The 63,766-nt window shown below is 39.7% G+C and overlaps 1 protein-coding gene across 1 annotated transcript; it reads right to left on the bottom strand.

Annotated features, from left to right (window-relative positions):
* Window positions 1-6,987: 6,987 nt before the first annotated feature.
* Window positions 6,988-22,700, bottom strand: TYRP1 (tyrosinase related protein 1). Its single transcript, XM_014052901.2, has 7 exons — window positions 22,309-22,700; window positions 17,650-17,972; window positions 16,788-16,992; window positions 14,071-14,238; window positions 11,873-12,052; window positions 9,888-10,034; window positions 6,988-9,109 (listed from the first exon to the last, which is right to left on the bottom strand). Exons 1-7 carry the CDS (start codon window positions 22,667-22,669, stop codon window positions 8,910-8,912), a joined length of 1,584 nt encoding a protein of 527 aa, XP_013908376.2. The 5' UTR covers window positions 22,670-22,700; the 3' UTR covers window positions 6,988-8,909.
* Window positions 22,701-63,766: the final 41,066 nt, after the last annotated feature.

Here is a 63,766-nt window from a genome sequence, read left to right as displayed (position 1 = left end):
CGGGTAAGGACCGCGGGCGGGCGGGCCCTTCGCCGTTCCTGGAAGTTACTTACTTCCGGGTTCGGCGACCAACTGGTTCGCAGGGACCGCCGCGAACCAGTTGAAACCCACCCCTGGCCCAAACCGAAATGCGTGTGCACGCATGTGTGTGCACCAGAGCATCAGAAACCCAAAGACCAGCTGGCTGGTGCGCATGCACTCACCGGCCCCCTGGCCTTCAGGTTTCCGGTGTGCGCTTGTGCACCAGCCAGCTGGTCTTCGTGCGCTCTGGAGCGCATACACACCGGCCAGCTGGTCTTCAAGTTTCCAGCGCTCCTGAAGAGCAGCTGGTGATGGCACGGGTGCCCACAGAGAGGGCTCTGCATGCCATCTCTGGCACATGTGCCATAGGTTCACCATCACAGGTCTAGGAGCTGCTGTTTTGCCCAGCCCAAAAATGAGCAGGACAAAATGATAGCTGCATTAGGGTTGCTGCTGCTTAGCAAATTGTTTCATTTTGCTGCTTTTGAAAGGTCTGTACAGTGCTGAGAAAGTTTTCAGAACTTCTGCAGCCCTATGCTGACCTCTCTTAGGCAGGAAAATGAAGCATTTTATTTTTTTGTCCTGCCACAAATGGGTGGGACAAAATGGTGGCTGCATTTGAATAATTAGCGTGCAGCCCAAAGACACATGGCCTGCCCTCCTTTCACAATCTGAGGTCTGAAGAGCTCAGAACATAAGTGTGGGGCATGAGAGGCATGTGAGGAACAGGCTCAAGCACTGCAGGGTTTCAGCGGGTTGGGATGGGGAGAGAAAGGTGAGAGAGTGCTGCAGTGACCCCATGCTAAGGACAAATGACTGCTGGCCCACGGTAGGTGTCCTAACTTTGAAAAGGGGACATATGGGGCTTTTTTTTTTGGAGGATCTGCCATAATTTCAAATGTTCATTAAGTGGCCTTTCTTTTAATCCATTCAAAGCCATGAATCTTTTGCAAAAGGTTGCCAGAATGTCTAAAGGGAAAATATGGAACAATTTGTATTCCTAAGCAGTATCTGCTTTGGCTCAAGAGAGTCCCTTTTCTTCCCTAAGACCAATTAGAAGGAAACTTTAAATGATTCTGAGTTCGGCTGATTTATCAAAGGTGCCCAGTGACTGCTACACAATAGCTGTCATCACTGGAATTGAATTACTGCTCCCTGTATTGTTCCATGCCCGTAGCTCTATATGGCATTTCAGAATCTGTGACTATTGCATTCCTGTCCCTTGTGACATCATGGTACCCAAAAGTGCACCTGTTTCCTCCTGATTTCCTGACAACAAGCACTGGAGCAGATTCAGAGCCACAGAAGGTTGTAGGAAGTATAAACCTTAACTTTAAACTGGACCCACCTTGCAAAAAATTAATAAATAAAAATGCTGAGATGGAGTTTGGAAAAATCAAGAATCATTGCAAGCCAAACATCAAAGCAAGACTCCCATGATTACCTAAGAAGAGACTTGCAAATTACTAATTTACACACTTACTGTGTTTCTCAGGAGGCAATTCTTAATATTTAACCATTGACTATTGTTAATAGGTCATATATACAGGGTCACTGCTTTTTTATGTTTGAGTCAGTCTTGACTCCTTGTGACTTCCTGAACAAGTCCCTGTAGGGTTTTTTGGCAAAATTTCAGAAGGATTGTCTGCTTCCCTGGGCTGAGAGAGACTGTCTGAGAATCACTTAGCTGGCCTTGTGGCTAAGACTGGGCTAGAACCAGGGCTGGGTTTCAACCGGTTCGCACCGGTCCCTGTGATCCGGTTGGTCGCCGAACCCGGAAGTAAGTAACTTCCGGGAATGGCGAAGCCCCCCCCCCCCCGTGCCCGCGTGCGCCCGCACACCCGCGCCCGCTCCTTACCCGGTTTTTTTGAATTTCGCGCTTTCCACACATGCGCAGAACGCCTGCGCAATCCTCCAGGAGCAGCTGGAGCATCGCGCAGATGCTAATATGCATGCGTGCGCCGCGTGCGTGCACACGCGTGCCGCGTGCGTGCACGAGGACGCCGCTGGCCTCGTTCCAACCGATCTGGTTGGAACGGGGCGAGAAACCCACCCCTGGCTAGAACTCAAATCTTCTGGTGTATAGCCTGCATTTTAACAATTGCACTGAACTACCCTGTTTCCCAGATAATAAGCACAATTGGGCTTTTGAGTGCATGTGCTAAAATAAGCCCTCCCCTAAAATATTTAAACGCATGCACAACTGGTCTCCGCTATTTCCTGTGGCAGGGAAAGGGGGGAACATGCCCCCCATGCATGCACCTGCCATCCATGGGGAACAGCTTCATGGAGGCCACTCCCACAAACTCTAGCTACTGTGCCCCTTCTCTTAGTGGTGGCCGCAAATAGAGGGGCAAGCCCAGCGGTGCTACAGCTGTCAAGAATGTGCCAGAAACAGAGACAGAACTTCTGGCCCTCTCTGGATCAGCTGATCTGCGGGCCATGGGCCAAGGTTAAGCGGCCTCCTCCACCTAAAAATTATAAGACCTCCCCGAAAATAAGGCCAAGTGTTTATTTTGGGGGTCAGAATAAGGGGGTTCAGTGGGGGTTCAGCAAAACACGGTAGCTCTCTGCTTGATTGTGATTATGTATGTATGTATGTATGTATGTATGTATGTATGTATGTTTGTATGTATATATCTGTTCAGAAATTGTACAATACTGCGAAATTTACTTTCAGATAAGCAAGTACAGGTTTGCAGCTAAAATCATTTTCAATGATTCTCAGAATTTCCGAAAACTCTTCAGAAAACTGTAATAAATAGAAATTTATTTTTCCCCATACTCCATAAACCTTTATGGACAGGTTCAGATTTACTGCGCTGCTGCTTTAAGGTACTCTGAGAAAAGTTGCCAATTTTTTGTGCTCCCTCTTTCATGCCTGCTGTTATATTTCTGGAATAGCTGAACCAATATATTGTTAGGTAACTGTGTTCAAAAACACTATATAATTGCAGATGACTGATCAGTTCTTGGAACTCACTGTGTTTTCCAGTGAGGCCATCTTTAAAATAGTTCAATGTAAAACATCAATATAAAAGAATTTATACAGCACCGTGAATGTGTTCTCTACTGTATAAGTATAAAAAGCTGCCTTGAAGCCTGAGAATATTTTAATAAAGGACCATGAAGAGGTAAAATATAATTAATTTGATGGGTATGGAGAACTGAGGACAAAAGTTATAACCATAATTCTAACCCTAACCAACTGTAATCCTAACCCTATGTGTCTTCCACATATTTGTGGAAGAGCCAAGGTGGCGCAGTGGTTAAATGCAGCACTGCAGGCTACTGCTAGATCAGCAGGTCAGCGGTTCAAATCTCACCGGCTCAGGGTTGACTCAGCCTTCCATCCTTCCGAGGTGGGTAAAATGAGGACCCAGATTGTTGGGGGCAATATGCTGACTCTCTGTAAACCGCTTAGAGAGGCCTGAAAGGCCTATGAAGCGGTATATAAGTCTACTGCTATTGCTATTGCTATATTTACATCTGGTTATTTGTAATATAAATATTCCTTAACTTTTCTTCACTCCACATTTCTTAGGAATACTTAATACTTAAGGAAGAGTACCTGGAGACTTTTGTAACAAGTGATATAGATTGGTTTCTATCATGAAAGAGCCACCTCAAAGCAAAATGGGTGGCAAACATATCTAATAAACAAAGCTTCAAAAGCTTATTTATCATGCTACACATATCTTGTTAGTTGCAGGCATATAACATACTATCTGTGCTTTAAAAAGTAGTGAGCTAACTATATAATTAGACAGCTTTCAAAGGTAGGCCTTAGATTATAGTAATACCTACAGGAGTGGTATGTACTTAAGGTATAAAATTATTGTTTCCTTAGACGCAACACTAAAGTATATAACTGGCCCACTTAGCAATTACAAATAATAGCAGCTCAAAATTAGAGTTTATGAAGTACTTTGCAAATGAGACCAAACAATAACCACAGATAATGCAGAACAAGAGAATGTGTTGGGCTCATTCCAATTTCTGTTACTCTTTTTCAATTCACAAGATCCTGTCATTCTTTTGAAATCTATTTTTCATTATTCAGGTGTCTGTTTCCTCCTTTTTTCCCCTCCCTCTGTGCTTGCCCAAATAGGATTCTTCATATTTTTGATGTGCCAGTGGAAGCTTAGAAGCCAATGTGACAGCAAATAATAGGTCCAAACTCATTCAAATATCCAAAATGTTGCTACTCTGTATGTCAAGTTGTAAAACTTATGCAAGTTCAAAGGACTTTGGACTACAAAAAATGATTTAGTGCAGCAAGGTTGGATGTGGATTGGCATTTATCCAAACTAGGAATTAAAAGAAACACTTGGCACTACATGAAACCTACACGAACAATAATGAAACATGCATATTTTAAGATGTATTTTCTCAAAGAATGAAAAGAATTCATTCCACTTTCTTTTGGAAATAGCTCATGGCAACTGTGTTTGATTAAACTATTGTCTAACTGCAGCAGTTAGCATCATCTGTAGAAAGTTATAATCCAAAATGTTTAGTATGGAGTTTAATCCTAACCTCTCCAAATAATCTGATATTGTTATATGTACATGTTAAGAAGTATTGAGAAAATGTCATTGAGTAACACATGGAGTTGCAAAAGTCACTGCTGTTGCCAGATTCCCATACACTGAAAATGAAAAATGAGAATATGGATGCAATTTATTTATTGTCAAATTTATTGTCAAATTTATATAGCCATCCATTTTACAAAGACTCTGGATGGTGTACAACAAAGCTAAAAAACATTAGTTACTAAACATCAAACAATTGTTGTTATTATTATTGCAAACAGGAAAAATGGTTGAAAGAACATTAATATCAGAGCCACCTCAATAATTCACTAGTCACCTGGGGTCCCAAAACCTGATGGCATAAGCAGGTCTTGAGAAATTTTCAGAAAGCCAGCCTCATTTCAGTGGGGAGGATATTCCATAATACAGGGGTCACAACAGAAAAGCCCATTCCCTACAGCCCATCAAAAGTAGCTCCCTAGCCAATGGAACCACTACCATGCTCTCTCTGGTGGATCTGGTGGGACAAACAGATGTAATTGGGGAGAGGTTGTCCCTGAGAAAACCTTGTTCTATTCCAAAAATTATGTTGCTGTATCTAGCTATATCTGCCAAACTCTTACTTCTGCAGCTATTAAAAAAAACCTCCTGCTTTTATTGCCAGCTAACCTGTTCCTTGTAGCAAACCTAGAGCACTTAACAACTGATAAACAATTGTTCATTCTTGGGCTTAGCAGCTTGTAGGCCCAGGGCTAAATCAACTCTGTAGATCCTATCTGCTCACTTGTACTCAGTTGACTTCACAGTGGCAAAAGAGAAAGTATGTGACTTGTGTTTAAAGGAATAAGTCAGTGTATGCTTCTAAGAAATATCACTGCTGGTGAGATCCCCAAATAATATCAGCTATGATGCTTCTTGGTCAATGCCATAGTCATATACATATTTATACTTTCTGATATATTTTTCTATGATCTATTTTCCCCATCTGTGCCCTTTATTTAATCATAAGAAGTGTAACGTTTCATCAGTACATACACAATGCAAGCCCCATTTTCTTTGAATTATAAATGTCATTGAGCTTCTCAACCCCTTTGGATCAAGTATGAATGTTAGCATCTCACACTGTTTATTTAAGAACGATGTCAATTTTACCATCTTTAAGTTCAATTTTAATCCAAGAAATATTTTCTTATTGTTCTGCCCTGTGCTGATCCATGCTAATCCCAACAAAACTGAACCTAGTGGAGTTTATTCACTAGAATAGTTGTGGAATGTAATCACAACAATATAATTAAATCCATACCCAGGAAGAAGGGATGACCCCCTTCCCCTCAAAACTGGAAAATTATATCCTGTGCATAAACTTGACATAACAATTCAGTGCTACAGTTCAGCCGACATAACTAAGGAGGTCCAAGAATTCTGCCTACCAGAGCTGTATTTAATGAGCACATGATTTTCTGTGCTGCTAACCCACTCAAATTCCTCTTGGCTGGGCAGATCAAATGTTGTAGAGTTAATAATAAAGAGCTTTGATCTCTGATGTACTGATACCAGAACAAAATTAAATGATCTTCAAGTAGGGGCATCAAAAGGGTTAGCCTTGACCAGGGGAGACCAAGGTTGTAGTCCATTCTAGCCAATGAAATCCTCAGAGGATTTTGGCCATTCTCTCCCTCCCTCCCTCTCCTCCCCCCTCCCTCCCTTCCTCAGCTCAACTAACTCAGAGTTGTTGTTATGGGGAAAAAAAGGGGAGAGGAAATACAGTATATACTACCCTAAGTTCCTAAGAAAAAGTGAGATTGAAGCAAAGGAACAAGTATCATACATGCAAAAGCTATGGATGTTCTCTTTTTTTCTCAATAGCCAATATAATGGTTCCTACTGCAGTTTAAGAATGTGCTTGATTTAATGATTTTTTTCCTCTGAAAATGCACAGATTATCTGAATAAACAACAACAACCCCCCCCCCCCCCTGCAAAAGATCTTGTCATATTCCTTGCTCTGGGAGTGCTACTCGGAGGCATTTGGGAATTTCTAGCTCTTTTGGCATTATGGGTTTATCCCAGTGGGTCTTAATCCCACTTCTCACAAGGAGGTGTGTGCTAAATCAGAGTAGATGTGGAGGATCTGAGGAGGGATGATATTTTTTTTAAATCAACCTTGTGCTACAGTGAAGGTATTTTCTTGTCAAGTTGTAGACTGATGATACTCTTTATGTCTGGGAGGATGGGTGACTGGTTAGGATGATACAAAGCCAGATATCTGATAGACCCTGGGGGCTTTCTGAATGCATTTGGGGATTTTTCCCCAGTTATTTTATAGGCAGTTTCATCATACATCTAGGCAATCGTTGGAATACAGGTAGTCTTCAACTTATCACCACAGTTAGAACCAGAACTTCCAGTGCTCATCATTAAATGAGCCACTTTAAAATATTTTTGTCACAGTTGTTAAGCAAATTATCATGGTCATTAATTGAATCACACAATCATTAAGCTAATTTGGCTTTTCTGGTTCCCCATTGCGTGTCAGAAGTGTCTTGGGAAGGTCACAAATGGTGATCATATGTACTTGGAACACTGCAACAGTCATAAATACAAGCCAGTTCCCAAATGCCTGAATTTTGATGTGTGACTGAACAGGGATAATGCAGTGGTTGTAAGTGGGAGAAGTGGTCATTAGTCACTGTTTTTTTTTTCAGTGCCATCATCACTTTGAATGGTATTAAATAAATGGTGTTAAATCAAGGATTACATGTATAGAAATGGTATTAGGGTATTAGACAAGATTGCTCCCACGTGCCTCTCTACAATTGCTCATCCTTGAGGGGAGGGTGTCTTTCATTTACTGAGGCAATTTGGAAAATAAAGCTACTATAGATATTTCCTGGAACAATATTGGCAAAGGAATAATGGGCTGATTATGACTGAATACAGATAAATGCCTAGATTTGGGCCTCCACTGTGATGATAAGAATGGCATAAGAATGCATCCTTATTGCATCTGTAGAACTCTGTCCAAGGAGCCTGCTCAGAATTATTTACACCTGTTATGGAAGGAATGACATATTCTAGGACAGTGATCCCCAACCTTTCCAACCTTTCTGTGTGTGTGTGTAAGTGGCAGCTGTAAATGGAGTTTTGTGTGCAAGTGGAGGGAGCACACACACACGAAGCTCCACTCGTGTGAGTGTAGAATGCTTGTGTGTGAAGCTCCATTCACACAAGTGGAGCTTTGCATGCAAGCACAAGGACTTGCTATTGACGTGAATGGAGCTTCCCATATTCACCTTTACTTATTGGTTGCCCAGTTTCAAACAGTCCATTGCCCGGGGATTGGGGACCCCCTGCTCTAACAGACTGCTAAAATAATGTCTGCCAGTTCCTTGTCAGATTTAGTCATTTGTGTTTGGTTGGATTGAATGCCAGTTGGGTGTGATCTAGCATGATGAGTGAGGTAACCTCTTGCAAAAGGATCTTGTTCAGCCTGAGGAGGTTGGGAGGATCTTCTCTGATATCATCAGTGGATTGGACAAATGCCCAACCTGGATGGATTGATATGGATGGATCTTTGGGATTCAAGAGTTATTAATATCTCTTTGAGGGAATTTTTCCAAACAATGTCCAGAGCCTTATTTGGGCATGCCTCAATGTAAACTTAGTTACAGAAAAACACATCACTATAGGCTGCTGAGATACTAGAATTAGCTTGATATTGAGGTGCACAGAAACAATCTAGCTGGTGACTGAATCCTAAGAAAACAGGACAGCTGTTTCTTTGGTGCTAGTAGTGTTTTGTGACATCTTTTTACAAGATTTGTTTCCTTCTGTTCAATTGTATCCAATTCGGAGACTGCCTGAATTAGTCTCTGAAGTTTTCTTGGCAAAGTTTTCAGAAGTGGTTTGCCATTACCTTTTTACTAGGGCTAAGAGAGAGTGACTGGCCCAAGGTCACCCAGCTAACTTAATGCCTAATTTGAGATTAGAACTGATGATCTCCTGACTTCTAACCAGATGCTTTCACCACTACATCAAACTGGCTCTTAAAACAAGATTAGCATAAACATAATTTTTGCGCCATCTTCCATATAAAAGCAGTTAATACATATTTACTAATTACTTTAACTTCTGTAAAATATTCATTGTTAGTCTTTTATATTGTGAAAATACTGTAGATAGAATAGAAGTGAAGTGGGTGAAATCAGTAGAAATATTGAACCAGTCTAAGAAAGAATATGGATTGGAGATAAATATTAGATAACGGAAGATTTTTCTCACTCTGAAATGGCCTTTCCTGCAAGCATGGAGCAGACACAATAGAAGCCATCAAATGCAGATAAGTCACTTATCTTCACACATTTGACTGCCTTGGGGTTGGAATGCTGTCATAATCATCTGAATAGGTCAGATGGTGGTCTGTGAGAAGTGGCTGGTGCTCTTCCTGTCTCTTGGAATACACAATACAAGAGGCTGCAGCGAATATAATTGCAACCAGTATCAAAGCAGCAACTATTGCAATCGTTATGATTTCAGTCACATGGAGAGCTGGAGCTGAAAGAAATGGGGAAAACACAAAGAAGAGTATTAGTTTTGGGAGTTGTTAACCCACTTGGGAATTTATTTTTGGATGATGTGGAAGTTAACCGAATTCCAAAAATTTCAAGATCTTATTGATTGCAGCCTGATCCCTCTAGATAGTTATTTTTTTATGCCCCCCTTGCCATAAATCTAAAATCATAGGCTTCATGGGTTGTTTATTTATAAGCATTTCTATGCTGCTCAGTTCCCAAAATCATTCTCTGTTTTTTTTAACCAATTGAAATACTGAATTGATGGAATGCATCCTTTAGGAGTCTGAATTCAGTTCAAAATTTGAGCTATTTACTCTGTAATATAAACTCATGCAATGAAATGAAAGCTTTTGGTAGCATTACTAGAAAATATGTAGCCAACTCAAAATATTTGTTCTTTCTTACTATTAACTAAACTGTTCATCAAATCAAGACATTGTAATATTTAATTTATTTGACTTAAAAACATGCTTGCTATATTTTCGATCATTGATTCTGATGCTAAAAAGGAACATTCACCATTTATCAAATACCTTTTCTTAAACAGATCAATCAAGATATTTAGATTTTAAAAACCACACATTTAAGACTTATCCTGATTAGTATTTAATGGTCCAAACCAGTCAAAGAAACTGCAAAAATCAGTCCAGTGATGATTATTTTGCATATGATATATACGCAAATAGTAACATTTCTTTTGATCTAAGAGAAAAAAAGTAATGTGCTACCTGATGAAAAGAAGAAATTATATAACTTACATGGCCACTGAACTTCATAACTGTAGCCCAGGTTTTCTGGTGCTGTAACAAACATCTCATCATTGGTTACAGGGGGCCAAAATGGTACCATATTGTACTGTCTGTTGTGTCCAATGGGGGCATTTTCTAATGGGTATGTTGAGTTATCTAAACAAAAGGAGGCAACTATTAAAGTTTGAAAACTTGGAATTAAATACTGAAATGGCTTTTCAGAAAAACTGGTTTGACATTATTCATGGCTAACAGAACAGTACTAAATGATAGATTAAACAACAGCATCTGCCTATCTATATCCTTGGGAAAGACTTGATGGGTGGACAATGCTAAATCCATTATAAACAGCAGGCTGACTGTGAGACCAAATGTAATATTCACCTAATGCTGCCCGGCTTCCAGTGTTATTTGGTTAGTTAATGGACTGACAATCTATGGATTATTTTAATAATAGAGGCATGACTGACATGCAAATAAAGTGAAGCTTTTAGTCTTGAATTATTGTTTAATGCCACCTTATATGAAAACCATCCTTCTATAGTTGCCAAACATTACAAAGCTTAGAATAGATTAATGGATAGAACCAATTAATATTCTATAATAATGTAGGTTGAGTGAATCAAAGGTAGGTGTGTGTGTGTGTGTGTGTGTGTGTGTGTGTGTATTTCTAAACCATTTAGGTGTCGTAAAGCTTCTAAAAATCTAAACTTATACCTTGGAGTCTCACTGTGAATCTTTCATAGAACTTTTTTTTATTGAAAAGTATTCTAGAACAGTGGTCACCAACTGGTGGTCTGTGAGAAAATTTTGGTGGTCCACAGAAAAATTATTTGCATTTTTTATATTGCACTAAATACTATTTATCTTTTAAAAAAATCATATTAGTGATCCGTGGGATTTAAAATTATGAATTTAGTGGTCCCTGAGGTCCGAAAGTTGATGGTCCCTGTTCTAGAACACATTCTAAAATAAGGATTGTCAGTCAGATGCACTCCAGATGCTTTGAATTAACAATTCCACAACCCTTCGACAATCATCATGCAGACTGAGACTGATGAGAGTTAAAATCTAAGTTATTATTCCTGTTATAAGTAATTTCCCCCACGCATGAATATTTGCGATATTCACAAAGTGTCACTTTTGCCTCATGAAAGCTGAAAATTTATTCATGCTGGACATTCATGCTTGGACATTGATCATGGGTACAATGAATTAAACTGGGCCAGTACTTAGCCAACTACTTTATCCACTACTAATTGTCTCCTGACATAATCTTGTGAGATTCACCATGCCTTCCCATCTTTCAGTGCAGTTGAAAGCTATTGCTCTCATGGTCCAGTCCCTAAAAGTTTCTTTTCATCATCATTTTTTCTAAATTCTACAAGACTTACAAAAAAAAATAATCTAACTTCTACCATGCCAGTTCCTTTCGGCTGTTATTGCTCAGCAAAGCATGCCATGAACTTAAGGAATTCTCCTGCAGCAATGAACAGTCATATGAATCTTAAGAAATGCCACTTGACTTGCTATTTTAAAACACACAGAGAGCATTGCTGTAAGATTTTTAAAGATTACCTTCAAATGTATACCCTACAACAGAGTGTGTATTGTTTTACTTTTCTTTTGGGAGATGGAAATACAGAGAGCTACACATTCGGGAAGTTAGGAGATGTAAAAAAAATTAAATGTTAGCATTTCTCTTTCTTGGATCTGCAAGGAAATACCAGAAGAGCTTATGATCTTCGGGTGTGATTTATCCTTTATCAGCAATATATACAGTAATTCCTTTTGGGGGCTAGATTTTATTCTGCTTCTAGGAAGAAGAGATAAAGGATGCAGTTGCAGTTGGTTGCATTGCTGCTGTGGGATCTAAGCATCTTCTTTAGAGAGGCAGAGATTGTTGCCTGGATAATTTATCTCAAGGACTGTGTTGGGTATGGATTGTACCTCGGATTCTATACAGAGGAATAAGATAAATCCAAATATCTCACCAGGGTTATGCCTTCTCAGCCATTCATCAAAAACAGCATCTGTAAACGTGTGGAGGAGCACGAAAATGGGATCATTTGGGGATAAATGAGTTTGCCCTCCAGTTCCATTCAAAAACAGATGAGCCAGGTTGTGAAGGCTTCGCACTGCCGGATCGTACTTTCCTGAAGGATTGCTGTAGCCTGGACATGAGAATAAAGAAGAGGGGAACAATTGATTTATATTGATTTTTTCCTAGTATGATTTGATTACTTATTTGTACCCCATCGCTATCATTAAGTGTTATACCTTATGATTCGTGATAAATATATCTTTTCTTTTATGTACACTGAGAACATATGCACCAAAGACAAATTCCTTGTGTGTCCAATCACACTTGGCCAATAAATAATTCTATTCTATTCTGTTCTGTTCTGTTCTGTTCTGTTCTGTTCTGTTCTATTCTATTCTATTCTATTCTATTCTATTCTATTCTGAAGCAATTCTGGAACTCTCGCCTGTCCGAGTTAAGCGCAATCCTGCCTAGCACAATATCAAATAAATAGCAATAGCAATAGCAGTGGACTTATATACCGCTTCATAGGCCTTTCAGGCCTCTCTAAGCGGTTTACAGAGAGTCAGCATATTGCCCCCAACAATCTGGGTCCTCATTTTACCCACCTCGGAAGGATGGAAGGCTGAGTCAACCCTGAGCCGGTGAGATTTGAACCGCTGACCTGCTGATCTAGCAGTAGCCTGCAGTGCTGCATTTAACCACTGCGCCACCTTGGCTCTTAATCTTTTAATGTTTTAATCTTCTCCACAGAAATTGCTTTCCTAAAAGGCTGGGCCAATTATATGAAAAAATGGATCATCCCATAGCCCAGACATAACTTCCTGTTTCCCACGAACAGATAAGTGTGAGATCAGTGACTCTTAGCAATATATTACAATATGCCTGGCTCAGACATTGGTTACACAAAATGAGGTAGAGCACATGGCTAGTGAAGACAAAGGAGGGAGGGAGAGAGAATGCGTTTCCAGCCTTGAATAAAACAATTACTTTGTATCAATCTGGCAATAATATAGCAGAAATCTCTGTATGCATTCAATAATTATGGGTACTCCTCTGTTCTCTAGGGGCCAAGATGTTTTTTTCAGTTCTCCATGTGTCTTTTAGAAGTGACTTGGGGCTTCTGAAAAACCTAACTAGCACTCTAGATTTCTTGGCATGTATGAATCTTGATTGCTATTTAGCCTAATGGTAAGATGAAGTTAGGTGTCTGAAATTGGAGTGAATAAAATTAAGCATTTAGTATAATGTATTTATCATCCCGTATATTAATTCCTTGCAAAATCATTCTTGCAATATTACTATGTTTTTGTTTAACACACTTATGGAATAGCTCTGTCCAGATTCTGTGGTACCTTTCATTCTTGAAACTCTGCTTTAAATATGTACCTGGTGCTGTTTTTAAAGCTTTCTATTAAAAAGAGAGGGGGGAGGGAGGGAGAGAAGGAAGAAGGGAGAGAGACAGAGAGAGGGGGGGAGGGAGACAGACAGACAGACAGCAGCTAGAGAGGGAGAGAGGGAGGAACGGAGGGAGAGGGGGAGAGAGAGAACCCCTGTTATGTGGCACTAGGAATTTGAACAGCTGAACTGCCGGTCTTTCGATTGACAATTTCAGCGTCTTAGCCATTGAGCCACCGTGTCCCTTTATTCCTCTGCCTATGTGCTGTCTAATAACTAGGGGCCTGCAGATATAATGTAATGTAATATGGCGAGAGAAGAAATTTGAGTATGTCACTGCTTTTAACAAAGTCATGAATATACTATGTTTTGAAGTGCTTTTTTTAAAAAAAAAAATTTCCAGAGGCAAAGTACCGTAAGCCTTAGCCTCAAATAGTATTGCTTGCTGAAGTTGATAAAGCCAACATTTGCTTTCATTTCACCCATCACTGGCAGGGCCATTGATTTTGGGAAAATCTGCTGAATTCAATAAAGGAGTTCCCTCACATCCTATTTGTTTCCAGATGTGGAAAACCAGATAATGAATCTTGGGGTGGGTGGGGTGGGGTGATTTCCTAAACAATTTCTTTTGCCACAAAAGGATTTGAACCGGTGGGTTTTTTTTTTAAAAAAACCCACTTCAGTGTGAGAAGTGTGGTGGATTTCATCTCTGGTTTCAAGAGTTTGTTTGTTTGCTTTGGAGTGACTTGCCTTCTACTGTGTTACGGAAACTGTCTGCTGAATTGGAGTAGAATGGAGGTGTGTCAAATAATCCAACTTCTAAGCAAAGAGCAACATCCTCAGGCTCTGGGAGTCGCTGCACCATGGGACGGGCGACATTTCCGGCTGGATTGCGTCTAATTGGACCACCTTCTGTGCCTGACATTTGAAAAAAACAAAACAAAAACAGAGGCATGAGGGAGGGGGAATAAGATTTAATGGATTATCGGGTTAATCTCATAATTTAAGAAATAATGCAGGGAAGGCATCTTGGAGAAAAAAATCCCATTTTTAGCCAAGAACCACTCACAGTTAATGTTGCGTATCACTACTTAACCTGCTGAATTCCTTTTATTTTTCCAAAGACAAGTTATCATATGCTAAATACAGAAAATACATAGGAGATTTATGCACGATCTGTCCACTTGGTTGTGCTCAATTGTTATGTTTTCCCCCCTTTAACTTTATTTCACTCTATTTATGCATTGGTTTTCCCCCCAAAGCAGACTGGATAGAAATATGGTATTAATTTGCATATACATTGTTTCCCTTTATGTACATTTTTGGTGTAGATATTTTGAGCTGTGAATTATACTAGAGAATTCTAAATGTGCAGCTGTTGATATATAAAAGGTATATTGGTTTTTATGTAAGTTTGAACGGGGTAACATGGGAATCACTAAAACATAAAGCATTAGTCTGAATAGATTTCTTCTCTTTCTCTGCTACTTTGGGGCTTTTATAGTAGAAGGAGGATGGTAGCAATATTATTTAGGCGTATATGAAGGGTAATAGAAAACATTATGATATATAAAAGTAAAGTAAGACCTAGTTCTAAGACATTGAGTCAGAAAGATGCTTATTTAAATTTTGCCTCTGCCATTAATTCAATCAATGGCCTTAGATTACAGATGTAACGCTGAGACAGTAGGGTAATTGGTAATCAGCTTTGACAATTTTAAGAAAGATGGACTTAAACTGAATTCTAAAAGTTGCCAAGGTTGAGAAACATTGTGCTAGAGTCACATTCATCTTCCTCAACCTCTTGGACATAGCACATATAGCCTCCGTTGCAAAATTGTAACGGTTAATGAAACAGTAGGGGAAAAAAACAACATAGGGAAAAAAGTATATATTTAAAGTTAATAAAACCTATGGCTTTTCTCTGGATTTACCCGGGTTTTTTTTTCTTTTGAGCCCTGTGCATATTTTTCAATTGGAAGCTTAAAGTGTGGACCACAAACCAGTGTGTCCCAGAAAGGAACTAGACATTCTGGAATGAGTCTTTCTTCTTAGTTCTAGATTGGACCCCTCCTTGATACTGTCAACCCTGGAGCTGACCTGACCAGAGCCATATTGGAGTTCCAGTGTTGCCACACTGAAGCTGAGGGATAGGGAGGGGGGATTAGAGATAGAGGGGTTTGTGTACTCAAAATAAAATACTTTCTCTTGGGAACCAAGGACATTCTCACACCTGGACCGTGGAATAAGGAGAGAGGTCTCCTTGACAATGTCTTGATTGGACCATGTGATTGATTTTTTGAGGTTTGAGGAAAAACGTTCTCTTTTATCTGGTGAAAACCGCGGGAACCTTAGAGTTGTTTTTCACCAGATATGTGCCAATATATTTCCAAATAAAAGTATTCTTTGAGGAATCTATATGCCTCAGAGTCTTGCTTGCTATGGATTTATTACTTGGAACCCTCTCAGATAGGTTTCCACCTGTTATTTCTTGTCCTGACCTCAGGTGCTTTGGAGAATCGGTTGAGCCCCTCTTTTCTGTGACAACCCAACACCCTATGGTCTGACCTAAGCATAGTACTCAAAATTATCTGCTACAACATCCTACCTGTCAACAACTACTTCAGCTTCAACATCAATAATACAGGGGCAAACCAGTGGTGGGTTTCTAACCGGTTTATTACCGGTTCACTCGTGCACACACTTGTGCACCTGTGCAACACTTCTGCATATGCGCAGAAGTGTCTGGGCAGGTGAGCAGAGCCTCCTGCCACCACCACTACAGGTTCAGCCAAAATGGGAGCAACCCACCTCTTGGGCAAACAACAGATACAAACTCAAGGTAAACCGCTCCAAACTCGATTGCAACTTCAGCAACAGAGTGCTTAGTGCCTGGAATGCTCTATCTGACTCTGTTGCTACATCCTCTAACCCCCACAGCTTCAACCTTAAATTGTCTACTGTGGACTTCATCTCATTCCTAAGAAGTCCGTAAAGGGGGCATGTATAAGCGCACCAGCATGCTTACCTTCCCTGTCCTACTGTTTTCATTTATTTGTAATCATTTCCTTATTCATGTTCATGTTTATACTTATACCTGATATCTTGTACATGTTTGATAAGCTAAGTAAAATACAAATAAAATTCAAATAAATTTGGAACACTGCTATCATGTCACTCCATGTTCTTCCCTTCATTAGGCTAGGTATACATTTGAAAGAAAGCAGAATTTTCCTCAAAATCTAAAACTGGAAGTGTTTCACATGATGATGAACTTGATTGATAAAAAGCGTTCATGCCCTCTGAATGAAACATGCAATGTTTTGTCTGTATGTGCATAATTTGAGGTAAAGATAAAATTAAACCTGCTAGGTTCCATATCTGAACCAAAAAGAATTCTTAAATATATTTATTACTCTTACGGAAACTCTGATAAGAGCTAAATAGCACTACAAATCTAGGCTTACTGTTGCAAATGGTTCCCAATGTGTCGTAGTCTTCAATAGCCTCACACAAGATGCGCCACTGTGAGAAGATTGAATTGGGGCTGAGAAGAGAGTCTTCAAAGCTGCTTCTGGATCCCATGAGATCATCTGTACAGATGTCACAGTTGTTTCTACCTGTGGCAAAGTTCCAATAAGGGAGGGCAAAAGAAGGATCCTGTAGCATATCCTGGTGTAGAGAATATGGGATTCATGATGAGCCATGCTGTGTTGCAGACAGAATCACACAATTCACAAGGAAATGCAAATCATTATTAGCCGTTCCTTCCCTAGCAGGCCAGTATAATTCATTTGGAACTTCAAATATATGAATTTGAATATGATACTTCTCATTCTAATAAGAGGCATTTGTGTGGGGAAAAAAGCCCAGGTTCCTACTTCCAAACATAGGGAGTGGCCTTGTATACTCAGGGTATCTGCAGCCTGGATAAGTCCCTGGTGCTATTCAGATGTTTTGTATGTCAACTAATCTGACTTTTTTTGATATGTGTGTGTGGTTATGGAAATTTTGAATGATTTTATATTTAAATAATTTCCAAACAGCAGGTTGCCTAGGCCACCCAACATTAATAATCTACAGCAGGGGTGCCCATCTTGGCAACTTTAAGACTTATGGACTTCCAATTCCCAGAATTCCCTAGCTAGGCATGAATTCTGGGAGTTGAAGTCCACAAGACTTAAAATTGCCAAGATTGGACATCCTGATCTATAGCTTTCTCAGTAGCTCCTTTTAGGCAAGGAGCATCATTACTCCAAATTGAAAATGAGACAGGGCTTGCCTGTTCTTTGATCTGATACTAGGCAATATAAATAATAAATACTTCACCTGAATATCTCTCTCCAGTTGTAGCAGGTGATATCTGTGCCAGGTGAGAAATGCTGGTCCTTCATGGGAGAAATCTACTCCAGCAAAACTTCGCTGTCCAGGCCCAAGATAAGTTTTTCTGACCGAGTAATAATGAGACCACACAAAATAGTTATAAATGGACACATTTTCAAATTGTGGAGTGTTGCCATCAGGACCCAAGATCTCCTCACGTCTTCTGGTTGCGATCATAATGTCAGGGTGGGTTGTAGTTTTGGCTTGTTGTAAGACTCTTAGAAACTCACTCTTTTCTTCACTACTAAAATCCAGAAGATTTCGTCTAACTGGAGATCAAGGAAATAGAATTAAAGCCATACAAAAGAAACAGTGGAAATACCATCAGAAGACTGAAAATACATGCTTATCAATATCCTGGTTAAAAAAGTTCTCAAATAAAATCACATTTCAACAAAATGTTGAACCTAGAGAAGATGGATAAAAATACTTAAATATTTCGAAATAAAATATCAGAACTACAGAAGCTAGAATGTGGGCTGCATAGTATAGGCTATTATATCATATAATTTAATTCAATTTAGTTTATAAATTAAGCCAGAGATTTTAAGGAAGGCTTCTGTAGTTCTGAAGCATGCAAATGCAAGCAGATAAACACGCACCACTTTGGTGGGAAGGTAACTGTGCTCCATAATCTCATGCTGGTCACATGAACATGGAACTGCCTTTGAAAGCATGGGCTCAGTGGCCTTGAAACGGAGATGAACACCGCTCCCATAGTCAGCAACAACTAGCAGAGTAAAATCCACAGGTAAAATCCTTTACCTTTTTACTACTATAAATAATGTGATTATTTTGGGAGCTGGGAATTGGAATAGCCTTTTGATGAAACCTTTTAGACTTTCTGTGATATAATAAAGTGTTTTGAATTAATATATCACCTCCTCACCCCTCACTGCCGGCAGAGTAAATACTTTGTGCATGTAGATCGTTTTATGTAATGCAGTTGCTTTTGATTCAGTTTACTATTTATGAAGCAAAAATGAGAGATACGAGGCATTCTGCAGATACATAAACATATCATCTCATGAATTTCAAAAAATGTATTTGATGAAGCTCATCAACTATATGAGGGTTCTAAATTCCACATTTCACTTCATACCACGAATTAGCTTATCAATTAATATGTCCCTTGAATGTGAATAAATGTGGAGGTAGGTAAAATGAACCTTGATTAATTTATGTATCAGATTTATTGGCCACCCATTTTACCAAAGGGTAACTCTGGGTGGAATGAATGCATGATAAATTCAGACTTTTTCAGCAAGTAGAGGATGCACAAAAGATTTAGAGCTGCATTGCAAAAAAAAAACAAAAAAAAAACATGATGAAGAACACATCTTCATGATCTTCATTCACTAGTTACAATGCTTAGAAACTTTCCCACACTGCATATTTGGAATGAAGGTTTCAGTAAGGGAAAGTTATAGTAACTCATATTTTACCTTCATGTAATTAAGCAAACAAGGAAGCTGGTACTTAAGCCATTAAAAACAACCAACAATATATTTTCCCCACTGAAAACTTTACATGCACATTGCAATTTGGAAACTTTTTTAAAATTCTGAATAGCTATTTTAGGTATTTCTTTGGAGTATTTGCATATCATTAGCTCCACAAGGATCTTTCATGAAGTTAATAAAAAAAAGTTAAAACAATATATCTCCATCACAATTGCTGTCTCTATAAAACCACAACCTACAGTAAATTCTGATAGGAAACTATTTCACAGGGATAACTCATACAGTAAAAAATGTCATGCCCTTATTTCCTTCCATGTGATCCCTAAACACAGCATTTGGATCAACAAATGCACATAGCAGGAAGCAATAGCATACCCAGATGCCATGCAATAAACAAAATCAACTCAAATTATACTCAGAAGCTTATTGTAAATTACTGTGGCACCCCCCAAAACACTGTTTTATGACATGGATAGCTGTTTCTTGCCCGCAACCTTCCCAATCCCATGGAGCACACATTTCAGTCAACAATTTTAAACATGATAAAGGTATTAGTATTTGTTGTCAGGACCTCATTCAGAAAAGGCTGAAGCTAGACAAAGTCTTCTCTAGCTACAATCTCCATTGTCTAGCATTAGATGTGAATCTAGGAGGATCCCTAGTTGTGGATTTTTGATTTTAGCAACAGTAACTCCCCATTTCATTATTATTGGGGCAGGAAAAAATGTCAAATGTCTTCTGGACCAACAATAACTTGTTTTGCAGGGATTCAATCTCAGTTTCTATCCATACGTTTCTATCCAATTTCTTTTTGTGTGTGTGTAAAAAGTTTTTTATTTTTCCCTTTCAAATTCATTCTTAGATATACATTTTTATAACTGCTACTTAACATTTGTCTATTCATCATAGTCTTTATATTCATTTTTATACACATATATACAAACCCTATCCAACCAATTTCTATTGGCCTGCAACTAATTCCATCGCATTCCCTGATTGGTTGGGAGCAGAAATGTATAGCTGGCATACTGTGATGGTTCTTCAATCCAAACTAGTGAATGACTTCTCCAAATATCTCCATGTATATATCAAAGAACAGTTACAAGAGTGTGATAGCAGTAGAGGGGGAGGATTTTGGCAGCTCAGAGCTTTCCTAGAAAGAGATCCATATCAAGAGACTACACAATCCCGAGCTGGATAGGAGAGTAGGAAAGCTGTTCAGGGCAACCACACCCTAAAATCTTTCAAGATATGTTAAATAGCTTAGAAATTTATAGCTTTAGTTTGGCAAGATTCTGTCCATTGCGTGTCTAACACATTGATGTCAGGTCCAAGCCAAGAGATGAGACAGTGAGATCCAACTGAGTTCATTATTTTATTTGCTTGAACCTAAATAGAGATAGTCCTTGACTACAATAGTTCATTTAGTTACTGTTCAAACTGAAAAAGTGACTTATGACCATTTTCACACTTATGACCATTGCAGTATCCCCATAGTCACATGATAAAAATTCAGATGCTTGGCAACCAGCTCCTATTTATGTCGGTTGAAATGTCCTGGAGTCATGTGACCAGCTTTTGTTACCTTCTGACAAGCAAAATCAATGGGCATCCAGATTCACTTAACAATCTTGTTACTATCTTAACATGTGTGATGATTCACTTAACAAATGCAGCAAGAAAAGTCATAAAATGGGGCAAAATTTATTTAACAAATGTTTCAGTTAGCAACATACATTTTGGGCTCAATTGGGGTCGTAATTTGAGGACTACCTATATATCATGAACGGTTCTAGGGTTTGGTTACCCTGAACCTCTTCCTTCCTCCCCCATCCAACTCATGACTCTTTATCTGAGCTTCTTTTGTGGAATTGGCAAAATCCTTCCTGCTCTGCTGCCACAAATGTACATCCCATCACAGAGAGTAACAAATCATCACTGCCTAGATGACCTTTCTTTTCCACAACACACTGGTACTGTCCACTTAGGAAGGAATGGAATCACAATAAAACAGTGCCTGCAATCCTCAGCTCTAGTAGATGCTACTGAAAAATAGCACTGTCAACAGTCTTGAAAGCTGTTGAGAGTTCCAAAAGGACCAGGAGGGGTGCACTTCTGTTATCTAGGTCCTGATGAAAATCATCCACCAGGCTGAATGACAGTGGATTCTCTCCTATAACCAAGCCTGAATGTTGACCAAAAGAAATCCAGATAATCTGCTGCATTTCTCAACATACCTAATGTAACTTCTGAAGGTTCTAAGAACTGTTCTTAAAAAGATATATCTGAATTTTCACTTTTTCCTTGGTTTTTTTAATTCAACACAAAGTGTTTATTTATTGGATTAAATGATACATTGGGTTGAGAGGGGTAATTTTTATTGTTCAATGAGAAGAACAAAAAATGCTTCTTGAAAACAAATTATTTTACTGTTTTTTGAGATCGTCTCAGATTCATGCATTAATTATCTTTTTACTAAATATTGTTATGTGCTCACATTCTTTGATCTTGCTGAATGCTTGGTTTTGGGAATTATTCAAAATCCATGTAGCATTAGCAAGACAAACAAAACAGTCACTTCTTGGAATCAAACAACATAGAAAACCTCACTTAGAATAATTCTTAATGGCCTGAACAGAAAGATATTGCTATGGGCTGCTGTTTATATCTTCTACTGACTTTACTACCAGGAAGCTTTCAAACAAAATATATATTTTGTGATTTTTATATTCCTTCTCTCTCGGGTCTTCTTGTTGTTCTGATCATCATCCTCTATGGCAATTTTTTTTAGTGGAGAACACGCATGAAGCTGGAAGGCCCACTACATTGGTGTGAAATAAATTAGCACTAGATTGCCAATCCAGTCATGAATATGCATGCATTTCCCAATTATTTACTTATGGTTTATTTGTTTTCTTTTTAAAAAAATCTTCTTTTTTTAAGACTTAGAGACTTAGGCTTGAGTGAGCAAAAGATGTAAAGATAGATGCCAACATATTTATCATTTGAGATGATCAGGCAGGCACCTCGTGAAGTCATTCTTCAAACATCAGCATCATTACTGGAAGAGCTAAGAAAGAAGCACCAGGGAGCCCAAAGGTAGAACAGAAAAAGGGTTGCATTCTCTTACTATCGTGCTTACCTATATTAATCTTCCGGTCACAGGTGGGGCCAGTCCAGCCAGGTTGGCATGAGCCACAGTTGTAACCATAATAATTGTGGTTGCACTGACAAGTTTGATTGAAGAAACGAAGAGGCCACTGCTCGCGGTCATCTCGACCATCATGCATATATTGAGGTCCATGGGGTCGGGAATCTGCTATTACTTGTACGCACTGGCCTCTTCCAGAAGATGAGCCACAGCGATCAGAACCAGGAACCACTCCGGGAGACAGGTCTGGGCAACATTCACCTTGGATCAGCACATCCACTGTAGCACATTGTCGTGGGAACTGAGCATTAGTTGCTTCCAATAGGAGGAGTAGCGGTATTGCAAGATGCATAATAACTTTCAGATCCCACCAAAGCAAAGGCGTAAGGTTGCGTCTCTAGGTATTTGGGAAATTCTCTTAATTTCTTTGTAGGAAAACACGCTCTGAAATAAAAAGGGGGGAAAGCGTGTAAAAATCCCCTGTTTAATACTATAAACTTCTATTTCACCTATGAAAAGGAAAACCCCACTTCCATTTTTTTAGGGTTGAATACATGGTTATAAATAAAAAAGTAAAGGTAAAGGTTCCCCTCACACATATGTGCTAGTTGTTCCCGACTCTAGGTTTAAACATAGTTTTCATCATTCCCAGAGGAAGCTGTAGATCCATACAGCCATTTCTATATTCATATAATCAATCTATTTCAATTTCCATATCTCTTGCGTCTCCCTCTTCACAAACATAAAGGATCATGATAGCATTGTGTCCAATCTTCCAATTATATTTCAAAGTATATAAAGCAATCAACCTTTTCACATATTAATTACCACAATAATAGTTTACAATACCTATTAGTTTTAACACTCCTGCTCTGATAAACATATCCCCTAGATTAACCTTAATTTCCTCAACTCCAAGTATAAATTACATACATTATGCACTTTATCACTCTAATTTCTCTCCAATGTATATTTTTCAAGATCTCTGCTTTTACCTTTTTTATTTACAGACGTCTTGAGCCCTTCTCGGTAGAATTTTCCTTTCATTCCCCTGTTTTCCCCCTGTTTCTCTACTCCCGAACCAAGCAGTGCTAATTTGTTTGGGATAATCTGCTTTCTAATCCTGGTCTTGCCAACTATTTGGTTTGGCACAACCCTTTCTCTTTCTCTCTGCTTCTAATCCTTTTCTACCTCAATGGGCTTCTTTGAATAAGTAGCCGAGCAGCACATGATGCTTTTCATGCTGATCTTGTGATTTTACAAGTTTCAGGAAATGTCAAAGGCAAGTAATTGCAAGGAAAACACAGAACCCCAAACTGAGGAGGCTTAGTAGTTTTCATGCCAAGTGCAACAAAACCCTTGTCTCTCTGTTTGTGTGTTTTTGTTACAGCATGAGGGTCTCCATAAAGCATTTAATAAGTGCACCCCTTGTTGAAAGGCCTAAATAAATAGAATTCATCCTTTCCTGCTAAATTGATTGGTTATGTGCCATCAAGTTGTTTTTGATTCTCACATATATAGATTTTTTTCCCCATGACAATCTGTCCTCAGCCTGTTCTTTCAGGTTTCCCAGTGGTCCATTCATTGCCATCGCAACCAAGTCCATCCACTTTTTTTCAAGGTCTTCCTCTATTCTCCATCCTTTCATCTCTCTCAACATAAGAGCCCCCTCCAGAGAGCTGGATCTTTGTATAATGTATGAAAATTTCCCCCATATAATCCTTTTCCGCAATGGCAGAGTTAGTGGAAGTAAAACAGTGCCTTCATAATTCAGCAATAAGATTGTTACAATGGTTTGGCCATCAGGTAATTTTCTAATTTGCAGACAAAAACCGTGAATCAAAAATGGAACTTTTTGCTTTCTGTGAAACATAGAAGATGGTTTAAGGATAAGCCATAGAAAGAAGAATGAGCAGGATAAGCATACCCAACTGTATACATCAGGGGTGGGTTGCTGCCGGTTTTACTACCAGTTTGCAACCCACGTGTGTCAGGCACGCACTGTTCAATGTACAGCACACACACAGTCACTAAAATCCAAAATGGAGATGGCCCAGCGGTGGCAAGGAGACTGGTTTTGGGGGTGGCAGGCCTGGGTCACTGCTGGTTCTGTGACCCAGGCCTGAATTCCACTACCGGTTCATCTGAACTGGACCGAACTGGGAGAAATCCACCTCTGATATACATATAAGAAGTCTAAGAAAGGAGCAGGAAAAAAATTCAAATGGGATTCTACAGGTTTTGGAAAACCACAATATGGTAAAGTTGGAAGCAAGTTTAGGGTGTGGTAGGAGAAATTTGGGGTTCCAAGGTTCCTAAGATTTCTATAATCTCCACTCCAGAAATACCAACCAACTTAAAGTTATGGTTTAAAAAGATTTTGAGACAAAATTTAGGATTGGTTGCTTCCTAAAGATGATCAGAAGGGAAACACTTTTCAATTCCTGGAGTTCATTTCATTCTTCCATTTCAGCAGTTTTCCCAAAATTGGTGTCTTCCAAAAAATAGACAAGAATTCTGGGAGCCGCAGGCCTAATACAGTCGAAAGATTCCAGGGGAAAAAAAGGCTTCATTATTTTGTATTATTCAAGATCTTTTTGGAGGTTTCCCTTTCCACATAGATGTTTAGATGTTTTTCATTTGCCACATGGAAGATTCAAGACTTTCTTCTTCCCACTCAAAATTCTATTCTTGAAATTATTCTGGAGAAATTGGTATGTTCTGATTTATTCTCATGATGGTCTTTTGTGGATTATTAATGTGTCTGTTTTGTGTTGGAATTCCACTAGATTGGAATTCCACTATTCAATTGCCGCATACACACACACACACACACACACACACACACACACACCTACATTTTTTGTCACACAGTAAAAACCCTGAAGGAATGTGGCTACCCCAAAATGAACCTCTATACAAGAGAGCAGGTTAAAACCTAATTCACTTCAGTACTCTTCCAATATTTTCATCTTTATATCACAGTGACTCTTAGAAACAGTGGTACGAGCAATCGCCAGACCAGGGGTCAGCAACCCACGGTTCTGGAGCCGCATGTGGCTCTTTTATCCCTCTGCTGCAGCTCCCTGTCAACAGTTGGCACCACAATTTTGAGAGGAGCTTCCAATTGTGGGGGGGGAGCAGGGCATGCCAGGAAGAGACTCTATGGCAAGGGATGGGTTTTACAGTGAGCTCCACAATTGATAGGGCTTTCGGTTAGGACAGGTAGAGGAAAATGGATGTCACACTAGGAGGAGACTCTATGGTGGGGACAATGGATTTCTGGTCAGCTCCAGAATTGAACTGGTGTGGGGGGGACTTCTGGTTAGGACCTTTGTGGCTCTTTGAATGTTTAAGGTTACTGACCCCTGCCCTACACTGATGCTATCATCACTTATTTTCTTCTATTATTCCTTGTATTTTACTCCTGCTCTTTTATTCTCCTGTTTTTCTCTGGCTCTCTCCTCCAATCTTTCACATATGTTTTTTTTTCCAATTGGCATCACCCTCCAGGTACATTGCATCCAAACTTCATGCAGTTGTCTTGGTTTAAATGAAGTTAGTTTGCATTGGTGAAGGCAGTATCTAATGAAGCTCTCAAGGGAAACGACACAAACATTTAAAGTTCTGACTATATTCATACACCCTACTAGTTTAGCATCAATTGTCATTTGCTCATACCTGTTGACTCCCCGTGAGCTGGTTAGACTCTGAACTAGAATGCATCCTGGTTTTGTCCTTCTGAAAACAACTCAAGAAATAACAACAACTACAGCCCATTGCTTAATGACTTCAGCTTCTTCTTGGATGCCACATAGAACTGGCTTACCCAGCTTGTGGATGGCTTGTTGACTTCAGTAGCTTGCAGGTAGAATCAGAGAATGCGTGAGGGCACCTTTGTGACTCAACTAAGATGGCTTTTATGATCGGATACAAGAAGTTTCTTTCTTGCTATGGGCTTGCTCAGTCCTGAGAATTTCTTTCAAGAAAGCAACAAAAAGTGGATAAAGCTTAGACAAAATGAAACATAAACTTATAATATAATTTAGTTTTACATTAAATACAGGGACTAACATTGTACTGCTTATGTTTAATAATCCGTTGCATTAAACATGAAGGTTCAAAGGCAACTTTTGGAGACGCTCTTCATGTCAGCTTTCAAGGGCTGAGTGTAAAATTGGAACCATAGATTCCATATTCTTTGTATGTATATCTCTCTCTCACTCTCCTTTTCTCCCTCCCTCCCCCCTCTCTCTGCATGAAGTCCAAGCTACCCAGCTAAAAATGCCCTGGACTTCAAAACAGCCCTAAGATTTTCAAAGTACTCAGTTGTCACCTGTCCTAGTGACTTCAAGAATCCCATTAATAGATTATCTGACCAGCAGCATTTCGTGTGGGTAGGGGTGGGGTGGGTGATAATCTCTTGTTTCCTACCAAGAAGGAAACACAGTACATTGTATTCAGATCCAAAATATCATCTAGCTATCATGACTAATAGCCATTGAAATGAATGTTCTCCATTAAATTCCCATGTAATCCATTTTAAGGAAACTTTTACAAGCATTTCACAGTATGTCAAGTGCAAGAAAGTTAAAAATGGCACCAAGAGTTATACTAGAGTGGTGTCTTTATCGTTGCTCGCCTATAGACAGGAATCTTGCTAGACTAAAGCACAAATTTGCATAACTATTAGATGCACCCCTTGAAAGGTTAAGGAGAGTCCACCTTGGCTCTCTTACTACATACCAAAGATTCCAGACTGGGCTGCCTCTTTGCTGTTGGAAAAGCTCCCCTCCCTACTACATTCCAACACATCTTTGCTTGGATTTTCATTATCCAGAAAAAATTAAAGTCATCTCCAGACTTGGCTCACTGTCCGCTTATTTCAGACATCAGATGTCTTATACAATAACTTTATTAGTACCATTGCCAAAACTGAACTGTGAGAATTGTCTGTTCTTGGGCTCAAGTTACTTATTGGTCTGTATAAAATTTTTAGAATAGAATAGAATAACAGAGTTGGAAGGGACCTTGAAGGTCTTCTAGTCCAACCCCCTAGACAGGATACCCTACACCACTTCAGACAAATGGTTATCCAACATCTTCTTACAAACTTCCAGTGTTGAAGCATTCACAACTTCTGGAGGCAAGTTGTTCCATTGATTGATTGATCTAATTGTTAGGAATTTTTTCCTTAGTTCTCAGTTGTTCTCCCCTTGATTAGTTTCCACCCATTGCTTCTTGTTCTACACTCAGGTGCCTTGGAGAATAGTTTGACTCCCTCTTCTTTGTGGCAACCCCTGAGACATTGGAACGCTGCTATCATGTCTCCCCTAGTCCTTCTTTTCACTGAACTAGACATAACCAGTTCCTGCAACTGTTCTTTGTATGTTTTAGCCTCCAGTCCCCTGGAGAGGGACCTAATCCTCTAATCTTTTATTCTATAAACACGAAGTTTATTCAGGAGTTTTCAAAATTCAAAGGCCTAATTTTTCCAATGCTTGTTATTTTACAAAAGGATTGCTGAAGTTAGAGGTGGGCAAACTTCCTTCCAAAGAAAGGAAAGACTTGAAGGGCCAATTTTGAGGACAGATCGTCCAGGAGACGGTCTCTCTATGTTGTTGCTAAGAGTTGATGGCACATAATCAATCAATCAATCCCAAGATAGCATGAATTCAAAGTGAGAAAATCCTAAGTATCTGAAGGCTGATAGATTAGTGAATGATGTCTCAGTACTTTCTCCAAAGATTAAGTGTTTTTCTGGTGAGACCGGGGCAATCTGGTGTATCAAATATAGGACGGAGCATACTGGCTTTCGCCTTTCATCCCCAATCCAGGATTTCTCCAAAGATGTCCAATGTGGGTTGTATCAGGGCCAAAAGTCTCTAACGACAACAGTCTCTCATTGCAGTTTAAAACACAGTAATCTGATGGAGGTATGTCAGTTAAACTAACTTTAGTGTAACTGAAGTTCGTAATCTCTAAATTCTGTGCCGGGATTGGGTTAATAGGAATTGCCCTTCTTAGGCTGAAAAGTTTAGAAATTTTGTATCAATACTTATTACAGACTTAACTATTTTAATCACTCTGGTTAACCAAGCTGTAAGGCTACATTTAAAACTTTTGTGTTGCCCTATTCCCCCCCTCCCCCGTTTAAAAAAAAACACATTGTTTTATTTTGTTATACATGTTAAGTTATACGTGTTAAATTAAAGACCTGCAGGGTGCTTGGCCTAAAATTAGCACTGTAATGTCACAAGTGGGGATCAAAATGAAATGTTTGGCCTTTAAAAAATATATATCGGACAGTTTGATATTTTAATGAAAATGTAAAGTTTAACAACCCTATTAGGCCCCGTTAGAGCTACAGATTACAGATAGTGCTTTGCTTTGCAATTTGCCACCTTCTTACTATCTTTAATTAACCCTTATTAAAAATATATAAAAAGTCAAGTGTAGCAGAAAGACTGGCAATTGCAATTCCAGAATTGCAGACTCCCAGGATTAAAGGCTAGAGGCAGTCCCCTGTGCCTCCTGTATTTTATAAGCAGCTTTCTGAGTTTAGTGGTGCTTACTGCAGAATAGACATGTATAAAAATGATAATCTTGTACCCCTTAAAGAGAAACAGCACAGTTGCCTGATCAGAAGACTGCTCTGTTTACTTCTACATCTGCATGTGTTCTTCATGCTAATTTATTTTTATATGTTTGTACATTCCACTTCTTTTTCATATATACATATACATACTGGAAAGGTAGCTTATTTTAGATGAGAGGTAAAATATTCACCACCTGTCCATCCACCCATCCTCAAATTGTTTTTTTTTTCAATTTTAAAAGCTCTTTGCACCCCCACCCCAAGAGACACACAGGTCTCTGCATGAGAAATTGACTATACAAGCATGGGCAAAGTTATTTCCAAAAGTTCAAGAAAACACCTGTCAGATAAAAATAGATGCTAACAACATGTTCAGCTAAAGGTGTGAATTTTAAATAACTTTGAGCATATAACTATTTTAGGAAAATCTGGGTGATGTGGAAGGCAAACTTTTTTTTCCTCATGTGCCTTGTGTTGTGTGGGTGTATAAATAGCAACAAAACTTGATTTATGTCTTTTGTCTCCTGAAATCCAAAGGTAAGTGTCCTATGGGTGAAATACACACATCTCAGCTGGTCTCACCTCTTTCAGGATCTAGGAACATTTTTGGAAAGTTTTCATAAACTCTGGTAGAGCTTTATGTCAAGAACTCATAAATATCCTCATAAACTTTATCCACCTTTCCCATGTGTTTAATGGTTACAGTTGCAACCAAAACTGGCATTCATAGAGGAGCAGTTCTATGAACTCGTTTTGAAAACTCTGAACTGGTATTTGTAGGTACACTACACACACATACACACACACACACACACACACACACACACCTACACCCACACGGACACAAAACTATATCTTTCTTTCTGCCAGCTTCTCTCTAATTTACAATACTTTAATCCAGCAAAAAGTGCTGCAAGATTGATAACATGGCAAAGTTATTATAATTTTCAGTTTCCAGTTGAAACTCTGTTGCGCTGATAGTTTTGTTCCAAAGCAAATTCTGGTTGTTGGTATCATTATTACCTTGGGAAGTGAACCTGGTCATATGCATTTCATATTTAAAATAGCAAATAATCAATTTGCAATACTTAAGAGCCTGAAATTAATTCCCATTTCCTTTTGTTGAAGGATAAGCGCATGGATCTGGAAGTTTGGGGAAGGTATAGCATTATGCAGTTGAGAGATGGATGGATTTTATAACTGATTAATGTACAACTGGTTGCATCAATGACGATCATGATATTTTTAGGATTAGTGGCAACATAGAATGGAAAAGTACTATTTTGCCATGGAGATCTGGATTTGAATATCAGAAAAAATGCCTATTGGAATTGGCTACTATGCCCTCCAATTATTGATGAATTACAAATCCCAAGGTAACTATGCTAACTTGGACTACTGGGAGTTATAGTTAAACAATAACTCTTTTCTATAGTATTGAGTTATAAATTATATTATATTGATAGCCATCCCTTTTAACATTTCATTTAGGATTTGCTTAGTGAAATCTGCACTACAGAGAATGTTTTCTGAAACCAGCTCTTAGCTAAAATAGCAGTCAGCAGATGTTCAAATTATTTTTTTAATAGGTTATGTAAAACTATTACTCAATAGACTGGATTCAGAAAATCCAAAAATTATATTTATCTATCTTTGCATCCCAAAATAAATTCCTTTGAATAAGCGTTTATCATATTCTGAGTCATGTGTTTATACGTTCTTCATTTTGATCAGTTAATGATGCTTTTCTTGTTTTTCTGATGTAAGGAAATATTAATTTATTTCCATGCCGCACACCATAATGATATAAGATGGTATATCATAGAAGCAAAGGAATGCAACATTAAGGTAGGGAGTACAAACCTGGATTGCAAAACTCCAATCAAGAATGAGATAGCAACAGAGATATACAGAAGATTTTACTTTTAGTGGTCATTTGAATGTTTTGATCCCTCAGGTTCAGTAGCTTTTAATGAATGGCTTCAGTCACAGCAAAACTATGCCAGAGGCAAAACTTATATAAACTTCTGAAATAAATGGAGCAGTGTGAAGCTTCCTGGATATAAATCAGGACTTTTTAAACTCTTTTGAGAGATCTTTCATCTCAAGTCATGAGTATCACTTCCAGTACAATCAGTTCAATTCTGCATTAGAAATCCAAAATCAACCATGAGTGCAACAGAATAATACTAAGCTGATTGAACATGACCAACCACAGATGACTAGACTGTGTGTTCCAGCAGAAAATATCCTAGGCTGAGTTCTGCTAAAAAATCAATAGAAATTTCCTACTCATAAGGAGAGTCTTACTTGTAGGTACCCTGTTATCTAATCCTCAAACTCATCTTGTAGTGTCTTAGAAAGATCTAATCTTAGTTATTTAAACAGATCATAAAATGCAATAATTAGAATGGTTCGCTCCTATCTTTATTCTGAATTCTAAAAAGTCATTCTATCTATCTATCTGTCTGTCTGTCTGTCTGTCTGTCTGTCTGTCTGTCTGTCTGTCTGTCTGTCTATCTATCTATCTATCAGCATTCCAAATACCATGCAGAATCAAATCAGAATCAAAGGCAAAACTATCCTTTTTGTTCCAATTTAATAAGACAGGCATGTTGGCATCATGCTGTGGAATTCCAATACTGGAAATGACATCAGAATTCCACTCAGTTAAAAGTTCATGATCTGGCCCCCACACCCACAATCCATCACATGGTCCAATCATCTTCTTCCACACTGGCATCCATACCCAACTTCTTCCCGTCAGGTGTACTGGTGTGGAGACAAAGGATGACCTTGGCTTCTAGTAAAGAATGAAAAACAATACATTCCACAATCTCACTCCTGTCTATTACCCCCTCCCAACTATACTAAAGAAACAGCATAATGAAATAAGAGAAAGTGTGGCAGGCCAAAATTCTAAAATGAATATAAATGCAGGCCTGACAGGCGGCCTCTCCTCAGAAGAAAAATGTTTCCTGAAAAGAGAACAACATAAAAGTTAACATAAAAAAATTAACCATCTACGTCCACCCCTTTGGCTTATCGGGAAACTTGTCGTGGAATTGTTCTACTAACTTCTCCACTTTTAAGTTCCCACTTTTCACCCAAGTGGCTTCAGACAAAGGGTAACCCTTCCATTGCACTAAATACTGCAAGCGACCCCTATTCAACCTAGAATCTATAATCTTTTCCCCCTCAGATTGGGTTTCCCCTTCTATCACTATAAATGGTGTTTCCCCTTCTATCTCTATAGGAGGAGAGAAAGCTTGGGTGGATGTTCTTATGTTCTTATTTACTGGTTTCATCAAGCTACAATGAAATTCTGGGCCAAATTTCCCTAGATTTCGGGGTAGACTGAGTTGAACTGTAAATGGGTTAACTATCTTCACTATTGGGAATGGACTTAGAAATTTTGGACCAAATTCCTTGCTAGGCATTCCTAATCTTAAGTATTTGGTAGACACAAAAACTTTGTCCCCCAAGGAGTAAGGGGAATGTAAGGAGGGCGTGTTGGGAGTAAGGGGAGAAGGAAGGTTTGAGGGGAAAGGGAAGTAGGAGGGGAGCGTTAGAGGGAGGAATGGAAAGTTGGAGGGGGTAGATGGGGTGTATGGAGGATGGAAGTGTCAGGTGGGGTTGTGAATGATGAGTTGTGTTTTCTTTTTTCTTTTTTTCTTTTTAAATTTTTTTTTATTTTTTTTTCTTATAGCAAATACCTTGTATATAAGTGATTGTAAAATGGAATGTGAAAATGAATAAAATATATTTAAAAAAAAAAACTTTGTCCCCCACATGGAAGGGGTTCTGGAGCAAGCGATGTTTATCAGCTTGCTTCTGGTAGGCTTCTGCTGCATCTGCTTGAGCCTTCTTCGTATTCTCCCAACCTTTCTTTAGTATGTCCATCCATTTATTCAAAAAACTGGAGGAGGGAGGTTCTCTAGGCAGCTCAGGCATGGGAACAAATTCCATGCCACTGGTAATCTGGAAAGGAGTAAATCCAGTGCTGCTGTGAACCACATTGTTATACGCCACTTCGGCAAAGGGTAGCAAGTCTGACCAGTTGTCTTGCTGATAGTCCACAAAACACTGGATGTATTGTTCCACTACTGCATTGGCTCTCTCTGCTGCACAGTTCATGCTGGGATGAACCTCTGAGCTCAGTTCTTGTGTGGACCCAATGGACCTCAGGACCTGGCTCCAGAACTTAGCTGTGAACTGGACTCCACGATCTGAAATGATCCTCTTGGGCAATCCATGCAGGCAATAAATGTGTTTCACAAACATTTTTGCTAATTTCATTGCGGACAGCAACTCTGAGCAAGCGATGAAGTGTGCCTGCTTAGAAACCAAGTCCATAACTGTCCAGATTACTCTGTTTCCACTGCTGTCTGGGAGTTGCACGATGAAGTCCCGTGTGACCTCTTTCCATGGTCTGTTAGGGCTGGCCACTCATTGTAGCAGTCCAGACTGGTCTGTTGGGAGCACCAATTTCAAAGCTGTCATCAGCTTATCCTGGCTTCCATTACTGTCGTGCTGCGGTTTTCTCGACAAAACATCCCCCAACAAGTTTTTGGGTTCTTGTTGGACAGCTGGGGTTTTTGTCTCTGCTTCAGGTTCTGGGCTCTTGGATTCAATCATCCCTGGCTGGCCCTTTTTCTCCATCGGTGGTATTGACTCATCCACAATCATCAATTTCCTACCACCGTCTTCCCACTTTATCATAGGTTTCCACTTGTCAAGCCATGCAAGCCCCAAGATTATTTTCTCCGGCATCTCTGGAGCAACAATGAATCTGAGAAGCTCGCAGTGGCGGCCCCCTTGTAACTTCACCAGTTCAGTTATTAACATGGTTTGGGCCCCTCCAATTAGCGTTCCATCTACCTGCTCAACCCGAATGGGACAGGCTAGAGGTCTATCATTTTTGTTCCAATTTAATAAGACATCATGCTGTGGAATTCCAATACTGGAAATGACATCAGAATTCCACCCAGTTAAAAGTTCATGATCTTATCCCCATACCCACAATCCATCACATGGTCCAACCTTCTTCTTCCACGCTGGCATCCACATCCAACTTCTTCCGGTCAGGTGTACTGGTGCGGAGACAAAGGTTGACCTTGGTTTCTAATAAAGAATGAAAAACAATACATTCCACAATCTCACTCCTGTCTATTCCCCCCTCCATCAACTATACTAAAGAAACAGCATAATGAAATAAGAGAAAGTGTGGCAGGCCAAAATTCTAAAATGAATATAAATGCAGGCCTGACACTATCTATCTATCTATCTATCTATCTATCTATCTATCTATCTATCTATCTATCTATCTATCTATCTATCTATCTATCTATCTATCTATCTATCTATCTATCTATCTATCTATCTATCTATCTATCTATCATCTATCATCTATCTCTATCTTCCTTCCTTCCTTCCTTCCTTCCTTCCTTCCTTCCTTCCTCCTCCTCCTCCTCCTCCTCCTCCTCCTCCTCCTCCTCCTCCTCCTCCTCCTCCTCCTCCTCCTCCTCCTCCTTCTGCCATATACGTCATCGGACATTGGTGATCATGTTGGTGATCCTATTTTTATCAATAGCCGTACAATTTAAAAAAGTGCTTTTGAGTTTTGTCCAAACCAGTCCCTTAGATTTTGAAGCCATGATATTCTTCTTCTGCCTGGACCTCATTTGCCTTCAATCTTTCCTTGGAGGATTAAGTGAAGTATGCCGTATTTTTCTGGGTGTCCCATCACATGTCCAAAATAATCTAACTTTCTCTTTTTTATGGTTTTAATGACTTCCCTTAGCTTTCCCAGGTGGGTTATTATATCTATCACCCTAGTTATTGCTTATTTAAAATCTTTTTTCCCTCTCAAAATATGGCTGGGCACAGCACTGATTGTGGTAATTGAACCATCACTCTTGCATCTCATTCTTGTCCATCCTAGAACAGCATTGTAAAGCTGCTGATTATTAATTTTCCATTAAGAAAGGAAGGGAGCAAAATACATTAAGGCTGTAATCCTTTATCCAATTTCCTAGGACTAAATCAAGTAAGATCAGTAAAACTTTTATGTGGAAATGAATAGTTAGATGAGATCTCTGAGCACATTTTATTAAAATTATGCTGGTTGTTAAAGCAGACTTCTGTAATACCTTAAGGATTTTAAATATATTTTTATAAACTGACTGTACAATTTCTTAATAACACTGTTGCCTGGATGCAACCTTTGGATATGAAGTGAACTCAAGTTTTTCATGGAAAGAAGAGGGAGGAATGAAGGAAAAGAGGGCATATAAGCATATGAAGAAGGTGTTATTCCTATTAATAGCTTAGAGCAAACTCACAGCTAATGGGCTGGATGTATCACATGCTAGCCACACCCACACCCGGTTTAACAAAAGGGGGGGAAGCCCTGATACTTCACATAGCGCTGCTGTGATAATGCGAGTTTGACATCCCTGGCTTAGAGGCTATTTTATTTTATTTTTGACCATGGATTCCATGGGCTCCAGATGTTGAATATGAAAAATTATTAATGTCACACAAGACAGACAGGGAGATAAAAGAGTCAAACTGGGAACATGCTCATGTTAGATTTAATAAAGCTCAGGGATACAGTTTGGTCTTCATACATCATCGGGTGTGGTAATGAAAAGATTGTCAAACATACATTTCTAATAGCCTACAATTACAAACTTCGGCTTAACTTTAGTGGCTGTTTGACTTTGACACTGATTAAGGGAATAAGTAATGGCATCTTAATTTAGAGCTACATGATTAATAACTTCATTAACCTACCCTGTCATTAAAATTAATGAAGATGCATTATCCCTGGCCTTCTCACACAAATATCCCTTCGTTCTCTTTCATGATGCTACCGCAACCTGTTGTGATCTCTCTAAATGCTGGCTTGCTTACCTCGGTTGACCTTTCTTACTTCCAGCTAATATTTATGGCTACAGATAAATTTAATGCAGCTCAAAGACACACTCAGCCGTTGCTTCCTTTCTTTCTGGAAAACAGGAAATGGATGTCATTATGTTTCATTATTAATTAGTGAATGAGTGAAATAGATGGGGCTGACCCTTGCTGAGGGCAGGCATGGGCAAAGCAGAGTTCATTTTATCTTGCATCAATTTTGCAGCTTGATTTCAGAAATCTGTTCCTTTCACTCCACTGCAACATGAGTTGACTTTTCGTAAGAGATAACTTTATGCATGCAATATTCTCTACTTTCTGTAACATACCAACTAATAAATGTACCCTCTTAATAAATGTGATTGATATATTACCATCTATTCATTTTTGTAGAATGCTTTAATGATTATTCCCCCCCCCCCTTTTAAGCAATGTCCCCAACACATGGACCCATGTGGATGTTAATATGGCATATTAATGTCCTGGATTATCTTTTATTCTTAACAACAGGTGAATGGCTTATTAAGTCATTATGTCGAAGAAAGAGGGTTGGGGTTAATTGTTTTGCCAGGTGCACTGAATGGGTTATATTACATCCCAATAGATCAGTTTGTTGCAGAGAAGAGCAACACAGATGATGAAGGGTATGGATACTAAATCATATGATGAACAGTTGAGGGAGCTCAGTATGTCTGGCCTATCAAAGAGAAGCGTTGGGCAGACATGATAACTTTCTTCTAGTATTTGAGGGACTGTCATAGAGAAGAGGGGACTGACTTATTATCCAAAGCATCAGAGGGCAAGACAAGAAGTAATGGGTGCAAGCTTGTTAAAAAGAAGCAGAAGAAGTAACGATAACTTTTCTGACGGTGAGAACAATTAAGCAGTGTAATTGCTTGCTTCCCTGGGATACGGCTACTCCATCACTGGAAATTTTCAAAAATAGAATAGAATCATTTGAGCAGGATGGCATAAAATTACCTGCCTTGGACTAGAAGATTCCAAGGTCCCTTCCAGCCCTTTGATTCTATGTTCTATAAATGTAACACTGTGATAGGGAAATATCTATTTGTGGTGACATTAAGCAAATGGTACCCAATTTTCAGAGGCTCTGAGTCTTACACAGAAAAAAAGAGGCCAGGGAAAGATTAACATATATAAATAGTGAGTGTAGAATGAGGTCAAAATTAAATTTAATTATTATTAATCATTACTTTAATTACGTAAAGTTATAACAGGTGGTAGCACCTAAGTGACCTGGTTTGTACTTGAATCATCAAACAATTCCAAGGCTCAGGATTAGAAGTGGGAAAAGGGGCCCATGAAAAGGCCTTACCAAAGCCCTGCCATGCATTATTTTGAAAAACAACACTGATATGCCTATTTAGATACTAGAAGTTGAATTCATAGCATAGCATATTTATTGTTGTTATAATTATTTAACACTTACCGTATTTTTTGGAGTATAAGAAACACCTTTTTCCCTCAAAAAAGAGGCTGAAAATCTGGGTGCGTCTTATACACTGAATACAGAATTTTTTTGCCCCCTGAAGCCCCGCCCCTTCACCAAAACGGCCATGCATAGCTTGTAGGAGGCTTTCAGAGAGCTCTTGGGGGCTGAAGAACGCAGAAATGAGCAAACAATGGGCCATTTTTTTGCTCAATTTTGCCCCCCTCCCAGCCCCCAGGAACACTCTATAAGCTTCCTAATGCTCTTTTTTTTGACAAAAATGGGCCCGCTTTTGCAAAAAACGGGCCATTTTTTGCTCATTTCCCCCCCACCCCCCCAGGAGCATTCTACAAGCCTCCTAAGGGTTATCCATGCCCTTTTTTTGAAAAAAAAATCGGCCCATTTTTGTGAAAAACGAGCCGTTTTTGGGAGATTTGCAGAGTGCAAAACCTTTCTTTTTAAAATTTGCCTCTTCAAAACCGTGCTGTGTCTTATGCTCCAGTGCATCTTATACTCCAAAATTTTAACATTTTAACACGCATATACTTGTATAATTCTGTACCACATCACATCTCAGCTTTCCCTAGCTTAAATAGATTTCAAAGATCAAGATATTTTAAAAGTGTCTTATATACCTTGTTTTTCATACAGAGTATATTACCTATATTTTATGCATGTATAGCACAAAAAGGCCAAGGTAGGCACAAATTGGAAAGGTTGTTGCTGATATAAGAAAGAATTGGAATCTGATGGGGCTTGGAAAATTAGATTGGAATGTCATCTGTTGGGCCATGCTTGGTGTGCTCCAGTTCCAGAGGTGGTGTTCAGTAGGTTCTGACCAGTTCTGGAGAACTGATAGTGGGAATTTTGAGTAGTTCAGAGAACCGGTAAATACCATTCTGACTGGCCCTGCCCCCATCTATTCTCTGCCTCCCGAGTCCCAGCTGATTGGGAGGAAATGGGGATTTTGCACTAACCTTTCCCTGGAGTGGGGAGGGAATGGAGATTTTACAGTATCCTTCCCCTGCCACGCCTACCAAGCCACACCCACAAAACCGGTAGTAAAAAATTTTAAATCCCACCACTGTCCAGTTCTAAGCAATCAGTCCCAAAATGGTGTCCTTCATATATGTTTCTACTGCATTTCCCATAATTCCTAACCAATGTGGTCAAAATAGAGCTAGGATGGATGGGAGTTTGGCAAGGTAGAATCCTGGTATAATCAGAGGTTTCCAGAATGGATATTTACTGTTTCAAAGAAGCTGCTTTCTGCTCTTGAAAAAGCCTCCCATTTAATGAAGATGAATGACATTTCCAGAAAAATCTGATTTTTCCAAATAGCAATAGCAATAGCAGTAGACTTATATACCGCTTCATAGGCCTGAAAGGCCTCTCTAAGCGGTTTACAGAGAGTCAGCATATTGCCCCCAACAATCTGGGTCCTCATTTTAGCCACCTCGGAAGGATGGAAGGCTGAGTCAACCCTGAGCCGGTGAGATTTGAACCGCTGACCTGCTGATCTAGCAGTAGCCTGCAGTGCTGCATTTAACCACTGCGCCACCAAATCTATTATGAGTCTAAGTAGAAATTAATGTTGAGAGTGAAATGAGTTTAGTGGCTCTTGTGTTTGATGGAGGACAGAACTAAGTCGAACTAAGTGCTACCGTTTTATTTTTCCACAGCTTTTGGTATTTTGTACTTGTCAGACATCTTTATATCAAGCAAAGGCACATAAGCCACATTTCAGCTACCTCTGTGGTTTTCTAAAAGATGCATATCTGAACATACGAGATTTGAAGATGTGTGGTGTTATGTATCAAATATATATATAGTTGTGTTAAGCCCTGCTAAAGTGAAACTAAATTTTAGATGACCCTAACTGTTAACTCCAACTGTTTTGGAGGGAAACGTAGAACATTCATATTTGGGTGGGCTTCTTCAAGGATTATGATTGGATAAGGCCCTGTGGGCCCAGGGTATAAATTACTGCTATTCCTCAGATCCAGTTTAAGTCAAAAAATGTCTGTTTTAGTCAGTTTTCTCTGTACACTCTTAAAATGGTAGTGTGTTTTCTACAATATGTAAGTATCAGTCACTATTGTGCATCTACTTAGGGAAAAATAAAACAAAGAGGAGGGCTGATTAAGAGGAAGCATCATGTGCTTTAGATGTGATTCAAAGGACGCAATCATAACTTTTAAAATAGCAATATGAAATATCTGAAGGGGAAAGGGTCAGCTGATACAATTCTACAAAATTACTAAAACTCTATGCCACTGTGCTATAAACTCCCTACTTTAAACTATGCATAACATCTAATAGGCAAATTGTAACATTTGGACCTGTGGATTCTGCTTTATCCAACACCATGTGAAGAGAGTGTGTGTCATCTGTTATCAGCTTTGTAAAATTTAAGAAAAAACCATTTTTCCCTTCAATGTAGGAAGGCCTGACTGCAGGCTAAATTTAAGTTAGTCTAGTTATATAGCATGAAGATTTTCCTCCGCCTTTTTTACTCTGAAATAAGTAAGTTGTGTTCTCTGCTGGACAAGGGTAACCACTGGCAAGAAGAATTTTTTCTATCTTCAACAGTTTCCCTGCCTGTACATTGGTCAACATTGCATGAGAACAATTTATAATCATAATAAAAAAAACATTTGTGCTTTGGCATGATCCCACAGGTTGAGCATGATGATCTGGAAAATAACAAATGTATGGTTAAACTACATCTAAATTGTATGAGAATCTCTCCAGCTACTAATTTTATTAACTTTACTAGCCGATAATCTGCTGTTGCTCGAGTATTTATTTATAGGGGGGAAATGTTGAATTTTTCCCCTTCTCAGAGGTAGCCTCCTTGTGGAGTACTGTGAAGACATTACCATGGCAACTCCACCCCACTGCTGTACTGTAGAAGCCATTTTACGGCAGTACAGAAGTCATTTTAAGGCACAACCGGCTGTATCTTAACAGAACCCACAGCCTGAGAGGTTTTAAATGTATTTGCTTCCAGAAAGTAAGTCATCTGTATATCAAGTTTGGTTGAAATTGCTTGAGACGTTCCAGAGTTATGTTGGAACACACACACACACACACACACACACACACACACACACATATATATATATATATATATATATATATATATATATATATATATATATATATATATATATATATATATATATATATATATAGTGTTGATGTCATGGAACAGGTTGCCATTTCAAGCACAATGAAATGTGCTGATTGTTATTATATACTACTAAATAGCATAAAAATGTGATATTTGAGAGACCGCCTTCTGCCGATTACCTCCCTAAATCGACCAATTAGATCGCACAGACTAGGCCTCCTCCGAATTCCATCAGCCAGTCAATGCCGACTGGCGACCACACGGAGGAGAGCCTTCTCTGCTGCTGCCCCGGCCCTATGGAACGAGCTCCCCATGGAGATCCGCACCCTCACCACGATCCAGACCTTCCGCGCAGCCCTCAAGATCTGGCTCTCCCAGCAGGCCTGGGAATAGGTTTCCAATCACCCGCCCGAGTGTTTGATTGCTGAATGAAAGTTGTGTTTTATTATTTTTCTTTTGTTCACCAATTGTTTTGTTTTGACCTTGCACCTCCCCTCCCCTGTGGTTGTAAGCCCTGTTCTATGCCTTAGCTTTTTTGAGATTAGTCATAGCTGGCTTGGAGTTCTGTATGTTATAGCCAGAAATTCTGTTTTTGCAATGGAACACTTTTTCTGCAGCCCATTTGCATTGCTCCAAATCAGATATGAAGCATTTTCTAACCCTTTGGAGCTATTTTTGGGGGGAGCAGAGGGAAAATTGAAGGGAATATTATTTTTCTAGTGCGAGGAAGTTATTGAATCAATAAATAATAAATTTGATCTGTACATTTTTAATATGAAAGGACTGATCTGAGCCACTTCCTTCGAGGGAAAAAAAGGATTTTTAAAACAATAGCCACAGTCAAATGTCAAAGATGTTTGGCTTATACCTATTGAAAACAGCAAATTCTGAGGACTTGGAACTTGTGAAATAATTGATGGTGGCCTTTGGGCTTGTCAGGGGAAAAACAAGAATGCCTGTTTGGTCTTTCAGCTTTGATAACTGAAATGTTGCATCATGTAAAAATGGAGAGCTGACAAGACATTGTAGTACTTTGAAAGAAAGAAAGCTGTCCTCTCCCATCAGAATTCAAAGGAACTCAGAAAGCAAAGAAAGCAGAAAAACGATGGAGTGACTTGGAATAATAACTGCTGGAAAGGAAGTCATCCATGTTTCTCTCACACACAAAATCAAGAGAGGTAGATTCACAACACAAATGCCGCATTATCTGGTAAGAATGCGAATGCCAATGAAAAATATAGTAAGAAAGGTACATGGCAGTGATTCCTGAAGCATTACTCACCTTTTACCCAAAGAAGTCCTTTAGAAAAGAAAAAGAAAAAGAGGGACCTCCCCCTCCCCAAATGCAATGCTACAAGTACTTGCTGGAAGTGGACTTGGGCATCAAACTTAGATGCACTTTTTTGGTTACTTAGCCCAACCATCTATACCTTTGACTATATCTGAGTTTTCATTAATTTCCTCTTCTGCTTTCAGAATACATGACACCTATTCCCTACCTAGAATAAGATAATGAGAGCACAGGAGCAAATTAGATAGTGGGGCTAGATAGGAGGATCAAGGCCATGGGTGTCAAACTCGGGGCATCACGTTGCCTTCACTGATGATTCACAATGATTTTCCCATTCACAGAGCTGGGGTAGGCGTGGTCTGCACGTGATGCATCCAGCCCGTGGACTGCCATTTTGACACCCCTGATCTAGGCCTTCCCCTGTTGAAAGAAGTGGAATTGGTGGCAATTTATCTGTGGAGCTGCTAGCCTTCAAAGCAGACAAAATTGGAGATGCAATGGAAAGCCTCAACTTTCTCATATATGTAGTGAACTGACCAAGAGGGGCCAATAGCCTTGGGAGTCAGATGATGGGAAAAATAACATGTGTCACACCTGACACAACTTAAACCTCTAAATAGAAATGACCCTTGGCTCCATTTGTTGAGAAAGGTATAGTTTATTAGAGTTCAAGTGTATTGCAGTAGTGGAAAGCCAGAACTAAAAATCGCACACCCAAATCCCTAAATTCTACTCTTCCCTCCCTTAACTATCTCTAATTGCTCCTCCCAATGTAACCAATCCAGTTCAGGCAAGATGTTTCCCTAATGGTCAATTCAAACTTGGTTGGTATGTGGCTCCTCTTTTTCTTCTAGCTGGATCACCTTTGAGGCAGCATCATGAGGAGACACAGCACTTACTTTCAGTTCTTGAAGCATTTTCCCCTTTCATTCTCCCCTCCCCACAGTTCAGGGAAGTCTGTCACTGCCATAAAGCACAAGCAAGCATAAGGTGGCAGCTGGCAACATGTTTTCCTCTTCTTAGCCTGAAGCAGAGTAATCCATGATTGCTGGTCACTTCTTTTTAATCTAAGAACAGTTGCTAGTAGCCATGTCGTTTCTTCTGTACTTCTGTACTTTCATTCCTTGATCTGAATGACTCATGGCAGGACCCTGCTGTGTTTATAGATGGAAAAATTCTAGTGCTATTGAGAGGTTTTGGACCATGACATCCACAAAACATTAGCAACTGGTCATGCTGATGCTGAATTTTTTTTAAAAAATCAAGATTATGCTTGATTCCCACTTCCCATCTTTCTTCCTCACACAGGTAGGGAAAACTAAGCTTCCATAAGGCTTTTTAGAGCATGATTTCCAACTCAGCCATCATGTTTCTTCATAAGAATAATATCTAAAGCTAGATTAAGTCTACATCTTGACATCTTAAAAAAATGTATGTGATTTAATGTTCATGGTACCAAACTTGTTCAGCTTGATTCCCCCCCCCCAAAAAAAAGACATGGCTTTGCCAGTATTCTAGAATTAGAGGGAGGACTAATTGAAATTTGCATTGATAACACATGCAGGACACAACATACACACACACTGCTTAGATGAATGTGCAAGCACTCACACTCATTCACATTTTCAAAATTCACTGCAAGTCAGGCTTTAGTACCTACACAAGGAAAATGGCAATTTTGTTCCAGAGTAGTAAACAGAACAAGAATTAGATTTTTGGGGGCAAGAAACTGATTTTGTAATGACCCTCTCTTTCGTTGCACGTTACGCTTTGAGATAGGCCAGGTTTTATACATAAAAGAAAAAAAAATGAGCTTCCTGCTGTTTCCTGCTAGCTACACAGTGCTACCTTCTGGCATCTTTGTCATTTATGAAGACAACTGGGGCATTCATTAGAAAGCTATGATTAGTCTAATGATTCCTAGCCAGAGTGGAGGGTAGAACTCTCACAGGATGCTACGGTAATTATGAGCTTCCAACTTTCATTACAGAAATCTTAGCCTAACACCTTTCTTTCAATTATACAGTTACACTACTTGCTGTTATGGCCTTTAAAAAAAGGAATGAAGATAAGGGAGAACTGAAGTTTTGCAGGTACCACTGACTTTTGAGCAAGGACATTTTTCAGAGGCTGTAGGTGTTGTAGGTGTTACAGGTGTTATCAGTAGGGCTTAGATCAGGAAAGTAGCAACTGGAAGCACTACAGCACATTTCTGTGTCTTATTAGTGTACATAGAAAGGCTGAACATATTGTTATTCTAATACAGTGTTTCTCAAACTTGTCAACTTTAAGATATGTGAATTTCAACTCCCAGAATTCCCTATCCAGGGGGGATTAAATCCTAGCAGATTTGGCTTATTTTTAGGCTTTTCCTGATATACCAAACTTTCATGCTTTTTTTGCTTCTTTCATAAGCCACCTTTCTATCAGAATTTGTATGTATTATCTATTTTATAATAATATGGTATTAAACAGTATTTTAATAATTTTTGTACACCAATGATTTGCATGTTCAATATATATTTTTAGATGTTTAATATTGGTATTTTTTAAAATGTACTCTGGGTTCTTTCTATTTTTACTTTGTTTTTCTGTTCTATTTAAATTTTTGTGCAGTTCTTAAATGTTTCTAGCATTTTATTGTTTGTTTCAGATTACTTTTGCATTTCTGTATTCTGTTCATTGTTTGTAATCTTGCTGTAAAATCTAGTCTTAATATTTATTCATTTTTCCATCTTTGGTAAATATCTTACCAAAATATAAACTCTAGATTATTATTTTTTGTTATCTGTGAATAACTTCCAATTCTTCATTCTGCTTTCATGTTATGTAGAATTTGGATACATTTTTTTGATCCATGCTCCTTGTTGTGCATCATAGAAGATATTATTTATTGGAAATCATTTTACTGATCCAGCAACATGGCAACATCTTAATGAAGAGGCACACATCTGTCCACATCTTTATAAAGCACTGTTGTGTCTCATCCCTTAGCTGAAGGTTTTATTCTCCATAACCATTCCACCTTGAGCTGCAGGATGGATCTCATATCTCCTGGTTTCCACTGAGGTACCTCCAACTGCTTTGCAAAGCAGCATTACAGCATTATGCTACACACTTTTCTGTAAGCATGCTTGGCCTGTTATAAAACACATGATCAGTGATTTTTCAAAAGTCTGGTAGACCTAGCTTATAAAAAACTGTTGCCAGATGTTTTAAACCATGCCTATGTTCTTTCCCCCCCCCCCCAAAAAGTGGGTTTTTTCCCCCAGTTTTTGTTCTTTTCCTGCTTTTGCTGACAAGGCATGTTGTGTGATGCACTTCCTTTTTTATCTCTTTGATGGGGATGAGGCAAAGGGTAATGCCATTTGTCTACCCCAAGTCTAATGAAAAATTAGTGGCTGGTGGCTGGGAAGAAATGGGAGGAAAATCTTTCAATGTTCTATGTGAATTCTCTTTTATTTTACCCTACTTTCTTTCTCTGGATCCATGACCTCTGGACAGTGGCCCTTTCATTCACAGATTTATTATGGCAGGTTCTCTCTTTACATTCATCATCTTCACTCCATAAAACCAAACTGCCTTCATTTAAATCGATTATATCTTTCCCCTTCCTCTTTATTTTTTCAAAACAAATGTGTTTTTCCTTATTTTATTTCCTTTATTACTTCATGCTGCTTACCTTTTACTCCTTTGGCATCCCAAGTTGCAAATTTTTCACGTGCTGCAGTTGTCGTCAGATGAGCTTTTCACATAGTGATCTCTACTGCCCATCATGGCTTGGTCAATCAAGATTTAACGCAACACTTGCAAAACTATTGTTGTCAGCACTCTTATCATCTAATAATTATATCAAGTGTACTGGGCACATGCAGTATAACACATAATATCATATAATAAAATACCATGTAGCAGTAACAGTATAAATGAGTTGGAAGGGACTTGGAAATCTTTTAATCCAACTCCATGCTCAAGCAGGAGACACTATACCATTCTGGACAAATGGATATCTAATCTTTTCTTAAAAATTTCTAATGATGGAGCACCCACAATAACAGAACAACAAAATTGGAAGGGATCTTGGAGGTCTTCTAGTTCAACCCCCTGCTCAATCAGGAAACCCTGTATCATTTCAGAAAAGTTGTTGTCCAATCTCTTCTTAAAACCCTCAAGTGTAGGAGTACCTACAACTTCTGGAGGCAAGTCATTCCACTGATTAATTGTTCTATCAGGAAATTTTTCCTTAATTCTAGGTTGATTCTCTCCTTGATTAGTTTCCATCCAATGGTTCACCCTTAATCATTCTTTTCAATAAACTAGACAAAGCCAATTCCTGCAACTGCTCTTGATACGTTTTAGCTGTCAGTTCCCTAATCATCTTTGTTGCTCTTCTCTGCACTCTTTCTAGAGTCCCCATGTCTTTTTTATATTGTGGTGATCAAAGCTGGATACAATATTCCAAAAGCAGTCTTACAACTTCTGAAGGCAACCTATCCCACTAATTAATTCTTCTCACGGACAGGAAATTTTTCCTTAATTTTAGGTTGGATCTCTTTTTGATAAGCTTCTACCCATAGCTTCTTGTCCTGTCCTCAAGTGCTTTGAAGAATAGGTTGACTATCCTCTGTGGCAGACTCTCATATATTGGAAGACTGATATCATGTTACCCCTAGTCATCTCTGTTAGACTAGCCCTATCTAATTCCTAGGACCATTCATTGCATTTTATAAAGATTCTTAGAAGTACAATTGAATTCTCAAGCTTTTCACCAGGAGAGGTCTCCATAACCTCAACATTAGAAATATTTGTATATAAAATGTGCTCCTGCCCTTTTAAAGAAGGCAGCATTGTACAGACTATCCAAGGCATTGATTCATTTCCTTGGTTTGTTCTTCTTTGTTAAAAATGGGCATGCTCATTATTCAGTACCTGAAACAGAGCTTATAAATGGGTCTTAAATAATGCTGTCAGTCCAACAATATTTTCCTTATTGTCTTGCTCTTCTCTGGACTGTTAGCTGTATTTTTCCTTCCTGACTATAATAGTTTTAAAAGATGTATTGGGCTGTCATTTCAAATGCTGAAGGATTCAAAACACACATAAGCAGATTAAAAATGAACAAATATATCCACATCTAAATCCATTAGGAATCTCACAAATTGCAGGGATCTAGTTTAATGTTCACTATGCATAATGCTATAAAATCAGTGCAATTTTGGAAAACAAAATTCCACCCTCTACTAAAAACATTATATTACAATCTGTTAAGTCCCCTCTGGCTATCATCTATTAATATCCTGCTCGAGGCTTTATTTGGACAGTGTGTCCCTTCCAATGACTTTCGCTTCCATCCATTTCCATGTTCCCTGGATAACCAATCCTATTTCCCATATGCCCCCCGCATTTTTGTGGCATTTTATTTCCTAAATAAAACTTTAAAGATCGTGCTATTTAGGGCACAGTCAAATGAGATGCTAAGCTTGCCATTATTTTTGTGAAGTATGTGCAGAAAAGTTTCTTTCCTGCATAGAACTTCTTAAGCTGAGCTGGAAACAAAGTTCCAGTAAATGAATGGGATTTACTTTTGCATAACAGACATGCTTAAGACTGCAATTTGCATTGCTAGATATAAGCAATTGTCTATACTTAGGAGGCTCCATTGCATTTTTTTCCTAACCCCGTTCTGTTGAACTCCTGCATTATTTGTGGATTTTTTTTAAATATACAAACAGGCTAATAGCATCCTCACCATCATGCTTGTAAATACTGCTGTTTACTCAGCATTTTTTGCATGCTGAAACCCAGAGAAGAAACAAAATGCACATGCCGTAATGGTCACTTGAGAAAATGAAAATAACATTAAGTTGCTGCTACCCAATTGGATCAATCTGTTTCATTTGTAGAAGCCCCTTGGCAGTACAAAGCACTGCATCTTTTATTTTATCATCTCATTCATGGAATATTAAATCCATCAAACAATTCTGGAGCACTTCATCACAGATATCAACAAATGATGTCCCTTTTGGTAATGCATTTTCTCTTATAATTCACAGAATAAAATATGGGACATGTTAATGAATTGGCTGTCAGGTAGAATCAAATCCTCACTCTTGCTTTTTTAGTGGGGACAATTGGAAGGGAGAAGCGATGAAAGGAATCAATATGGTTCTGGAACAGTAGATTAGCCATGACGGCTACTGAATGCATGAGGAGTGATTAAGTTCAATGATATAATTTAATAGCTAGATTAAATAAAAGGTAGAATTTGTCTTGGTTGCACTCAGTTGTTTGAATGTTCTCCTTCCATAACTCCCCCCCAAACCTCCCTAGCCTTTGATCCAAAAACAAGTATGCATCTCCAATCTTCCGTTGGAGAAAATGCATTCAGCAAGGTCTCCCATGGATGAATCCACATTGGAAGAAGGGAAGGTATGGGGAAAGAATCAAAAGAGAACTTCAGGTTCACAATTTCTAGATCCGGATGAATCTGGTCCAAGAGATGAAGTGGTACATTCCCCTCTTCTGCTGCCTTCATGGAAACCAGGCACTTGCAAGCATGGGCTATGTAAGTTTAGTATTTGTAATAGTACCCTCCATTACATTGACTGGATTGAGATAGTGGTAGTGTCTGTTGAAAGATGGATAGTTGTTTTCAATCTAGAGAGAAAGTGGCTATTGATCCTAAAATGGATCAGGCAGTGATTACCTTGTTGAAAGCTCAGTTCATTGAGTGCTCCAAAGTGTTCAAAGGTATGATCTGAAAGAAGCGTGCTGAAGAGGAAGAGGACTGCTGCAGGACATAATCTATACATTGCTGAGGAGCTTCAGTTGATCATGATGGAAAGAAATCAAGGTTTTGCTTGCTAGGAAATCACTGCATAAAGAAAACAGAAAAAAACAGAGACATATTTTAAGTTTATACCATAATCCACACACACACACGTGTAGTTGACTACAGCTGAAGATTAACATTTGGAAACAAAATTATTTCCCTGGCACTTTTGAAACATTCTGAAGAGAATGGAGAAAACCTTCATAGTGGTATGCAGAGCAACTGCACTCCAATAAACTGTATTCACAAAGTTTAAATTGAGGTAGGGAGAAATACATATATTGAAAGAAAAATCCAGTCTGGTTTCAATCTGGGAGAAAGATGCTGGAAATAAAATGGAGGCTGTCTGCAAGAAAGATGATCTTTGTTTATTTGGATGCCAGAAACTTCACTGACAGCAGCATGTTTCTGGGGTCGCTGACAAAATGGAGTTGGTGGACTTTTATACATTCTTTGGGGCTTGTTATTGAGATGCCTGCTCCTGTCTAAGAATGGGCCCTTTAAAATTTTAATGGATGTTGCCAGATTCCTATAGGGTAATGTGGGGTCATGGCTGGCTCTACAGGCAAAAGGGGAAATGCAAATCCTAGGTGTTTGTCTGAGCTAATCTTGTCAGCTATGGCTTGTCTAATTGTGTTGGTTATTTGGAGTCCCTTTGCTTATAAATCAATTGGCCCAATGGATCCAAAATCTCCATTCCAAAAGACTAGCCTCTTCAAGCTTCTGCTTGAGCTATTTACTGCTTTCTGCTTCTGTTAAGATTTTCCCCCACTCCATTTCTCCTTTGGGGGAAATAGGCTAGAATTATTACTCTTCTCTGCTTACTTTCCTAAGTTTCTTTCTTTTACTGTTTATCCATTAGGGATTCTTCCCTTTCTTGACTGATTATCTCCTAGCTTCTCTTCCTCTTGTTCCCCAATGTCATCTATGCATTACATTACAAAACTGTAAGGAACAAAAATTTAGGCTTGGCATAAATCATGGATGTTACCTTTAGGGGGAAAACCCCCTGAAATTGGCCTCCCCTAAATTCTAACTTCCATTTTGTATTCTTGAGGGAAACAGATTTATTTTCCACAAAAGTTTCAAGCTCTTCACTGAATGTCAACACAAACAGTGCACCTAGTGCCATGATGGTGAACCGTCATTCCAGCTCAGCTCCATGGTGCATGCATGCACGCCTCCTGTCAGCCAGCTGCTTTTTGGGTATCTGCTATGCATTCGTGGGTGGCGGGGCACATGTGGGAGACGTGCACACATGTGCAGGAGGTGGGGGTACACAGGGGCATGGGGGCAGGGCACATGTGTTTGTGGGGTCACACAAGCATGTGCAGGGGTGGGAGGTTGCGAATGTAGTGTACTATGGGCGCATGTGCTTTCAGCATTCAGCAACGAAAAGGTTAGCCATCACTGACCATAAAAATCAAATAGTACAGGCTATCAGTGAAGGACATACAGTACATGTACTCAGGGAGTCAAAGCATAAAAATAAGACAATTTGCATCGCATGGTCAAGACATAAATTCTGTCCTTTCCTACTTAGAGTTACTGGACATATGACAAAAGGAGAATATGTCCTTCTTTTTGTCCTTCTATCCTACATCCAGCAGGCACAGTTTTAAAATCAGGTATTCAGCTCTTTGAGTATTTTCATTTTTGGGGGGATGAGAGGTGGTGAACTACTTTTTCACCACAATAATCATTCAAACTTTCTCGTATTGTGATGTTGAAAATTGTCTGCTTTCTTTCTCTCATCCATCAACTCTCGACAGCTTAAATTTACGTTATTTATTTCTTGATTCCAGCAATTGACTTCAATCCAGCCTCTTCAGCTCTATGATCACTGTAATCTGTAGATCACGTGACTCATCATAGGACTCGTATGTTGCTATGGTGAAATTTGAAAAGCTCATTGATGTTGTCAATGGTTCTTACATTATTGCTAGAAATTTATGAAAGTAAGAAAGGTGGGATAAAAATCTAATAAATAAATGCTTAAAAACTAGAAACAGCTACCTTGGTATTCTACATATGTTTTTGACCCTTCCCAGTCCATTTGCCATAGCAGTGCTCTGATGCTGAAGGGTGTTGAAGCTGCAAACCAGAAGTTTGCTTCCTCTAGGCCTTAACCAGCTGCTATTAAATCCACCCCCCTTCTATTAGAAAAAGGGTTTAATTATGCATCTTTGGAGGGAAGGAACAGTAGTCCAAATTTCCCTTTGGTTATAGATCTTAAGCTAGGCCGTAGATGTTATGATTCCCTCATAAATGTGAGAGAAAGGTGAAGTGAAGGAAAGGTCTGCATAAAAAGGGACATATCAAGCACGTTCAAAATCCCTGCGCAGACCTGCATGAAATATCCTTTGTGCGATTTTGAAACAATTAACTTCAGCTCATAATTGTAATTGCTAGTGATCAAAGCCCATATCTTTTTTTAAAAAAATATGAGAGGCTAAACTGTATCCAGTTTCACAAATTAGCTTTAAACAGCACCACTTATATTAATTGGAGTCATGCCACTAAGTCCTTGTACGTTACAGAGAGACTGCTATTTACCATGTAAAAGTAGAAATGAATATTCAGTTAATGAATATTTTCTCCTGTACTATCAATTACAGAAAGCATCAGCAGAGGAAAGAGTGGCTGGGCATCTGTTCTCTCCCAGCTGGACTTTGCTGTTGCCGACTGCTTTTTCTAAGTTAAGTGACAATTCATTAACTGCTCACATGTTGATCTTGCAAGTTAACATATGTACCTGGAATTGTTACTGCAGTCCTCCTAGATTTGCACTGTAGCTCACATCCCACATACTGTATTTCAGGGGATTTTGAGCTGAGGACTATTCCTGGTCTGAAAAGAAGACACCATTAACCTTTCATTGCTCATACTATTCTTGTCACAAATAGATATTATTGATTCACTGAGGGAAGCACATGTTCAATACACATGAGATGTATTCCTTTTAGTCAAAAGTCTTTCCTGTGGTTAAGAATTAGGGCAGTAAAGGGTTGTATAAACCAAAGGATATTTTATATTACTCTTATATTTATATTTCAAGAGAATGGCAATTATGTTATAGGAATTTAATCCTTTCCAGCCTGTTGTGCATAATATATGTTCAGCACAGAGGTGGGTTGCAAATCCTGGTGCTACTGGTTTATTCGTGATCGTGTGCAGAAGTGTCCAGACAGGTGGGTGGATCCTCTCACTTCCACCACTACTGGTTCACCCGATCTGGACCGAACCAGGAGCAACCCACCTCTGATTTAGCAGTCTTCACATCTATCAAGACTTGGGAGTGAAATTAAGACCCATTATTTTGGTCAGTCTCTTCGTAAACGTGTTCATGTAGAAATTTACATAAGAGAACTAGGAACAGTTTAATCTTCCTTGTATTTACTAGTAGATAAGTAGATAAGAATAACTGTCACAACATGCAATTCCAGCAATTATATATATAGCACAGGTTCAAATCACACACACACACACACACACATACACGTATGTACATACATATATACATACATGCATACAAACACACAGACACACACACACACACACACAGACACACATAGACACACACACACACACACATAAGTTTTATGTATATATGTGTAGGTGTAGGTATGCTGATCTTTTCCCATGTAAGATTGAGATTGTCCTGGCAACGTTTCAGCGAGGTTGTTGAAATGTTGCCAAGACAATCTCAATCTTACACAGGAAATGTGTGTGTGTGTGTGTGTGTGTGTGTGTGTAGATAGATAGAGATAGATATATAGATATATAGATATATAGATATATAGATATATAGATATATAGATATATAGATATATAGATATATAGATATATAGATATATAGATATATAGATATATAGATGATATATAGATGATATATAGATATATAGATGATATATAGATATATAGATATATAGATATATAGATATATAGATAGATCAAACCCTAAATACTGACACTTTGTTATATTTCTTTCAGAATATATATTTTTAAAAACCATCCTACAAAATTATTGCAATTATTCCTGGGAGGAGCTTACTGGTGGGGGCAGCAAAAAATCAGCTGCCTCCGAATTCCTGGCTACGTACCTGTTTAGAGGATCTTCCATCTGACGTCTTATCAGGTTTTCTTATCCTTCAGGCAAGAGGGAAAGAAGAAACTGTTTTGCTGGCAAATGCTCTTCGATTTTTGCAGCTTTTGTGCTTGCAAGGAAAGGGGGGCTAGCCCAAGGCAGAACGGCTGTCCGTGCTGGGAACTTCAAACTGCCTTGTGCAGGACAAAGTAGGTCTCTCCCACTCTGCTCTAAGTTTTGTTTGATTTAATCTTATCACGAGCTGAATCCGTTTACTGCGAGGACAATAATTGCTTATCAACATTTTAGCTTCTTTTCTTTTTCTCCTCCGAAAAATTATTTACTCAGAGGCTTTTAAAATGGCGCCGAGCAGGCTGGTTTCTCCGGTAATAACGAACACTTTTTGCTAATTCTCACAAGACTTCAAAAGAATTCAAAACAAAAGAGATAGCTTATCATATGTTTTGGTTTCACAATAGAAGAATTTTACTCCTTCATTAACCTTGCTTATTTGGAAGTTAAATGGTGATGAATCTGTTGAACGGTCTTGTTACAATGTTTACTCACTGAAAGTTTTGCCAAGCCTTAAACTTCAAAATAAAAGCCTCTTTACTTAAAGCTGCATATTTAGGCAATAGAGTTTTATTAACTGCAGGCAGACAAATTTTGAAATGGCCTCAAAACCAAATATTAACTTGAAGTCGTCACCCTCTACTTCCAGGGGCACATCCTCAGTGCCTGGCACAAAGCTGCAGCCTCCGCTTCCTACGCCCCCTGCTGGGGATGTGTTAACGAAAGAATTTTTTCTGAGTAATCTAAGCGAGGCTCTTAATGCACAGACAATTAAAATGGAAGATAAATTTAGAGATAATAGAGAGGAGAGAAAAGAGGAAATAAAAGAAATGAAAGAAGAAATTAAAAGTGAAATAAAAGGACTTAAACAGGAGTTGTATGAGAAATTTGAGGCTAAGGTTGATAAAATTAGAGACGACATGCTGAGTCTTGTAACTGTATTAACAGAACATATTTCTGGAGTGGAAGATACTCTAGAGGTTCTTAATGATGCCAATGCTAACTTGACATTGAAAACAGAGGTGGTGGAACAAAAAGTGGAAAATGCTGAAAAAGAAATTATTATGATACAGTACCGACAAATGGAGTTCGCATTAAGAGTAAGGGGGCTGCGTGAGGAGAAACAGGAGAACCTGAAACAGATCCTATCGGAAGCTTTTGACCGCCTGATGGGAAGACCAGGGACCAACCAAGGCTGACAAATTGACAAAGCTTACCGCGTTAACTCCTGGCTGGCAAAGCAGAAGCAGCTTCCTCGAGACATCGTTATATATTTTACTACAAGAGAGTTCAGAAATATGGTACTGCAAGCGTCTTATAACACTAAGCTTCAAATTGGCGGTCAAGACCTGGCTGTTTTGAAAGAGATACCACCCCAAATGTTAAGAGCCAGAAGAGACTACGCTTTTTTGGTCGAAGAACTCAGAAATCGTCAGATACAGTATAGATGGGATGCACCATTCGGCATCATATTTACATTTGATAAGCAAAGGTACCGCCTCAACTCTGTATGGAAAGCCCGAGATTTTTATTATAATATATTGAAGGCCGGACACCCTGCACCATCTGGACCTAGAGAAAGACCACAAGAAGGACAGGATAGACAGCAAACTACACAACCACCAGACAAGATGGAGCATCTCTCTTCTCTAGAAGTGCAAGGTGCTATGGAACCAAGACCTAGCTGCATGACTACTAGACGTATGGAGAAACAAGCTAAAAAGCAACAGCATCAACAATCATCGGCCATCGATCAAGGAACTACAACAACAAATCTGGAAGCAGTGGGAGGAGCTAGACCTAAGGTTAAACAGGCCGTGCAGGAAGCTCTAAAAATGCTTCAACCAACCAAAGATGACAACTAAGATTTTAACATGGAATGTCAACGGACTGAACTCTCCACAGAAGAAATTCCAGTTAGCCTATGCTTAAGATCAGAAATGATTTAAACTGTTAAAAGTCAGTTCAGTAAGAAGAAGCTAAGGTCAATCTAGAATGTCATTAATTTCTTTATTTCTTTTTTCTCAATAGATTTTAGACTGTGTTAGTTAAAAATCCATACCGTGTACGGGTTCTGGGAAGTCGGGGGGGGGGGAAGGAGGAGGGGGGGTGGGGGGGTGGAGGGAGGGAGGGGTACACACAACAAAAAAAAATTGTACTTCAATGTCTTAATGATTGACAAATGATGACATATTTGTTTTTTTTTTTAAAGAAAAATAAAAAAGTTCTCTTAGAATAAAAGTTAACATCTAAGCAAAATCCAGTGCCTGGTATAGATTAAGCTGATATGTAATTAACTACATAGCAATAGCACTTAGACTTATATACCACTTCATAGTGCTTTATAGCCCTCTCTAAGCAGCTTACAGAGTAAGCATATTGCCCTCAACAATCTGGGTCCTCATTTTGTCAACTTCAGAAGGATGGAAAGCTGACTCAACCTTGAACTAATGAGAATTGAACTGCCAGCTGTTGGCAGAATTATCCTGTAATATTGCATTTTAACATCTGTGCCACCATGGCTCCTAAACAGTGATTCTCAACATTTGTTTCACCATGGACCCCCCCTTTAAATACCTTTTGTGGCCACAGACCATGACCACAGACTCCTAAGATTTAACTCAAGATTTAAATCATAACATTTCTTCAAACCTTCACAGATTCCCCTGTCATTGTGGTGCCTCGGGGGTCCATGGACTACAGATTGAGAATCATTGAACTGCATCTTTTGGAAATAACTCAAAGTTTTACGAAGATATATTACTTAAAGTAGAAATATTACAGGAAAGTTACCAAAGTACCAAACCTGATAAATTGTTGATTATCAACTGAGAAAAAGCCAAGCAAAAGCAAGTAACACCTCATTTTGGGGTGGTAAGAAATATCTTTCAACTTCTGATAAGGCGATAAACAAATTTATTAAATACAATTCTTGGCTATATGGAAACCAGAGACACTAGGTTTGGTGAAGATCACAGAGTATTTAGATACAACACATATCCCAAAATTTACAACCAGCTAAAAAAAATACTTGGGAAGCCAATTACAGAAGATAAAGGAAATTAAAATTGAATAAAGAAGTTAAAATTGAATAAATCCAAGCACCAGTTGGTCTTTTGGCAATATACTATTAAACATTCTGAGAAAATTTGATGAACTCATTAACTCAGGCGATGGAAGAGATACACCAAGTACCTCCTCCTTTGTGACACAGGCTTTCATATCTTTGATTTGTACAGTAATGAGGGGAACAACCTAGTTCATCTGGAGTTTTACTGACCTCTGTATTGAATATTTTTTAATTTATTTCAAGATTTATAAGGCCACCCACGTCACTCCAGGCAGTATACAATATAATCACACAATAAATCAAAAAGAAAACAAAAAGCAAAGAAAACCATCTAAATAATCTCTCTCTGTTTCTCTCCTTTTTTCCACACATAGCAGGGGTGGGTTCCTGCCAGTTCTAACCTCTTCTATAGAAGAGGTTCCACAAATCTACCGTGCCATTTAGAACCGGTTCCAGCTCCCTCTCCCCGCCCATCCGCACCACGCTTGCCCTGCCTGCCGCTCACTGATTGGCTGGCTCACCAATTGCCCTGCCTCTAAGAGTCCTATCTAAACCTTAAAGTCTTAAAGCTGTCAAGTTTGAACACCCTTGGGTTTTTTTCTCTAAAGGGTTAGGGGTGCAAAGGTCTTGTGACTTGACAGCTTTAAGACTTGCGTGCTTCAAATGCCAGAGTTTCTGAGCCAACATTTTGGTTGCTAAGCAAGAGTGTTGTTAAGTGAGTTTCACCACATTTTACAAGTTGGCCATGCCCACCCAGTCACATGACTGCCAAGCCACTCCCACTCAGTCACATGGCTGGAAAGCCACTCCCACCTGGTCACTCCCACAAAGTGTTGTAAAACGTGTGTGGGTTGTAGTTGTGAGGGAATTGACACGCAGGAGCCATGTGCAAGACAGATCTTTATTAGTACCAGATGACAAGCGATTCAAACGTTCCCTGCAACTGTCAGGGTATTTATACTAGCCAGAAGCAACTGTCAAGCCCAACTGTCACGAGGCCAGCCAATCAGATGCTGTGCCTTGACCAACCAATTAGAACGCAACACAGGTTGTTGCTGGGTTATAACACTCCTTCCCCCCAGTTATTTGTATACCATTCAATTGTACATTATACATTTGCCCTTTTGTGTTGTACAATTCATTCACATTTTTGTCTTCCTGTTTTACCATTTGCAATTGTGTTCTCTCCTTCCCCCCAGTCAACCTGATAACTGTAACCACTTGTAACCACTTTAATGTAATGCTTAACTTTGTAACAGATCAAACAGCAGTTCCCCCATTTTTTTTTTCATTCCAAACAGCAGTTCCTTGAATGTACTATTAGCAATTCTGTTTCTCTTCCTCCTCCCTCCAGTAATTTTCACATTACGTTTCTCACATTTCACATTTCTTCCTTTCCCTCGTTACTTTATTCACATTTTATTTCTTTATTTACATTTTATTTATTTAAAATTTCCCCCCCTTAACTGCGCATGCCCAAACAAAACAACTTTGATTCTCTCGGTCCAGGCTTGGCAAAACGGCCCTGGAGGCGGCTCGCTGCTCGCAGATGGCTTGGACAGCAGAGGCACCGCTTTGTACGGAGGTGGGGACTGGCAGGCAGCACGGAGGTCTAGGAGGAGCGTTGAGAGAGGCTCCTCGGCTTCCCGTTGGGAAGCAGGCTCGCGGGGAGGCAGGGAGGGGCGGCTTCTCCTCAAGGCAGAGAACGGATCTAGCAGGCTGGACAGGAGGATTTCAGGCCCCTGGAGGCAGCTAAGACAGTTCGTTGAGGCGCGGAGCTGAGGCCAGGAGGCCGAGGAAGCAAGGCAGGAGACGGATGGCAGGGACACGCTTCAGTCCTCCTCCTTCTTCCTCTCTCCCTCTCCTGGTCAGGCAGGCATCGCGGGGAGGAATTCGTGCCCTGGAGGCAGCGAAGTGGAGACAGGGGCTTTGAGATGCTTGCAGCCTTCGTAGGACGGCCTCGGCAGAGGCAGCTGGAAACAGCTAGGTGCCTGGAAGGCAGGCAGGACAGGAAGGCAGGCCCTGGAGGCCTGTAGGCGCCGAAGGCTTGCAACGAGCGGCTTCGGCAGGAGTTGAGGCACGGCGGCAAGGCTCGCAGTGGGCGCAGGCAGCACGGCCCGGAGAACGGAGGCAGCGACAGGGCTTCTGGCTGTCCTGTAGCTCCTTACTAGTTGGCTGATGTTGTTTGGCTCCTGCGGGAATCGCATATCAATCCCATCCTCGTCGCCAGTATTGTAAAACGTGTGTGGGTTGTAGTTGTGAGGGAATTGACACGCAGGAGCCATGTATGCAAGACAGATCTTTATTAGTACCAGATGACAAGCGATTCAAAGATTTCCCTGCAACTGTCAGGGTATTTATACTAGCCAGAAGCAACTGTCAAGCCCAACTGTCACGAGGCCAGCCAATCAGATGCTGTGCCTTGACCAACCAATTAGAACACAACACAGGTTGTTGCTGGGTTATAACACAAAGCACACCTACAGAAGAGGTTCTAAAATTTTTGAAACCCACAACTGACACACAGACATATAAAATGTAAAATGGTGACTGAGTGCACAACAAATAGCCACATGGGGGTTAATTGCTGATGCCTAGGAAAAGAATCAGATCTTAAAGGGTTTTTTGAGGTGACAAAAGTTGAGGCCTGTTGTATATCGGGGGCAAGAGAAACAATTTCTGGAACTGCAGACTCTTTTGATTTAAGGTATTTTAAAAAATAAAATGCATATATGAAACACAAAAATCAATTGCTCTTCGATAATTGAAGCCATTCTTGGCAGGAGCTGCATATCTTTATAAAGATAACTTTGTGAAATATTACTCATGTCATTATGCATTTTATTCAGAATAATAGGGTTGGAAGGGACCATGGAGGTCTTCTACTTCATCTCCTGCTTGATGTACCATTCCAGATAAATGATTATCCAATCTATTCATAAAAACCTCCAGTAATGGAGCAGCCACAACTTCTGAAGGCAAGCCATTCCACTGGTTAATTGCTCTCACTGTTAGGAAATTTCTCTCCTTAGTTCTAGGTTGCTTCTTTCCTTGATTAGTTTCCGTGGATTATTTCCTGCCTTGCCTTCTGGTGATTTGGAAATAAGTTATTTCAGTGGACACTTTTTTCCTACAGAGAGCTTTGGTTGTTTCTGGGTTATTTTGTTTTTTAAAAAGGCTCTCTGAAGGTAATGCTCCTAAGAACCTAAAGAAAAGCAGTTGCTTGACTTGTCGCATATAACATATTCAGTGGTGGGATTCAAATAATTTAACAACTGGTTCTCTGCCCTAATGACCAGCTGGTTAGGAGTGGCTTGGTGGTCTTGTGACCATGTGGGCGTGGCCAACTCAACGTCACTCAGGCCAATGAGTGCTTCACCTTAGCTGTTACAATGTAATAAGGGTTAACCAGAGAGGCAGTTTCTGTAAGCAGGACAATAAAGATTAAGCTAGAAACAACACCATAATGTTTCCTTCCTGCCTTCCTTACAGGATTAGCCCTGTAAAATGGGAAAGAAAACAAAATGAGATTTCTGGTTCTCAAAACTGCTTAGAAAATTAACAACCTTTCTCCTGAATAGGTGCGAACTGGCTGAATCCACAAATCCACAAATCATCTGTTTCTCCCTTTCCTTCTTCCAGAAAATTTCATTCAAGGAGGCACAATAAACATCTAAGCTGAGCTGGAGAGTCAGTGCTAAAAACATTATTCAAAACAAAGATAAGGGGGTGAACTGACAGGTTTAGAGCAAATAAAACATGGTTGTCACCTGAATTATATATTTTAATCTTTAGGCTGCATTGTACTGCAAAGTTTTAAACTTATTCTGATGTTTCTTACAGCCAAATACAGCCCGTAGAAAAGAACAATGTTTATTATTCAATTTTGCTATTCACAATTGAAAGTTGAAAGATTAGTTCTGTGAATAAATGTATTCCACTGCTTTATGCCTGATTTTGAAAATACAAGTAATCCTTGACTTACAACTTTTAGGGCTATTAGTTCGAGAATTAATGAACAGATGAGATGATGGTAACTTAGTAACCATTTATTAACACAACAGCAATCAGTAACGGAATTAAAGAACTCCCCCCCCCCCCCGTCTGACTGCTATTTATACCAGACCTGTCAGACGGAAGACCAATAGGAATGCAGGGATCTTTCCTCAAGTCGGCATGCACACTGCAGCCAATCAGAGTGCTTCCCGCATGTCTTGGCTGGTGCTGGTCGTCTCTCCAAGGATACAACATTTATTTAGTGACCGTTCAAGTTACAGCAACACTGGAAGGAAGTGACTAATGATCATTTTTCACACCTATGACTATTGCAGCATCCCCATAATCATGTGATCAAAGTTCAAATTCTTAGCAACTGGCATGTATTTTTGTCAGTTGTACTGCCCCAGGATCATTTGATTACCCTTTGTAACCTTCCCAGTCAGCCTTCGATGGCACTTATTTACCATTGACAAAGCCAGATTTGTTTAGATATCAACAACTAATCCACTATCCCATTAGACATCTCTAAAAGAAGCACTAACCAATCCAGATAACCATCCGACACCACCAGAAATAAAAACTCATTATTTAACCATTATCAGATAAATCAAATTTATACATTTTTTTGATTTCTTCCAACCATCTTTAAGTCCCATAAATAAAATTCTGACCCCCGTTTTTTTCTAGTATCTTTTCCTCTTCTGTTGAAACTCTTATATTTCAAGCCCACTTGTAGTTTTCGGGAACTACCACTGATAAATCTCTTATATTTGAAAGGATAATCCACAAGCCTTTTTCAATTTTTAAGTGATCATCCAATTAGATTTGTAAATCCATGTCAAGTGTCTCCAGAGGGATTTGTTCAACTTCAGCTGTAACTTCTGGTTTCAGTAAAGAAGTAAATAGTTCAAGCACTTTACAGGGCCATATATCAAATCTTTCCTTTAAAGTGGCATCTTGTGCTCTGGTAATTGACTTTCAAGGTTTCGTTTTATCATTGATATGTAAATAAGACAGCTTTCCCATACAAGAGGGTTGTTTTAAGTTCACTTTTCAAAAAGAGAAGTTTTTTCTTTACATTTAAATATAGAGGCGTGATCTAGAGTTGAGGGGTATTAAGATCTTGCCCTTGTCATGGTCTGATCACTTCCTACTGAGGCTTGACTTTCGGAAACCAATCCCCCACTGTAGGGAGGAGGAACTGATTAGGTGGTTCCGCTCCAGACGCCTGATGGACCCCATGGGTTTTCAGACGGCGCTTGGGGTGATACCTGACACTCTCATCCACAGTCCGGTCGAGTCCTTAGTCGTTGCTTGGAATACAGCGGCGACAGAGGCTCTAAACTGGATTGCGCCTTTGCGGCCTCTCCGAGGTAGCGGATCCAGGAGAGCTCCTTGGTTTACTGAGGAAATCGGGGAGATGAAGCACCAAAAGAGACGCCTAGAGCGCCGCTGGAGGGCCAGTAAATCTGAGTCAGACTGAGCACTGATGAGAGCCTATATCAGAGCCTATCTTGTGGCAATACGGGCAGCGAAATGTTCGCATTTTTCTGCTCCTATTGCATCCACTGAATCACGCCCAGCCGCCTTGTTTAGGATAACTCACTCCCTCCTGAAAGGGAAGGATGCGGATGAACTTTTACAAGGTAGAGCTGAGGAATTTGTTCAGTATTTAAAGGATAAAGTTGTTTGGATTCGGACAGACCTGGACTCCAATTGCACGGTACCAGCCGAGGTACCGAGGGAAGGTCTTGAGCGGAGTTTATGGACTGAGTTTCAACTTGTCGCTCCTGAGGAAGTGGACAAGGCCATGGGAGCGGTGAGTGCCTCCACTTGTATACTGGACCCGTGCCCCTCCTGGCTGGTTTCGACCAGCAGGGAGGTGACAAGTGGCTGGATCCAAATGATAATTAATACCTCTCTCCAGGAGGGATCCTTCCCGCTCGTCCTAAAGGATGCGGTGGTGAGACCCCTCCTGAAGAAACCATCTTTGGACCCAGCTATCTTGAGCAACTATTGTCCAGTCTCCAACCTTCCCTTTGTAGGGAAGGTTGTTGAGAAAGTGGTGGCCTCTCAACTCCGACGGTCCTTGGATGAAACCGATTATCTGGCTCCCTTTCAGTCCGGTTTCAGGCCTGGTTACAGCACGGAAACTGCTTTGGTCACGCTGATCGATGATCTCTGGCGAGCCAGGGATAGGGGTCAGTCCTCTAACCTTGTGCTCCTTGACCTCTCAGCAGCCTTCGATACCATCAACCATGGTATCCTTCTGCGGTGGTTGCGGGAGGTGGGAGTGGGAGGCACTGTTCTTTGGTGGTTCTCCTCCTACCTCTCGGACAGGTCGCAGTCAGTGTTGGTTTGGGGGCAGAGGTCGACCCCTAGGCCCCTAAATTATGGGGTGCCATAGGGCTCGTTCCTGTCCCCCCTCCTATTTAACATCTACATGAAGCCGCTGGGTGAGATCATATGGAGGCACAGGATTAACTACCATCAATACACGGACGATACACAATTGTATCTGTCCGCCCCATGCCAACTCAGTGAAGCAGTAGAAGTGATGTGCCAGTGCCTGGATGCTGTTAGGGTCTGGATGGGAATGAACAAGCTTGCGCTCAATCCCAACAAGATTGAATGGCTATTGATGTTCCCTCCCAAAGATTGGCAAACTATTCCGTCTCTCAGGCTGGGGGGTGAAATTATACGCCCCTCAGAGAGGGTTCACAATTTGGGAGTCCTCCTGGACCCACAGCTGACTTTAGATCACCATTTGTCAGCTGTGACCAGGGGGGTCTTTGCCTAGGTTCACCTGGTGCACCAATTGCGGCCCTACCTGGACCAGGAGGCACTTCAGATAGTCACTTACGCCCTCATCACCTCAAGACTGGATTACTGTAACGCGCTCTACATGGGGCTGCCCTTGAAAAGTGTTTGAAGACTTCAGCTAGTCCAGAATGCAGCCGTGCGAGCGATTGTGGGTGCACCCAGGTACACCCAGGTTACACTTATCCTCCGCGAGCTGCACTGGCTACCCATTGGTCTCCGGACATGCTTCAAGGTGCTAGTCGTTACTTATAAAGCTCTGCATGGCATCAGACCTGGGTACCTGAGAGACCGTCTCCTGCCGATTACCTCCCAAAGACCAATTTGATCTCACAGGCTTGGCCTTCTCTGGGTTCCATCGGCCAGCCAATGTAGGCTGGCAACCCCCCGGGGGAGAGCCTTCTCTGTTGCTGCGCCGGCCCTCTGGAATGAGCTCCCCGTGGAGATCCGGATCCTTACTACCCTCCTGGCCTTCCGTAAAGCTACCAAGTCCTGGCTGTTCTGACAGGCTGGGGGCTGTTGAAATATGCAGCCCCGCCTCAATTGTGAGTGTTGTGCATTTTTAAATTCTTTGTACTGTCTTTTTTATTTCCATTTCCCTGTTTATTGTGAGCCGCCCGGAGTCCTTCGGGAATGGGCGGCATACAAAACTAATAAACAACAACAATAAACAACAACAAACATTTCAATCACCAGTTCTCAACTTTTTGTGAGGCAAGCAAAAATTGGTTCTCAGCTATTTTTAAATATTATAATCACAAAAATAATAAAAACCACCAAAGAGAAACATTTATCTATATGTGAAGAAGAAAGTATAACCCAAAAAATATTAGAAATATGAAAGTCTGTTCTAGTGTCTAAAAATATAGGTTGCATCATAGCTGGGAATTTGATGGAAGACCTTGCCTTCCTGTTATTCAAATCACCAGCTGGTTGGGGAAATCTCTTTTTCTGAAACTTACTTGTAAGGGGTTGCAATCCAGAGGGAAGACCAACTGATTTCAGGTTTCTTCCTTAAATCCTAAGGAACAACATCCCTCCCCCTTAAATAGCAGGGGCAAAACAATCTGTGATGTCATCTCTCTTCAGAGATGATTAAATAGCCATTGTCCCCACTGGAAGATGGAACTTCCTAGGACTTTAACTTATCAATGGTGGCTAAATAAAGCTACCAGA

This window comes from Thamnophis sirtalis, unplaced genomic scaffold (assembly GCF_051295495.1).
Source record: "Thamnophis sirtalis isolate CommonGarterSnake01/CBP01778 unplaced genomic scaffold, rThaSir2_p1.2 scaffold_5, whole genome shotgun sequence".
NCBI lineage: Eukaryota > Metazoa > Chordata > Lepidosauria > Squamata > Natricidae > Thamnophis > Thamnophis sirtalis.
Note: the sequence above shows the minus strand (reverse complement) of the source record. Positions and strands in the feature narration are given on the sequence as shown.

Coding starts and splice junctions, on each gene's coding strand:
- TYRP1 (XM_014052901.2), bottom strand. CDS start 22,669: ATGCATCTTGCAATACCGCTACTCCTCCTATTGGAAGCAACTAATGCT. Junction 17,973..22,308: donor TGACCGGAAGATTAATATAG/GTAAGCACGATA, acceptor CTTGATCTCCAG/TTAGACGAAATCTTCTGGAT. Junction 9,110..9,887: donor TTATGAAGTTCAGTGGCCAT/GTAAGTTATATA, acceptor CATTTCTTTCAG/CTCCAGCTCTCCATGTGACT.